The sequence below is a fragment of the Metopolophium dirhodum genome, unplaced genomic scaffold (genome assembly GCF_019925205.1).
Source record: "Metopolophium dirhodum isolate CAU unplaced genomic scaffold, ASM1992520v1 scaffold1, whole genome shotgun sequence".
In the NCBI taxonomy this organism is placed as follows: domain Eukaryota; kingdom Metazoa; phylum Arthropoda; class Insecta; order Hemiptera; family Aphididae; genus Metopolophium; species Metopolophium dirhodum.
The window spans coordinates 1,941,302-2,013,390 of NW_026869896.1; the positions used below are offsets into that span (position 1 = coordinate 1,941,302).

The following is a 72,089-nucleotide window of genomic DNA, read 5'->3' on the forward strand; positions in this document are numbered from 1 at the left end:
TTATGATATGATTTCGATATTGATATAAATTATCGATTTCAACTTTTTTCAATTTTAATATAAATTTTGGAAATCATTAACCAGCATTAATGATTTCGATATTACTTTTGATTTTTTAAAAAATTTTTAACGATTTTTATCGATATTTAAAATCGATTTTGAAATCGATTTCAAGCCCTGATTCCAAGGATTTATAGTGTATATTTGTAAGTGATGTCTGTTATGAAGTCCAAACAAATCATGAAATTAAGCACCGAATTAATGTGACTATATTATGTTTGATTATTGATAAATTATATAGTACACTACATACAAATCATAACACGACTTATTGTCATACTATCACTACAAGATGAATATAATTTATAATGAATATGGTTTGAATTTAATATTGTTAATTTAACTTTATCTAATATTTTATGTATACATAGGTCCCCTAGCTCGAATAGCAATACCTGATCTATTATGATTAAATTATGTCCTGAATAGAATTCCTGGCCTGTCTATTTAACATTCTAATCACTGATAAATCTTTGAACGACACTTATTATCGGAGATGCGAACAATAATATAATTATCCTTCAGTCTTTCAAAAAAAAAATAGGAGAACGCTGCAGGATTTGTCAAAATATAAATAAAGCTTATTAAAATAATTTAAAAAGTACCTAATAGAATTTAATAGATTCATTCAGAACTTTAATTTAAAAAAGTAAAAACTAAGTAAAATGTACTATTAATTCTGAAAAAAACTGTTTTTGTTGCGTTTTCTATTTATAATTGTACTCAGTTTTTTAAGCACAAACTAATAATATAAAATGATAGTCATAAAACTGACAGTGCATATTATTTTAAAGTTAAAAGATAAAAGTCAGATAATTAGGTTTAATATTAAGACTGCAATTTGAGATGGAACATATTAATATGCGCTTACAAACTATTATTACTTGACACTATATCAATCTATTTTACAATATGGGATAACTATATGGGGTGGTACCTCTGAAAACACACTAAAACCACCAATATAATTTAATATACATAAATAAACGTGAATCTATAAGATACAACCTAAATATCAATTATTCAAAAAACAGTATTGGTCAGATATTTCTATACTATTTAGGACCAACTTATTTCAATAATCTAGAAATTAATTTTAAGAGGTATCTAAGGTAACTAATTTGTTATTTCAATTACATAGTTTATAAGTTTCTCATTTTTGTTATAATTGTATCGAGTCTTTTTATAATTATATTAATAATTATCACATGCGAATTATTTATCAATATCAAAAACCTTATTTATGTTAATTACTGTTATTATTAATCTTAATTAATTATTCGCTATTTTTATATATTTAATATAATCTGTGCACTTTTCTGTCCATTTGTTAAAAATTGTTATAATGTTTGATTTAAAACTGTTTGAATAAATAAATAAATTGTAAATTGTATATGCTGTGTAATCTCTCTAGCTAAATAGCTTGTTCAGTATCCTTATATTATTTTATTGATGATACACGTGATGAGTACTATATGTTGATCCCCGCTGTATTTAATGTATAATGATGTAATTTAGTAAAGTATTACTGCACAAGTGAACGGGTTAAGGTCGGTTTTGACCTAACGAATTAGTTATTAAGTAATTATATTTCAAAATAATGTCCAAAATGTAGTGTATACTTAATGTAAATTTAAAATCAGGGCTTTACTGTACAACAAAAACTATGATTCTATTTGATGGTGTTGATATTAATGTGCAATAAATATAGTGAATATAAGTGAACAATTTGAGACAGCTGTGTAAAAAATTGTGTTTTTAGTAAATAATTATTAACTAACCCGCTGGTATGGTTTGCATCCTGTGTTGCGGGTTGATTGGATTCGTATCGTAGATGACCAGATTAATGTCTCTTGGCGGACGACCCCCTTCACCTATGAACACGGCCGCAACTTCGTTTGCGGTAGGCAGGTTGTTTCGCCCGTCGTCCCGGGCCGCATCTCGGACAAAATGCATCGTCACTGGCCTAGGTCGTACACCTGCGGGATCGGCGTCGGCTAGGTCTCTTTCTGCCAGCCACACCTCACGCATGTTCCTGGAACAAATATAGACATGTATATTTTTATACTTAGACAGACTCCATTTAACTGCATTTAACTCTATAATTGTATAATTAACATAATACATAATAATAAATATATATATTATAAATGTGTGTGAAGTGTAGTAAGCTTAGGAGACCACATAGGTTGGGTAATAACAATAAAACCTATACTTCATATAAATCCAAGCATTAAATTAGTAATATATTTTGGTATAATTATGATATAATAATAAAAACGTCCCAGCCCTAAGTTATATTTAATGTTACCTATATCATTCATAAGTACATATAACTCTGTTGGTAGCAGAGTAAAATTATAATAAACACATAAAATACATATAATATTTAATATAATTTAAGTAATAAAGTAAAATTTTTTGCTTTGTATACTATTTTGAATCAACATTAAGTAATAACTGCAGTATATTGGTAGCTGTGAGTGTCTAATATCAACGTAATATCTAGTTCAACAGTTAACATAGTTAGTTTATTGGTTACAGTGTGTAATTTTTTTTGTTTTTTCTGTCTACTTTGAGAAAGGTATCTGTAAAAGAAATTTACTCTAAGGGGCAATTTATATTCCTATTGTTAATAAATACAATAAATTTATATCTTACTTAAAAGCCATTGCGTACGGATTTACGTCTCGCAGAAAACCGTCCAATAGTCCCATCACAACTACGGACAGTTCACGATGATTTCTCTGCAGAGCCATCCCAACGCGGCGGGCGTTGGCCTCTGCGGACTCGAGGAAATACAACTGACAGTAGTTGGCATCTACTCGGTCAACGGCCACGTCATTATTTATCCTCTGATAAGTTTGGCCTTGGATACACATCGTTCGCGGTCCACGCCCTCGCAATCGCCTGTCGTCTGTGCCACAGCTAAACGCAGCGAATGCCAGGGCGTTGTTGTACCGGCGAATGTCGTCTCGGAATCTACGACCATCCTGTGAATCTCCAATCAACAAACTCATTAGTAAAAAAGGGGCGGGCAACAACGCGTGTTGACCTGCAGCGGTCACTTGACCGTTGTTACAGCAAGTGGAGAAGTGCATATTGGCACCCTGGCCCACAACCTCGCCTTCGAAGTGGCGGGCGTTACACTGTGTGCAGATTCTGTTTAACGCGCCCGCGTTGTGCTGCTCTGGAAGCGGGTGTGTCACGCCTGCCGGCCTGTCAATTATTGGCGCACGCCCTCGGGGTTGTTCACCCACGGCAAGTGGTCGGAACTGCAATTTAAATGATAAGTTTTATCTATGGTTTTTTTTATAAGTAAGACATATTTACTGACCTCTTCGTCGACGTCTGGCTGCAACTCGTCGAGCATGTCCACAAACTCCAGTTCCGCTTGCACTTCGTCCATCTGCACTTCTACCACTTCCACGTCCTCCCCTCCGTCCATCTGGACTTCTACCACTTCCACGTCATCCCCTCCGTCCATCTGAACCTCAACAAATTCCACGTCCTCCACCACTTCCATCTGGACCACCTCGTCCTCCACCACTTCCATCTGGACTACCTCGTCCTCCACTTCCTCCACACCTTCCATCAGGACCTCGACAAATTCCATGTCCTCCACCACCTCCACTCCTTCCACATCATCCCCTACATCCACTGGGACACCAACGACTTCCACGTACTCCACACCCTCCACTGGGACGCCGACGATCTCCACGTCCTCTCTCTCTTCCATCTCGACGTCCCCAAGCACCTAAAAGTTAGGTTGAGTTTAGAGTAGGTACAATTGTATTGATAATTCTATATAATTATAATAATAACAACAATAATTGACAGTAAGCGTAGGTACCTATAATATGCAATAAGTGAATTTATATGAAATAAGGTTTATGTCACACAAATAAAAGCATACATGTTATGGTTCAAATTTTTTTTTAAATAGTTACAAAATAATGTTTAGCTGAATGTGATCAAGTCACACCTATATACAAGCCCTGCCTAACCTAACCTTAATACAATCTTTTATGATAACATTGCAGTAGGTATACTGAGATAATAAAAGATGCACTGAATTTTGTTACAGTGAAATAAATAAATTTTAACTTTAAATTAAAACTTTGGTTGAATGAAGTTTAAAAAGTGAGCTGTATATTGAACGCCATAACTATATCAAATATTGGCAATAAGGTTTGTAGAATGTTTTTGCTGTTGTCATTTCGTACTGGTAGTACAGTGTACCTACACACTTTATTTGAAATAAAATTAGTTATAAAATCATGTGATAATTATAAACCATCAGCACAGCAAGTAGGCTATTGGATTTGGTTTGCAGTCTAGTGAAGTATCAAACTGTAGCCACTGTGAAATACCGCCCACATGGGTAAATTGAAATAATAAACACATTTTAATGCACAAAAGTTGATGTAGTAGGTAACATTTAAAATAAAGTGAGATAATTGTAACTCAAACTACAGGAGATTAAACCTAGGTCAGTAATAAGTAGTGAGTAGTAGTAGTAATAATATTAAGAACAGTGTGAGGAAACGTTTAAGTATTTTGTTTATTGGTTGTAAACACCCATAATAAAAGTGAAAATACAGTGAGTTAACTGGAAATTACACTACCCATTGCGTATGAGTAGATAATATACAGTTTAACATGACATTTTGAAGTGAAAAAAGTCCAACTGAACAACATTAACAAAACAATTATTTGTTTTAGTTAATGAATCACAATAAGCTTGACCCAGTGTTTAATATGCAATGAAACAGCAATGTTGTTTAAAGAATAAAAGCAATAACAAAATAAGAGTATAATTTAACACAGAATGTTAACCAACAACAATAACTTAATGCAAGTACCTATTGTAAATGGTTTGCAGTCTGGTAAAGCATTAAACAGTACCTAGCCGCTATGAAATACCTGGCACATGGGTTTATTGAAATAATAAACACATGTGATATTTTAATAACGTTTGAAACAAAGTGAGATAATTGTAACTCACACTACCTACAATCGTGTATGAGTGGACAGATGGCAGTTTTACATGACCTTTTACCACACATTAGTAGTAATATTACACTGTAGTGTATAGGGTAAACAGTGTACATATTTTATTTTAATCAAAGTTATTAGTTGTATAAATAAAGTGAAGAAAGTATTGAAATAATCTTAACATTGCTAACATATGTGACAAATGTTGTTAAATGATAAAATACTTATCCAGTAAAGAGTCTATTTTGTGTAGTAGTAATATTAAGAAAATGTAAATTCATGTAAGAAAACGTCAAATGTTTTGTATGTGTTATGGTGAAATTACATGATAATTTAAGGTTTATAAAAGTATACATGTTGTAGTTAGAGTAAGTCTAAGTCTAAGAGTATCACATGTGAAATGATAAAATACCTATCTAGTACCCAACTTACAAATGAGGGTAAACCTAGGTCAGTAGTAAATAGTGAATAGTAGTAGTAGTAGTGGTGGGGGTAATATTAAGAAGTGTGTGAGAAAAGTATTTTGTTTATTGGTAGTAGAATGTATATTATTACTTTCACTCAACTGTATAAACACAATATTAAGTATACAATATCAGATATGTAAACATGTATTGCATGGTTACTGTAATCATTGTTATGAATGTATACAATACAATATATAGTTTGTGGATAATGTAGCAAAGTAAATAAGCACACACGTATGTTAATATAAATGTTTTTTTTTTTTAGCTGTGTAAGAAAACATTCCAAATGCCTATAATAATATAATAACTAACTGTAACCGTAGAACATGTATAATACTACTAAATGCCATTGAAGGTGTGTGAGCACTGAAAAAAATCTACCTAAATAACATCAGTACAATGCTATTGGTTAAGATAAATGTTGTATTAAAAATTAACAAGTACCAATCATAGAACAAAGAAATCCACAGAAGAATGTTTAAGTGGTTTCATACATATTAATAACTTTGAAGCATTGTAAAACTGTATTGCACTGTATAACAGTAAGTGTTATAGTAAAATCATATGATAATAATTTAAGATTTATGATATACCAACAATAAAAGTATACATGTTATAGTTAATTTTTCAGAGCTGTACAAAATAAGTAAGTAAGTAAGTAAGCTCTATCTAACAATCTATTGTTTGTATTAAGTATTGAAATAGTATAAACATTTCTAAGAGTACCACATGTGAAATGATAAAATACTTATCTAGTACACAACTTACAAATAAAGAAGAGTAGACCTAGGTCTGTAGTAAGTAGTAGTTGTAGTAGTAGTACCTAATATTAAGAACTGTAAGAAAACGTTTGAGTATTTTGTTTAATGGTTGTAAATACCCATAATAAATGTCACAATAAGCTATAAAAGCAATAAAAAAGAGTATAATTTAATACAGAATGTTAACCAACAACAATAACTTAATGCAAGTACCTATAGAATAGTATCAAAATGGGTATATTGAAATAATAAACCCATATGTGATATTTTAATGCACACTGTATTAGTGAGTATAGTAATGTAATGATCAAGCGAGTGAATCTTATACGGTACGTGCAGCCCGACACTATTTGTTTAATACAGTGATCAAAGGTTGTATGATGGTTGTCACTCACTACTGACGGCACTGCTCCAACAGTTAGTCGACGGCGATGTACGGCTCCTCCGTAGTAATCACGACCGGCAACAAAATGCCTTGAACAGAGCTTGGAGTGAGCCAATATCTGTCGAGCATTGACACCATTGTCCTCGGCGAACATCACCCATTGACGCTTCCGATCGACATTTGCTGGAAAACTAATACAATCATCGTATCATGAATAGTTGTGTTATAATATGTCAAAAGTAATCGTAATAAGTACGTATACATTATATAAATACCCATGCACTGAAACGCCATCCACGCCTTCGACGTTGCCACAAATCATACAATGTTTGACCATTGTTATATTTGTCTGAAAAGATATATAATAACATTTTTAAAAGGTAATGGCCAAACATTTAGTATATTTATTATTATTATTATTATTATTATATTATATATTATATTTTAATAATAATGTAATATAAGCAAAACTCCGTGTTCGTATAATGGAATTATCTTATCAGTACCTATGTTATCAGTTAATAATCCGGTGTTGTGTGTTTATTTTTAGAAATGCAGTAAATATTATTTGTTCACGGTAGGTATAAAATATTATTACGTGTACATAGAGTATTGAGTATGAACTAAAAAAAGTGACATACTATTGTAGGGTGACGTCCGCACACACAATATGGTCTTGGAAATCGTAACTGCAAAAAGCGTCGTTTAAAAATTTTTGTGCACGTAGGCGTTTAAGTCTATGTCCGGATATGAACACGGAAGTACAAATGTCGTATTAACATTGAATATGAAACGCGAAAAGGTGGAAATAGCGTGTATATAGTAATACACAATATCGTGAATACGGAAACGCATCGTACACGGATGAAAGAAGATGAATCCACCTCGCGTACGTACAATGTCATGAATAAACCAGTAGGTACGCGGGCTATACAAACGTTCTACTATTAATTATTATTATTATGTATTTCAAAATTGTACTCACCGGTTTTGAAAAGCGCCCAACGCAGAACACAATACGCTAATGAAAGCTAAGAAAGCTAAAAGCCTAATATTATAATATTATATTATAAAAAAAAAATATGTTTTTCTGTGCGCTTGGGTTGTGTGTTGCATGGGCGTTCGTCACAAGATGACGTTAGATAACACGGGCGCGTTGCGCGTCGCTAAAGTTGTCCCCCGCACGCCACCACTCGACCGACAAACCCGTATCAATTAATAATGGCCATACTGTAGCATTGCGTGTAACGTTTATTATATTTTATTTATAATTATTATTAACCGTCCGACACGCATTCGATACGTCGTCCCTAGGTGTTATTTGTCCAAAGCCCTAACCTACCTACCTACGAATTGAATTGTAAATGTTGTTCAAATCTATAACACTTAAACTTTATCTACACTACGACGAAATATCGTTTAATTGGTAAATCGTACGAATCGTGTGTATTCTCACGTATCCGGTGTGTAGGTATTACCGTGTCTCCCGTCAATAATTATATATATATATATATATATATATATATGAATACTACTGTGGTGATCTGAGCATTAATATTGATATTATAATTAATAAAGTGTATCACAGACATGCCAATATCATACTAAATAACAACACATTGGAATTTGTATATAGGTATATGTTAATATGTATAATAGCTTCTTAATAAATATTAGATAATAAAATCCAGTATTAAACATTATGCGTTTAGTATCATCGCAACAACAAAATTAGTTGTGTACATATATTATCAATTAATCTTTGTTATTTATCATTTATCTATTAATTTTATTGAATAAATAATTAAATTATACAAAAAATGTATCTATATTTTGAGTAATATCAAATTATGTCATATCATTATACAACTTAACTGCCAGAATTTAAATACATAAAGTTATATTTTGTTTATTAATATTGTATTATTATTTATAATCTGTAGCAGTGTTTTAAACTGTAATATATCAAGTACCTACTACATAGTATATTAGATATTTAACCACATAATCGAGCCCATGTCAAACGATTTAGGTGTGTTGCTTAATAAATGTAGATAAAAGCAATAGCATCGAAGTAGTATGTCCAATCGATCAATATACACTCTTCGTTGGTTTCAACAAGGCCGAACGGAGTCCGTTAGGGCGGTAAAACTCGAATTTTGAGAAAATCATAACATTGTCCTTATAAATATGATAAAGCGGAAGTAATAGCGAAAGGTAAATAACGAATAAAAATTTCAGAAATTACACGGCCGCCGCAAATGAACTTCAATCCCGGCTGCCGACATCGAAACCACTACCCCGGGTCATCCGCACCAACGCCTTACCTACCTACCTACCTACTGAGTTGAAAACTGATGTCAAATCTATGACTCTTAAGCCGATTTCGACGTCCTTCAATGGGCGTCGTAAAAGGCGACCCCACCGCTTTGGGCAGCGAACGACCGGCTCCGTCACCCTCGGACGTCGAAACGGCGATATTCGCAAAAAAAATCGAACCCTCCGACGCATGTATTTATGCCTGTATATAGTAATACCCACATGACGGCGGCGCTCTCCGCAATCGGCTCTCGGCGTCGTCCCGCGGCCTCGGGACTCGTCCCGGAGGAAGTACGACCGCAGGCGGCTTAGAAATTTAACAAGGAATGCGAATAAGTCTTCGACGGGTAGGGCAGACGTGTCGAAAAGGTCTAAATTTCGAATTTTTGAAAAAAACGGCAAAAAAACGCGCGCGACGGCGGCGGACGTAAAGCACGTCGTATCGGCCACGGAGGGCCCGCCGGGAAAAAAGTACGGTCACGCGCGGCCTCAAAATCTGACGGGGAACGCGAATAAGTCATCAACGGGGAGGTCCGACGTCTCCAATAGGAGTAAAACTCGAATTTTGAAAAAAAAGGTAAAATTTTCGTTCAATACGAATAATAATATGATAAGGCGGAAGTGATAGCGAAAGGAAAATAACGAAAAAAAAAAAACGTGAAAAAAAATTCCGGATTAACACGGCCGCCGCAAATTATCTCCGATCCCGGCGGCCGGCATCGAAACCACGACCCCCGGGTCATCCGCACATACGCCTAAACCTACCTACCTACCTACCGAGTTGAAAACTGGTGTCGAATCTATGACTCTTAAGCCGTTTCGCCGTCCCGGCGAATCGCGAACGCTTTCCCGGCGTCCGCAGAGGGCTTCTGAGCCGGCGATCCCACGGCTTCGAGCAGCGGACGACCGGCTCCGCTACCCCCGGACGTAAAAAACGCGATATTCGCGAAAAAAATCAAACCTTCCGACGCACGTATTTATGCCTGTATATAGTAATACCCACTCGACGGCGCCGCTCTCCGCACTCGGCTCTCGGCGTCATCCCGCGGCCTCGGAACCCGTCCCGGAGGAAGTACGGCCGCAGGCGGCCTATAAATTTGGCTGGGAACGCGAATATCGCGTCGACGGGGAGGTGAGACTTTTGAGAGAGCGGCGAGACGCGACTTTAGTCGAAAAAGTCGGAAAAATCGGTAAGACGCCGCGGCGCTCTAAAATATTCAAGTACGGCCGCGCGCGGCCTATAAATGTAACGGGGAACGCGAATAAGTCGCGAACGGGAGGTGAGACGTTTCCAAAACGGTTAAAACTCGACTATTCGAAAAAATTATCGAAAAACGCGGGCGACGGCGGCACTCCTATCGCACGTCGTCTCGGCCTCGGCGGGACGGGACGGGACAAAGTACGGCCGCGCGCGGCCTCACAATTTAACGGGGAACGCGAATAAGGTCCGAACGGGGCCGTCCGAGGTGCGCGAAGGCGTTAAAACACGAATTTTGAAGAAATTTTGAAAATTCGTCAAAAGTGATAAGGCGAAAGTGATGGCGAAAGGAAAATGACAAAAAAAAAAACGCGAAAAAAAAAATTCCGAAATATCACGGCCGCCGCAAATTAACGACATTCCCGGCGGCCGGCATCGAAACCACGACCCCCGGGTCATCCGCACCGACGCCTTACCTACCTACCTACCTACTGAGTTGAAAACCGGTGTCGAATCTATGACTCTTAAGCGGTTTCGCCGTCCCGGCGAATCGCGAACGCGGTCCCGGCGTCCGCGGAGGGCTTTTGAGCCGGCGATCCCACCGCTTCGGGCGGCGGACGACAGGCTCCGCCACCCCCGGACGTCGAAAACGCGATATTCGCGAAAAAAAATCGGACCCTCCGACGCACGTATTTATGCCCGTATATAGTAATACCCACTCGACGGCGGCGATATCGGCGCTCCGCTCTCGGCGTCGTCCCGCGGCCCCGGGACTCGTCTCGGACGAAGTACGGCCGCGCGCGGCCTATAAATTTAGCTGGGAACGCGAATATCGCGTCGACGGGGAGGTGAGACTTTCGAGAGAGCGGCGAGACGCGACTCTAGTCGAAAAAGTCGGAAAAATCGGTAAGACGGCGACGACGCCGCGCTTTCCGCTATCGTTCTCTACGCCGCGGCGCACTAAAATATTCGAGTACGGCCGCGCGCGACCTATAAACGTAACGGGGAACGCGAATGAGTCGCGAACGGGGAGGGCGGACGCCTCGAAGAGGGCTAAAACTCGAATTCTCGAAAAAAAAAGGCAAAAAACGCCCGCGACGGCGGCGCTCGGTTTTCACGTAACGGCCCACGCGGCGGGCCCGCCGGGAAAAAATTACGGCCGCGCGCGGTACGTGAATTTACCGGGGAACGCGAATAAGGTCCGAGCGGGGCCGCCCGGGGACCCCAGGGGGGGGTAAAACTCGAAATGTGAAGAAATTTTGAAAATATCGAAAGAAATCGCGAAAAGTGATAAGAAGGAGTGATAACGCGGCGACGGCTCCGCCGCCGCCGGGAGACCGCCCGTCGAATTTTTTCATTGGTAGTCTCTTACGCTGGTTCGGAAATTCGCCACAGGCCGCGCCCTCGGGTTTCTGTTTTATACTATAAGACTAGCTCTCCGAGCGTCGCTGGGGGAGACCCCCAGACCCCCCGTGGTTGGTGAGGAGTGTTGTCGATGTCGGATGCCGCAGTGGTCTTGTGGTCTGGTCGTCAACCGATGTCGGTTATGAGTGTTATGATAAGAACGGTGGTTATTGATAAGAAAAGTGGATAAGTGATAAGGATTTTGGATTGCTGATAAGGATGTTGGATTAATGATAAGAATGGTGGATTTGTGAGAAGGATAGTGGATTAGTTAACCGGAGAGCTGTAAGTTTTTTACTGCCTTCAAAAACGCCAAATCAAGTAATAGAATTCAAATATTTCATAATCATATAGCCACCTCGATTTATTTGGGGTCTAGCGGGTCAGTCACCTACCTCGACGTTGGACTTATATGTCTCGGCAACAGGTATGCAACGTTCAAAACGTGAAACGTGAAAAAAATTGTAAAACATTTCGGGGGTCCATGAAAATCATATAGCCGCCGTCTTTTTATGGGTGTCTAGCAGGTCAGTCACCTCGAATGACGTTCGCCGTAGTAATAAGTGTAGGCTATCCGACTTCGTCGGATAGCGGACAATGTGCGACGGTCGGTTCACGTCGTCAGGTATGCAATCCGACTGCGTCGAATCGCGGACAACGTTCATTACTGTCACCGAAAACGGAAAATTAAGTAATAAAATTCAAAACATTTCGGGCTTCTATGCAAATCATATAGCCACCGTCTTTTAAGGGTGTCTAGCAGGTCAGTCACCTCAGTGGTCCGAGTAGGCAATCCGACTTCGTCGGATAGCAGACAATATGCGACGGCCGGGTCACGTCGTCAGGTATGCAATCCGACTGCGTCGGATATCGGACAGCTTTTTTTACTGTGAAAAAAAAAAGTAAAACATTTCGGGCTTTTATGCAAATCATATGGCCACCAAACTTTTTTTTTTCACATGTCTTGTTTTTATTTCTTACCTTAATATAATAATCATGGTTAACACATTAGTTAATACTTAATAGTAGTACTATTAGAGTGTAATAATATGAGTAGCCTATGTGTTAGATGTACAATTTCTAGGGGTCTGATGTGATATGTTTACTTGTGTAATTATGTATTTGAATAGTTTGTGCCATTGGTAGATGTGTATCACAAAAATAGGCAGTGTAATACAAAGAACACCAACCAATACTGATGTATCATTATAATACGGTGACGATACAAATAAAACTTTAGGCTATTAAATATAAGTCATGAGTCGCCTTGCAATATTATTTTTATTCTTACATAGACGTTACAAATTATTTACAAATTACCAGTAATTCTAAGTGATGAGAGGTAAAATAGCTTATAGTATTGAATTGTGTCAAATAGTAGTGTAATAGGTAGGTAATAATAATAATAAGGTAGGTAGTAAAATATTGATGATACAATTAAAACGTTACCTATCACAGTAAAAACAATACAAACATAACAATACAGTCTACTTGAAACTAACTGATATTTCGACTATTATTTAAAATAATTCATACTGATATAAATCACAAAGTTCTTGACATAGGCGTTTAAAGGTATTATATTATACAAACATTGTAATGACAATTGGTGGTCAAATACCAATAAAATATTGAATATAATTAACTATACATTACAATGTAAAAAGTTACTTAATATATTAATATATGTACAACAAATCAATAACAGATATTTAGATTGTTATCAAAAGTTATTAATACAGACATGAATAGCAAAGTTATAGAGAGATAAATACAATAAAGCTAGAGTACTATAATAACAATTAGTGGTTGAATACCAAATTATCTTATATGGTACAAAGTAAAAAACAAATGTAAAAAGTTTCATAATAGCATAGTATAACAAATATAAATACAATCACAGTATAGGATTGTGAATGCAATTTCAACTATAATAATATTATATTAACAGATATTTAGATTAATATAAAAAGTTATTGCAAATTGTGTTTAAAATTTAATATTATATAAGTAAAAGTAAAAACAAATTTAAAAAGTTACTCATACAGACATCAATATCAAATCCATTGTATGATATTAATACTAACAAAACATATAAAAAGGTCAAATAATTTAAACTAACGTTAGAAAGTTACATAATATTATTTAAATGATTTTTTACATTTCATTACATTGACTATGTATTTTCAAGTAGGTATAAATAAATAATTATTGATATAGCGTAAATTAATTATTGACAAATGTATGTGTGACTGTACAATATTATAAAATCCTAACAAACCGTTTGACATTAGTTACGAATACACCTTTGAGTATTCGCATCCAGAGAGACCACATGGAGGTTGTCAAACTTTCTCTCCACATCACCTAGACTTGAACATCTGGTGTGACGCTAGACTTGATCATTGAGCGTCACCTAGACTTGATCATCGAGCGTTACCTAGACTTGAACATCTGGTGTGACGCTAGACTTGATCATTGAGCGTCACCTAGACTTGATCATCGAGCGTCACCTAGACTTGATAATCTAGCGTCACCTAGACTTGATAATCTATCATCACTTAGACTTGAACATCAAGTGTCACCTAGACTTGATAATCTATCATCACCTAGACTTGGATCATTGAGCGTCACCTAGACTTGATCATCGAGCGTCACCTAGACTTGAACATCGAGTGTCACCAAGTGTTCGCTCCGCAAACAAATTAAATGTCTTCGTTTCCGCGCCAACAGCAAATCAGCTGGCTGTCTGGTGTGCGCATGTGTGTGTGTGATTCACGACAACGGATCGGGGAGTGCGCGCTTTGTCCCACTGTCAGATTGTGACATTGTGTTATCTTACTGATAGTGGGCAATGTGCGTATTCCAACGGTTATAGTCTCATATTATTTTTTCGTGTATTTTTTCAATGTTTTTCGTTATTCATAAAGTTGTGTACCGCTTTCAGTGCCACCGAAAGTCTATATTTCGTCGTATTAAATGTTTAAGGTGGTACTGATCGCATTTTTGTGAGTTATGCGTTTTTTCATTGGTCATTCAAATATTCATTCGTTTTCGTAAAAACCTCATATTCAATTAAAATACATTCGTTTTTCTTTTTTCTCTCTTCTCGTCTGTCGAGCTGCGCGGTCGAAACTTAGCCAGGTTTCGTTATTCACTCATTAATACATTCGGTTTCGTTATTCATTCATTAATACATTCGGTTTCGTTATTCATTCATTAATACATTCGTTTTCGTTATTCATTCGTTTTGTGCTCGTTTCCTGTGAATTGCCTTCTGTAAGTATCGTTCATTAATTTGTTTTCATTCAACCACTAATATTATTCCCCTATTCAGGGCGTACCACGAGATACTTGCAGAAGCACGTGAATTTTGTGTCGTTGTCAATTACATGTGTTCAGTGATTTATTCGTTTGAACAGGTGGCTCGTTAGTCGTACGTTCTCGGGTTGCTGCACATTTAATTATTATAATATTGTATTTTTATTGTGAAAATGTGCGCATCCTGAGACGGTAGCGTTTGGTTCGAAGCCGCTAACGGACACCAGTTCTCCAGGTAACCAGCTGACGAGCTGTAGTATTCAATTATTAAATATTTGATATTCAATTATTATTATGTTTAGGTGCTAATCAAGCATTCTATTACATTGTTATTACCTAGTGGATGCCAAATAGGCATCTCACATTTATATATTATATTATTTAAGCTGTATTATTCTTGAACCATATTATTATCATTATTTCATTACCTACCATTACTTATCATTACAATAAAATCAATCATTAAATATATTAATTGCTCGGGTTATCTATTTTAATATCTTCTTTATTATTATAAGGTCGTTAGTAAAATATTTATATTGAACTAACGCCTTGCCGTGAAGGCACCCTTAACTTTAATTATAAGAAATTTATTTTTGTTAAGAGCCGAACGCGACACCTAGACTTTATCATTGAGCGTCACCTAGACTTGATCATTGAGCATCACCCAACCTTGATTATCGAGCGTCCGCTAGACTTACACTTACCATTGTCAACACATAATGCATTACAGAACTTCCCTGTACACAATGTTCTTGGTGACGAATCGGCCGCTGTCATCGGCGTACATGCCGACTCTCACGGACTGTGCGTTTCTCACCCTCGAAAACGCTACGTACAGTTGCCCGTGCGTGAACACAGGCGACGTCAGTAACAAACCTACACGGTCGAACGTCTGACCCTGCGACTTGTTGATGGTCATGGCGAACGACAATCTCACCGGGAATTGAAGGCGCCGCAGTAAGATGGGCAGGTCGTCCTCACCGCTGGACGTGAGCGGTATCTTGGGCACGACGATGTCGTCGTCCTGTGCTTCACCGCCCAAAATCCTAGCCTTGAAATTGTGACGCCGCAGTTCGGTGACCACCAACCTCGTACCGTTGCACAGTCGTCTCCTCGGATCGAGATTTCTGAGCAACATCACGATGCACCCCACCTTCAACGTCAGCCGGTACGGCGGCAGGCCGTCCGGTTCCAAGCTGTTGAGGAACCCCGTGGGAAAATTGGCCACTTCGTCGGGATCGTCCGCCATCATGGTGTCGACGGCGGTGTAGCTCATCTGAGCACCGTCGACGCGCTCCAGCACGTCCTAGTTGACACCTCTACAGTCTTCGTTGGTGGGACACACAACGATTCTCCGAGCGAATTCGTCGACGTTGGCCAACGACATTTGCTGCGGGTACACGAAATCGATCAAATCATCAACGTCGCATACCATTTGCCGCGGGATTTGCACGGTGTTCGGAACGCCGTCAACCGCGGGCAGTCGGCCGTTGCCGAGCTCAAGCAACCAAGTCGCAAAGTCCGCGTCGTGGTCCGCGCGCATGTTCTGGACCAGATTGAAGCGCTCCATGACGCGCCAAAGACCGTTTTCCTTGATCGACGACATGACGATCTCGGCTCTCGTCCCTCTCCGGACCACGGGCAATATCTGCCTGAAGTCGCCGGCGAACAGCATGGTTTTACCGCCGAACGGTAATTCCGATGCCATGACGTCCCTGAGCAGGCGGTCCACCACCGTCAGTTGCAGTCCCGGCGACATTGGGGCTTCGTCCCAGACGATGAGCGCCGCGTTGCGTATCTTCTGCGCTCGCTCGGACTGCATGGTGACGCTGGACGTCGAGTCTTTGGTCAGCGTGCCGAAAGGCAGTCCGAACGTCGAGTGTACGGTCATGCCGCCGTCCATGAGCGACGCGGCGATACCGGTGAACGCCACGCACAACACCTCCCGCTGCGGAGGTCGGTGCCGAAGCGCCCATATCAGGCATCCGTACAGCGTCGTTTTTCCGGTACCCCCGGGTCCGTCGACGAAGAAAGTTTTCGCCACCTCGCGTTGGTCGTCGACGGCCGCCATCACGCGGTCGTACACCGTTCGCTGTTCGGCGTTCAAGGCGTCTACTTGTGGGGCCCACCGTGCCGCCGCGTCTATTGCCCGGAACAGCGCGTCGTCCTGCAGCGGTTCCAGTAGACGGGGGTCGGCGAGGGGCAGACCGTAGTCGCCCGGCGATTTCCGGTGTACACGAAGTAGATCCTCGATGGCCGCCAGACACGCGGCCCTCGCGCGGTCGACGTCTTGGAGACGGCGGTTGAAGTCCTCCATCATGTTTGCTTCGTTCGCCTCGTACAACGCCAGCGGGTTTGAGGGCTCGCAGAACACCAGTATAGTGACGAACAGATACCGCAGCTGCCGCGGTGTGTCCAACGTCGCCGATTCCGTCAAGCAATCCCGCCACGCTCGGTCGTCTTCCAATAATCCGAGTGCAACGGCAGCCGCCGTGAATGTTTCGTGAACGACCCCGTCCACCGTCCTTATGTCTTGAAAGGACTTCGGGCCTCTTCGGTTCAGAAGTAGCAATCTCAGGTGGAAACGGTCCCGGTCCAGTGGGTTTACTATGTACATCCGAGCCAACGTAACGTTTGCCATCCGAATCCGCCGCGGCAACCATTGGGTGACATTTCTTACGAGTACGTTTTCTTGATTACGTGGCATCTGCCAGGTGTAATGCGTCGGTATTTCTTGGTACAAGTATTGTCGAGCATTCACGTCTGTTGTGTTGAGCGCGAAGAACTGCGTGAGTTTCGTACTACGCACAGCTTGGTTCTGTAGCCGTTCTTCTGCTTGGCCCGGCGCAAAGTACACGTTCTGACGACCCTCCGGGTGGACAGGAAGTCTGACGACCGTGTGACTCTTGCCGTGCAATTTGTACGAAAACAACCGCCACCCATATAGCAAATGTGATATATTGATATATATTTGATATTCAGTTTATATCATTTTTTCTACATTCGTTAGGTAATATACTTACAATGTCTTAAAGATAACTGAAAATCAATGTATGTGTTTATATATTCGTTACATAACTTTACTATATCAAGATTCTAATATCAAAAAAGTAATTTGTGTGCAATATACATTAGATATTTTCAGCACGATATTTGGTGTACATATTATAATTGATATTTATATGATATCTAAAAATGTTTATTTTATATCACATATTTATAATTTATCTATTTAATATCAGAAATAATATATCAAAAATCTGATTTCTTTATATTATATATTAGATATCATGTTAACGATACATATAGAACATATTGTTACTAATATTTATATGATATTTAAAAAAGTTTATCTTGAATAACATATCTACAATGTATCTATTTAATATAAGAAATAGTATATCAAAAATCTTATTTGTTAAGAATATTCGTTGGATATCTTGTTAATGATACATACAGAATAAATTGTCTCTGATATTCATAAGATATCTAAAAAAGTTTATAATCTTGAATATAGTTATATATGTTACAGTTAAAACCCGAAATCCGTCGAAACTAGTTTTAACTAGTCAAAACTAGTTTCCACAAATCCCTTTAGTCATTTCTGGTTTTAACTAGTTAAAACTAGAATTTACTAAGACCTATAAAATATATTGGTGAAAACTAGAATTATCTAGTTAAAATCCTTAATTTTTATATTGATAGGTTAAACTAGTTTTAACTAGGGAAAAGTAGAAATATAAGTACACATTAGAATAATTATTATAGGAATTTATTATATTATTTATTTAGTATAGAATAATATTATATTGTATTTAAACTCGTACTACATAAAACTCACGCGACCACAGACGATCTATAAATATTGCTCGATAATTGTTTGACCGGTCGACTATCAAATCAATTAAGATAACTAGTCGTCCAACACTTAGATACGATATAACTTCGACAGATTATACCTACAATAATATTAATAATAATACGATATTGATCTGAAGGTCAGCTTATATCGTCGGCTGTGTTTCGCCAGTGCGATTGTGTTCGTCGTAGTCGTTGTACCTACGTGTTTTTGTCGTGAATTGCCCGTTCTAAGTTGTTTTTTCGCTCTTGTTGACATTCGCCGGTTTTGAAAATTGTCCTAACGTCACTGTATACTTTGGTATCATGTTGGAAACTGAAAGAGAAATGAGTACCCGAGAACGGTTTTTTAAGAAGCTTATGGAATCGGTGGAAGGAAAAAAAGACAATCATTATAATATCATTATTAAAGATGCTTATGATTCGCTTCTAAAAGAGGTTGAGGATGCGATATCAGCCACTAAAAAAACCTCTGCTCAATATAGAAGGATCAAGCGATTCAATGTTTTGGAATTTGGCGATACAAAAAAGCTGGTAACCCGCGGAGAGCCAGTCAAATATTATTTGCCGATGGAAGACATTTTTGATGTCATTGATTTGTCACATATCGCTGTAGGGCATGGAGGGAGAGATCGTCTGAAGGTTGAAACTTCAAGAAAGTACGCCAACATTACCACTGACATGATAAATATTTTTTTGTCTCTCTGTGAAACGTGCCAGAAAAAGAAAAAACTAGGAAAGAAAGGACTCGTTTCGAAACCAATTTTGCACACTGAATTAAATAGTAGATGTCAAATAGATTTGATAGACATGCAGTCACAACCTGATGCACAGTTTAAGTTTATACTTAATTATCAAGATCATCTGACAAAATTCGTTCTGCTCCGCCCCTTGCAGACCAAGCGTGCAGAAGAAGTTGCAAGCCATTTATTAGACATTTTTTTAACATTTGGTGCTCCGGTTCTTCTTCATTCAGACAATGGGAGAGAATTTGTTAACAGTGTGATTACAGAGCTGACAGGGCTATGGCCAGAGTTAAAAATCGTGCACGGGAAACCTAGGCATTCACAAAGCCAAGGCTCCGTAGAGCGAGCCAACCAAGACGTGGAACGAATGCTCGCTTCTTGGATGACAGACAATAAATCCACTAATTGGTCTATCGGATTAAAGTTCGTACAATTTATGAAAAATAGAGCACACCACGCCGGGATAAATATGACGCCCTATAAAGCAATGTTTGGGGTTGATCCAAGAGTGGGGCTCGTAACCTCTAACCTCCCCAATGATTTGATTGCTACTATAAACGTCGAGGATGAACTGGAAAATCTTATATGTACTGAAACTGGAAGTGAAAATAAGATTGAGCAGGAAGCTGCAGGTAAACATTTTTATTATTTTTTTAGACATTAATATTTTAGACATTTATTTATCGACACTATATTGCGGTTAAAATGCATTTTTTATTTACATATTTTATAATTTAAAAACCATAAACATTTTTCGATAACTTTTAAATTATTTTTCAGTTAGAAAAATTGTAAAAAAAATCAACTTTCATAGTTAAGTATAAATAGCTCATACTGTAACCAACAAATCTAATAAATACATAAACACGGTTTATTTCTTTGATATGTTTCAGATACCTCTTTTATAGGTGCAATTAGAAAAGAAGCTCATGAAAATTTGGAAAAACAGGCAGCCCGAATGATGACTCGATCAGAAAAAAAATTTCCCGCCGTTGATGTTGGTGTCAACGTAGTAATCCGCATTCCAGATGTTGACAAAGGCAAAACAGATCATCCTAATCTCATCGGAGTGGTGTTAGAAAAAACAGAGCACGATCTATACAGAATCGGAAGTAAGGATGGAATTCTAGAAAAACTTTATTGTAGGTACGTCCATTATCACATTTTCATACACCAAATAAAATATAATTAGTAAATAGTTACTAATCAGTAAAAATTGTTTCAGATCTGAATTTATAACATGCGAAGAAAAATTCATCACAGAGAATCAAGTTCCAAACAATCATATTTCCCTCCGTGCAGCCGCAACAAAAGCATCGACGGGGTCGGGGCAAGGCTTTGTAAGATGCACATGTAAAACGTCCTGCGGAACAAATCGCTGTTTATGTAGAAAAAATAAAATACTATGCAATTCTAAATGCCACAATAGTTTGTCCTGTCAAAATAAATAATATAATAAATTCCTATAATAATTATTCTAATGTGTACTTATATTTCTACTTTTCCCTAGTTAAAACTAGTTTAACCTATCAATATAAAAATTAAGGATTTTAACTAGATAATTCTAGTTTTCACCAATATATTTTATAGGTCTTAGTAAATTCTAGTTTTAACTAGTTAAAACCAGAAATGACTAAAGGGATTTGTGGAAACTAGTTTTGACTAGTTAAAACTAGTTTCGACGGATTTCGGGTTTTAACTGTAACATATATATCGCGACCCTCGTGCTAATACCTCTTATCTCAAGGTTTTTTCGAAAATGAGATATTGGTACCACTGTATAGCTGTTATCATGGCGCGTAATTTGTATTCATGACTGAAAAATTTTATTGTGTTTTTCCCTCCAAAAACTCATTTGTAGTGATAACAAGTATTTAATTCTGTGTAGAATAACACTTATCTCGTGTTTTTTTAAATTGTGTTTGACGTTGGTTGGTGTACGGAGCTTTTGTTCGTTTCTTCAAATATTATTATTAAGAACTTCGATCAAATAGGTATGTATAACTATTTTGTTGCAAGGTAGTATAGTAATTTATTATTGTTAAGTATTAGGTTAATAATTATAGAACAGGAACATAATGTAATATAATATTAATTGATAAAAATGTACAATATTTTACTTGTTTGATTAATACTGTATTATTCCTATTATAATATTATAGCTGTCGTACACCATGCCTAAAAAAAGGTCTAATTGTCAATCGAACCGATGTAAATATATGTTGAATTTGGTAAATCAACAGTACAATAATAATATACCTTCGTACCTGTGGTGTTATATTTATTTTAAATTATTTTTTAGATCCTATAATTGCAACTTGTGTTGATGATTTATCTAATCAAACTATTGATATTGATAATATAGAATCTGATATTATGATGACTACCTCAGGTATTATTTTTAACTCAACATAATATTTATATTTTTATGATTTGTGGTGTTATATTTATTTTAAATTATTTTTTAGATCCTATAATTACAGTTTGTGTTGATGATTTATCTAATCAAACTATTGATATTCATAATATAGAATCTGATATTATGATGACTATCTCAGGTATTATTTTTAACTATAATATTTATATTTTTATGATGTGTGGTGTTATATTTATTTTAAATTATTTTTTAGATCCTATAATTGCAGCTGGTGTTGATGATTTATCTAATCAAACTGTTGATATTGATAATATAGAATCTGATATTATGATGACTATCTCAGGTATTATTTTTAACTATAATATTTATATTTTTATGATGTGTGGTGTTATATTTATTTTAAATTATTTTTTAGATCCTATAATTGAAGCTTGTGTTGATGATTTATCTAATCAAACTGTTGATATTGATAATATAGAACCTGATATTATGATGACTATCTTAGGTATTATTTTTAACTATAATATTTATATTTTTATGATGTGTGGTGTTATATTTATTTTAAATTATTTTTTAGATCCTATAACTGCAGCTGGTGTTGATGATTTATCTAATCAAACTATTGATATTGATAATATAAAATCTGATATTATGATGACTACCTCAGGTATTATTTTTAACTCAATATATTTATGTTTTTAAATTCAGTTTAGAAAGTATAAAATAATATTATTTTTACATGTTTAGACACCAATGTTAATAGAAATGGAAAAAGAAAAAGAAGACTATTCGCAGACAAAAATGAATGGATAAGAGAACAAGCTAAAACAAAAAGAATGCATGGACAGGGTTATGTTGGATATCACAGGGAAGGAAAAAAAGTATTCCATGATACTAAACGGGAAAAAAGAATATTAAAGCCTGCTTGTACTTCATTATCCTGCATTAAGTCAAAGGTACGACACTGCAATAGTTTCCTAGAAAATGAAAGAAAAACCATGTTCGATGACTTTTGGAAATGTAGTTGGGAGGAAAAAAAAACATTTTGTATTAACATGATATCAAAACAGGTAAAAAAACAAGACACAACAGCTGCTGGAGAAAGCAGTAGAAGAAATTTATCTTACATATATCATTTGAAATCCAGAGATGTTAACTTTGTTGTGTGCAAGACCATGTTCCAGAATACATTAGGTCTTAATGAGTGGATGATAAAAAATTGGTTACATTCCTCCAATCAAGTAAACGGACTTCCACAAAAAAAATTGAAAAACATTGGTTCTAATGAAGTGGCAGTTGATGGAGACCAAGATGAAATGTCTCCTCGAAGGTTTGTTTTGATGAGATATGACCACTTAAATTTATGGTTTGACAGTTTAGCCAAGATGCCCAGTCACTACTGTAGACAGAAAACAAACAGACTTTACCTTGAAGGGCCTTTTAATTCTAAAATGGAAATATACTCTGCCTATGTACAAAAATGTGTTGAAGACTCCATTAAAAATCCATTAAGTAAAAGTATTTTTTCTACATTTATGAAAAAAAGAAATTTATCAATATTTAAACCAAGGAAAGACTTATGTGACGTATGTTCTAGTTATAAAGTGAATCAGGTGAGTAAAAATGACTATCAACAGCATATTAAAGAAAAAGACAGAGCCCGAGAAGAGCTTACTAAAGATACACTTGATGCTCATGCATATAAAAAAAATGTATTTACCATGGACTTACAGGCAGTCAAGTTATGCCCAGCATTAAATGCCAGTGCACTTTACTACAGTATGAAGTGAAAGTACATAATTTCACTGTGTATAATTTAGCACCAGAACACCAGTGCTCAAACTATTGGTGGGACGAATCAGAGGGTGAGTTAGAAGCATCTGTTTTTGCATCCCTTATAACTAAACATTTAACTCTAAATTGCATTAAAGATTCTACAGCTCAAAATGACATAATACTTTATTCAGATGGATGTGGGTACCAGAATCGTAATAGTGTCTTATCAAACGCTTTACTCCAGTTTGCTATTAAAAATAATATTACAATTGAACAAAAGTTTTTGATGAAAGGACATACACAGATACCCTGTGACAGTGTCCATAGCATGATAGAAAAAGTCATAAAAAATAAAGAAATTTATTTACCTCCAGATTATTTGAAGCTTACCAAGACTGCACGCCAAAACCCCAGTCCGTATGAATCAATTTTGATGGTTCATTCAGATTTTAAAGACTACAAAGATGTTTTATTCTATAAATCCATAAGACCAGGAAAATCAAAAGGAGACCCAGAAGTAAAGGATATTAGGGCATTAAAATATGATCAGATTTCTCAAAAAATTTATTTCAAGTTAAAATTTGATGATGAGTATCAGGAAATTCCTCAATATAATCGTTCCAGAAAAATAATTGATTTCAACAAAGAAGCACCAAACCTATACCAAAGTAGAAATGTACTAACACTTTCAAAGTGGAATGATTTGCAGAAACTAAAAGGTGTTTTGCCAAGAGATGTGCATGATTTCTATGATAATTTACCACACGAGCAACAGTTAAAGGCTCGCAAAACTACAAAAGTTTAAAAATTTTCAAACTTTTTTTTTTAATATTTCCTTTAATTAAAATGACAATTAATGTTCCTAACATAAATAAGTTATAAATTTATTTTTTTTAAGTTTTAAATATTGTTTATTTTTATTTTTAACAAGTTGGTTTCTATTATTTCGTTTTTGTTTTTCATAAGTTGATTTCTATTAATTTCTATTTTAATAATATACAAGTTGATATTTTATTTTTTGTTCAATTTATATTTATCTGTTTTTACTATGATAAATAATAATAAAGGTTATGTTTTTTAAAATTGAATATCATGACGTGTAAATTATTTATTTATAAGAAAATATTAATAATTAATTAATCTTTTTTTATTATTAATGGTAAATAATAACACTTATCTAATATAATTTAATGATAACAACACGAATCTCCTAATGACAATAACACGCATCTCCCATAAATTTTCGAAATAACACTTAACTCATACAAATAAAAAAAAATTTAACATTTAATATAGTTAACTTTATAAGAAATGAAAATACCTTTATCTGATTGGCCAACTATAATAGTTGAAAGATCTTCATTATTGTTATCAAAAACAAAATCATATTGAGCAAACATATCAACGGCAGATTCATCTATTATTTCATTTTCAACTTCATGTTCTTCATCAATATTACTTATGTTAACTACTTAAAAGTCAATTTAATAATTATTAAATTATATAATACATATTATAAAAATATTTTGGCAATAAAAAGTGACTGACCAGCATCACTATCGAATTTTGAAGGCAACCCTTCAACCGACAATTGTATTATGTTGTATAATTGTTTTTCTAATTCACTTGAGCAAGTATAATCATTTTCATGAGGGCCACCTCCAGTCTTAAATAAATTACTTTTACTTCCTCTCAATAATCTTTTCAATCCTTCATATTTTAATCTCAAGCTTGTAGCATCTCTGGGCTGTTATTTATAAAAAAATGTATATCTAATTCATATTTATTGAAGATTATTAAATTTTTATTTAGAACTTACACAGCCTGATGTGGTTGAATTGTATGCTTCACTAATTTTTAACCAGCACTGGTTTTTGTCCTTCCAGGACACAGAGTTGGACACTTTATTTTCCAGTACAGATTTATTTTCAATTGCATATTTTAATAACAGTTCTTTTTCCTCAAAGGTAAAGTTAGTTGCCCTATTCCTTTTATTGGACGACATAATGATGATTGATGAATAACAGAATAATACAGAAATTTAGAATAGCAATATAACAGTTTATTGTTTATAATAAAAATATACAGATTTTTCTTTGATAAATGATAATATTATCACTGATGAGATATTTCAACCAATTACAATGGATCAGAACTCTTTAACTTGTTCCACAATGCACAACTCCTAATACATATTATCATTATCATCTACTGATTAGTTTTATTCTCCGAATAACTATTCGGATAATAAATTTAAATTGAAAAACAGTTGTCATAATTTTTTGTTTTATTTGGAAGTTTATTTGCTGAATAGGTTTATTCAACGAATAGTAATTTAACGAATAGTTGGGTGATTGAAAAACCGGGCCTAACTCTTAAGCTTTAAAGTAAACATCGATTATGCTCATAAGTTAACATTTAATCTTTTTTTTTGTTTGAGGGGGTGCAAATTTTTGTTTTGCCAGGAGCTTTTAATCGGCTCGGCTCGGAAAACTACCATTAATAAATTGAAAAATATTTAATAAATTCGATTAATATTAGAGGGCCTACCTTGCAGTCAAACGTCAAAACCACAGACCAGTACAACCCTAGGTAATAATAATAATAGTTATAGAAATTTAAATATTTGCACAGATTGGACAAATATAGAATATAGACTTGTTTTAGATTCTGAGGGATGAATGTATTGCTATTACAATGACTTGTTTTTCATTTTTTTTTTCATTTGTGTCTGTGTACACAATAGGTAGTCGAAATAATGCTTTGAATTTCAACTTCAGTATCTTGTTCGATGGGAAAGTAAATATAGTTGGTGCATTGGGAAGGTCAAAATTTAAAATTCCCAGTAATTTTCGAATGTGCCGGGATAAACAAAAAAAAAAACGGACATTTTTACGCAAACTTGGTTTTTGACAAAATTGATTTTAGTTTTTGGTGTAACTTATATAATATTACTTAGATAAAATTTTCAAAATATTTTGATGTGTTTTAAATTGTATACGGACATTTACAGTTTTCCATATTTTTAGTTTTTATTTCTTTGAATGTCAATAAAATTTTATTTGTTGGGTAAAAAAGCTTGAAAATGAAATACAAGGCTCTTTACATATTGTTACAATGATATTTTAAGCATATTAAAAATCCAGTCACAATTTTTTTTATAAGCATTTAATGTTCAAATGTTGAAAAAACACGTAAAAATCACGAAAATATGCAAATTATTTTAAGTTGGAAATTCATAAAAAAGTTTCTTTTTTAAATCTAAGATTTGAAAATTTAATACAAGATTTTTATAAGGTTATCTAACTTTCAAAAAAAAACTCAAAAAAAAAATGTCTATAAGTAAAATTAAATTTTTATGAGCGTTTGAAGTTGGATATTCACTCGAATTCTCATGTTGCGATTTTGTTATTTTGTTGTAATTCAAAAATCAATAACTGTAGAAAGGTACATGAAAATTTGACTAATTATTTTATCAATTACTATACATGATAAGATTTTCAAAATATTTTGAGTTGTTTTGAGCTATTTGTGGACAATTTAAAATTGAAATTTTTTTAGTTTTTTTTTCCTCTAAATATCAATAAAATTGTATTTGTTAGGCCAAAGAACTTCAAAATGCAATACAAGGTATATTTATATATTTCTTAAATAGCAGTTGAAAAATATGTATTAAAATTAATAAGCACAACTTTTTTTATAGGCATTTTAAGTTCGATTTTTGATTTATCAAATTTAAAATTTGATAATGATTTTGAAGTTAAAAATGTATGAAATGTTCAACTTTTAAAGCTAAGGATTGAAAACTTTTTTGGCTGGAAGTAGATTATTCTGTAACCAAAAAATTTCACAGTTTTTTTTTATAGTTATTTTGTGTTCAAATTTTGAGGAAATTACATATTAAATAATCAACAATTGAATAATATAGACTTAAGTAATTTTGTTGTAATTTTATAATATTTTTTCAACTTACCGGATACCGTATTAATAATAAATACCTAATAACAATATTAATAATATATAAAATTAAAATATCAACACTGATAAACCGTCACCGCTCAGAATCGTTTCTCGTATACAATTATATGATATCATTGAATTCAAATTTAATACCGTCCATTATTCAGTAGCCCACTTGTAACTTACTGAACAGCAGAGCGACATCCACTTACCCACCCTTTTTTTAAATTTAAAAGTGAATACAGTTATCCCTCGTTATCCGCGGATTAAAAATCCGCGGTTGGGTCGGCGATAACATTGTATTTATATATACGATGAAATTTTATCTTTATTGTACCCATACTTATAACAGATAAGCTACATAAAGTACATACCTTAATATGTACGGTTAATTTGTTATATCTTAAAATTGTTCAGTTGTTGGTTGATATTAGTGCGTGACACGTGTACGGTTGTATGTACATATTACTATTTAATTTAGTACCATACTTCATTTTAAGTGGCTTCTCAACCTAAAATTTCAATGAAACGGAGAAGAAACGCTTTGACACTCGTGCAAAAAGTTGACATTTTGGATAAAATAAAAAGTGGTGATACCGTAGCGTCACTTGCTAGGAAGTACGAAATGAACGAGTCTAGTGTTCGAGAAATAAGAAAAAATGAAGTGACAATACGACGCAGTGTTATGGAAAGTACCCCTATTTCCAGTAAAACGTGTTAAGGTGGAGAAGACCGAAAAAACCTTTAATATTTGGATTAAAGACCAGACCCAAAAAAAAGTTCCTCTCAGGTATAAGAAATTATGTTGAACTACGATCAGGAACTTACATTGGATGATCTAGAAGAAATTACCGAAACCCCGAACGAACCAAAACATCCGAGGATGATGAAGAGGAAGAAGAACCTGTGAAGCCGGATTTCTCCTCTAAATCAATCAAAGAGATTTTTTCATTAGCAAACCAACTAACTGAACAAGTTCCTATGACGGATCCACTCACAGAAAGAGCATTAAAGTTCAAAAGAGGAATCCAAGAATTGCTGGTGCCTTACGAAGAAGTTCGCAAAGACATAGAAAACAAAAGGAAACAAACATCAATTACAAATTATTTTCATCCTTCCTAATATATTATGTATGTATAAATAATTAATAAATTATATTAAAAAAATAAATACATAATCAAATAATTGTCAAACATATTAACCTTTTTGTGTAATAAAAATACAAATAAATAAAAATGTCTAATAAAAATAAAAAATTGTATGTAAATAAAACCTAACTTCCCGTTTTACATTGCTTTATGGTCTCGTTATCCGCGCAACTTTCCTGGAACATAATCTCCGCGGATAACGAGGGATTACTGTTCTGTATACTTTCAATTTTTTTAAATATTTATGTGAATTTTTTTATTAAACTTCTTACAATAATTTAAACCATACATACAACATACGTATTATTGCTAAAACAATATTATTAGTATTTAAATTCAAAACATTTTAATAGCAATTGTATTCCAATAGTTAAATATTTTATTTATAAGTTACATGTTTTTGAAAATATATTATGTAGTTGAAATGTGATTCATTTTTAAAATATTGAACTGCGAGACGTTCCACTCTGGTATAATCTTTGTACCAGTACTGATACAGATACTTATCATATTTAATTTAAAATACAAAATATACTTATAGTTTTCCATAATGCTTACCAATATTACTGCTCAAACAACGTGCTTCAAAAAACGAAAAATCAAGCTTATTTGGTCGTACTTGATTGAATATTGCTTTTTTTATGTCTTTAGTTTTGGACGATCTTGGCCAAGCACAATTCCCTTTTGCATACCAGAATCCAGGAACTACTTCCACAGTGTTGTCCAAAACAAAATGTACAACACACCACACCATTTTATGCATTTGTATTTTCGTAAAGAATAAAACCGTTCAAGAAACGCGTGCGAAGGACGGACGCCGTCGCCGAACACGATTATAATATAGACGTGATAGCGAAGGCGCGAGGTGAGTCGTGAGGCGAAGTGAGTCGTGACCGTTGATCGTTGACGAATGACAAGCTTAATATCGTATTATTATATCGTCGCACTCACACATCGTCGCCGTAGTATTAAAATATTGATAAACTTATGGAATTCCCAATGATTACTATATTTCCATCATTAAATTATTTATTTTAGTCTTAGAATTAGAACGACTTTATATTTACATCTCATAAAATACGCTGTAATCGTATGAACTATGAAATGTTGGTACTTCGGGGATATAACTAATAATAATAAATATATTAAACAAGCCAGCTTTATCAAGTAAAATCAAAATAATGCTGACAATATGGTTTTTCGACATACCTAGTGTTGATCACCAGACTTAACATTTTGAATATAGCTCACTTGATTTAAAAGGTTGGCAACCCCTTCCGATGAGAATAATACATAGAGTGGGGTGGGGCACACACGCGACTGTCTGAAATTTAGAAAAATAGCCAAAAATAAAAATAATATATATATAACACTGCAATAAAAAGCAAATACCTACGGCCAATGAGGAGGGGGGCATGTCCCCTGTGCCCCCCCTGGATACGCCACTGGATATAATATATGAAAGGGATATATTATATTCTTGCGATGAAGCATTTTTAAAAACAATTTTTTTATTGTTATTTTAATTGTTGTACTACACAAGTGCGTATATTGTTTTATAACATAGAGACCTGTGCAGTGTGCATCATTCATAATCATTTATTTTTTGGCAACGCGTCGTCGCCCGTCGGCCACGACGTTCTTATCTTATCTCCGTGGTAGCTGACCTTTATAAGATCATAATATCATAGACATATAAATTAAATTATATGTCTATGGATCATATACTAGTAATTAGTATAATATTATCTAAACTCTAAAGGTCTATCCTAACCTGGAAGTTCATACAATAAAGAGTTGTAAATTAGCGACGATTATACAATGTTGTGTTGTTTCAATAAAGTTAATTTTCATAATGTATAATATTCCGACTAGTTAATGCGGAAATTAAATAGCTTATATTGCTTTATGAGAGCATGTTAAAACGTAGTACCGAAAACCATACGAAGCGCGACATGTAATGAGTTCACATCAGGGACAACCAAAAATTTTTTTTGCGCTTTTTTAATTGTTTTTATGATAACTGATACAACAGTTAGTAACTTAGTAATTACCTGTGACCTACTTGAGGTGGTGTTAAGTCGAGGGATATATCCGATTAGCGGAGCGGAGCGACGGCGCCGAGGAGTGCATATCGACGAATGCCGCTTGCACAGCATCACTGACCACTGACGCATATCATGCGCATAAATCAGCCGGGTATCTAATATACACCGATGGTTCCGTGAACGCTTTATCTACACGGGCACACGGGTATCTTGACACAGCGTATAATATATTATATTATTATAAAGGGCTCTGAAGTCTGAGTGATAATTGATTTATCAATGTATCATGCACGAATAAAAATATACGCAAATATAGTAAAAATATAGTAAAAAGCGACGCCCCCATGGCCATATGATATATATATATAAAATATATAGACGGTTTTGATGAGAAAGGGTACAAGTCAAATTATACGATTTTCCAGGAGACAAAAAAAATGTAATAACTTATACTGTGAAGTAATTATATTTACAATAACTATTTTTATAATTTTTATATGCACTTTTTCGCACATAAAATGATAAATATGAGTATAAATTATTAAACAGGTGTTTATAGACGACTTATGTCCAGTTGCACTGGATACAGTGGCGTAACCAGGGGGAGGCTTAGAGGGCTTCAGCCCCCCCCCCCCCCCATTGGCCGTGTTATGGAATACATTTAATATTATAAAAGACAAAGTACAAACCATGATATTTCTAAAAACAGTGTTGAATACAACGTATTATCATTGATTATAAATACTATAAGTAATACTATAGTATTTATAATTAATGGTATTATCTTAAGTAACAACGAGCTATTATATTAAGCAAAAAATAAACGTTACGTATATGGTAACGATATAATATTATTTGATCGGTATGAACGTAGTAACGAACATTATGATACGACAACGAGTACGACAGTTATCTGTGGTGTACAGGACGGCGCATGACGTGATGCGACAAACGGACAAACAACACTAACACAGTCCTTACTCCGTAGTCTTTACTAAATAATATAGCTACTACTTTTTCTATTTTCTGTACAGTTTTTTGAGAATAATGTCTGAGAAAAGACCTAATGTGTTTTCTGTATTCAATTTAAAAAAAAAGAAAGTTGAGTCTGTCGTAAGTAAATATTATAATAATTAATAAGTAATAAATTTGTATGTGGTAGGTAGCAAAAAATAGATTAGTATAATTATATTTTTTTTAGGATGGTTGCAATAATATTGAAATAAAAAAAGACAGCCTTTTGCCCGATGGTATAGAAGTTGACAATCCTAATTTATTAAAAAATGAGACCCTGAAAAGTACAGTAAGTCTTTTTAAATTATTTAATATTTATAGAGTAATAGAGCATTGTAATTTATAATAGTTATATAATGTGTATCGTTGCATTACTAAGTACAATTCATTTGGTGCAAATTTTTATTAGATATTAATTATTGATAAAATTAAAATTAACTATTATTTGCTTTGCTGTCTTTGTAAGTTTTAAATCATAGACATTGTATATTTTATTCTTAGTCTTTATCAATGCCTGCTTTGACTGAAAATGAAATTTACAAGAATGATATTGCTTGCTTCATAATGGACCGAACGCTGAAAAAATCTGAAATTGTTGATTGTTTAAAAAACATTTGGATACCTCCATTAGATTTTAATTTTCCAGAGAATATAGAAGGCAAACAAAAAAGAAAATTTCAGCATAAGTATTTAACACAATATTCTTGGCTTGCTTATAGTGATATACATAAAGGAGCCTATTGTAAATTTTGCGTTTTGTTTGCTTTTTCTGGTGGTGGAATAGGCAGACAGGTAAATTTATGCTTACATACTAAACCTATATACCTAATGATTTTTACCTTACTTTTGAAAATACAACATATTAATTAAAACTTAATACATAATTTTAGAATTTGGGAAAATTAGTAACTGCACCTATGTTAAAGTTTAAAAATGCTAAGAATGACTTCAACAAACATTCAAAAACAGAATATCATCTTCTTTCTGTTCAAAGAGCAAATGACTTCCTAATCAATTTTGAAAGTGGGTTTGAAAAAACAGTTGATGTACTCTTTGATAAACATCTACAACAATCGATTGAAAGCAACAAAAAAAGGCTGATACCAATTGTTAAGACAATATTATTCTGTGCTAGAAATAATTTACCGTTGCGTGGTCATCGAGAAGCTGGTTCTTTATCATTAGAAAGTGTGAGAAGTTCTTGTACAGTTGGTGAACAAGGTATTCTTCGTGCACTTCTGGCTTTTCGTGTCGACAGTGGTGATACAGAACTTCAAAGACACTTTGAAACTTCCCCTAAAAACTGCACAATGATCAGCCCCAAAGTCCAGAATGAAATAATTGATGTAATTGGTGATGTAATTGTAGGGAAAATAGTTGAACGAGTCAAACAATTTCGATTTTTTTCATTACTATGTGATGAAACTACTGACATTAGCACTACTGAACAGATGACAGTATGTATACGATATGTAGATACGTCATCTTGGATACTTAGAGAAGATTTTCTGGGATTTGTAAAAATGACTTCAACTACTGGTTTAGCAATAAAAGATGCAATATTAATAAAACTTAAAGAAGTTGGTCTTAGCATAGATAATCTTAGAGGACAAGGTTATGATGGAGGAGCAAACATGTCTGGTAAACATAATGGTGTCCAAAGTCTAATTTTAAATGAGCAACCACTAGCATTCTATACGCATTGTTTTAGCCACTCTTTGAACCTTTGCTTATACAAGGCCTGTAATGTTCCCTCGGTCAAAAATATGATGGGAATTGTATCAAGTATTGCTGCTTTTTTTTCTGCTTCAGCTAAGAGAGCTGATAAATTGAAATCAGTTATTTTAGGCGATAGCAATAATTCACAAAAAAAAGAAAAATTGAAAACACTGTGCGAGATACGTAGGATTGAGCGTCATGACGCATTGATTACATTTAAACAATTGTATGTTTATGTAGTGCATGCTCTTGAAGATATTTCACATGATCCTAATCCTGAAAGCTCATGCAAAGCAGCATTATATTTAAATTCAGTGACAAAAATTGATTTTCTCGTTGCACTTGAAGTTACAGTAACTTGTTTTGCCTACACTTTGCAACTCAGTATTTCTCTTCAGAGCAAACAACAAGATATTTCTAAAGCATTATCCGACGTAATGGTTATTCGCAGTGCACTAGAAGAGCTTCGAGAAGGTGCAGATGGACACTTTAAACAAATTTTTAAGGATGTTTCTGATATTGCAAATTTAGCGAATGTAGAAATATGCATGCCTCGGATATGTGGTAGGCAAACACAAAGAATAAATATAAATTCAAAAGATCCAGAGACATACTTCAAAGTATCAGTGTTTCTTCCTTTTCTTGATTTCATCCTTCAAGAATTGGATGCACGATTTAATCAACGACTAAGCGATATAATACCTTTACAGGGACTTATTCCATCAAATTTTAGTATGTACGACGATGAAACTATATTGAAGGCTTCTATCTATGCTCAAGATCTTTCAACTGATGATGATTCTATTCTTAAAGCAGAGTTGCGCATTTGGAGACACCAATGGAAAAATATGCAAATTATACCAGATTCGGCCATTGTTACCTTACCCCATTGCACAGCTATCGTACCAAATATTAAAATACTCTTACAATTGTTTGCAACATTGCCAGTCACCTCAGCCACACCCGAACGTACGTTTTCAACACTAAAACGATTAAAAACATATTTACGGTCAACCATGTCGGAAGAACGACTCAATGGATTGGCATTAACAAATATTAACAAAAAAGAACAATTGAGTGAGGATGAAATAATTAAATTATTTTCCAAAAAGGCACCCAGAAGGATGCAACTAGAAGACTGGAGCAAATAATGTAAAAAATAAAATATTTATTTTGAATTTGAAGTTATATAAAATAAAATAATTTATAATTTATAGTATAACATATTTTGTATATCACTAATATATTATGTATGACGTATGTGTTATGTTATATAATAATGAAATATTACAATTAACTGCAATAAGACTTTATTGAAAATTGTTTGTTATGATGATGTCAAATTTTGATTTACTTTGTTTAGCCCCCCCCCCATTCGAAAATCCTGGGTACGCCACTGACTAGATATTTTAAAATATATTGACTTATGTCTTTTATCACATTTGACTTAATACTTTTATCACAAATAAATTTCAATACTATTTGTGAGAAAGGGCATAAGTAACAAAAAAATGAAAATTAATAATATATTGTTATTTTAAAATATTACTAACTCATATTTCAAAATAATTGAATACAAACCAATAGAAATTCTTTTCTCAGGAAAATAAATGTTGAGTTCATTAATAAAATATAGCTAACAAAAAAAATATTAAATGTTAATAATATTAAGATAGAAGTAAAAACATATTATTATTTTAAACATTTCTTAAAACATTACAAAATAAAGCTTATACAACTTAGTGAGATCCTTACTTCAGGAATAACATTAAATAAAAAGTAAAACAACTGATAAAAAGTAAAAACATAATATTTATTATAGTGAAATATGTAACATTATAATCACATAATAGGTATTTATAACTATCTAACATTTTAAGAGTATTAAAAAATAAAACTTTAATGATTTATTGATATCCTTACTTTAGGAACATAATCATAACATAATAATAATAGTTTATAGAAAATTGAAATAAAAACAATTAATAAAAAATGATAAACACATTAGGTACCTAATTAATATCTTACTCGTCGTCTTCATCCGACACAATAGGATCATTTAAATTCTCCTTGGTTTTTAATTGTTTATAAAAATCATGATACAATTCAGGAATGAATTGTAATAATGATAGTAAATCCCTTTTTTTTTCAAGTGTTACAGGTAAATCATTATTATAAGCTTTAGGTATGGTTGGTAATGGGTTGGAAATAGCATTTCTTCGAGATAAACTTAAACATTCAAATACTGCATCTTCTTTCAATGAAGTTTTGTAGTATACCAAATCTTTATTACACTTTTTATATCTAAACCACTTGGCATCTCTGAACAAAAACAACTGCCCAACAACATTTTTTTTTTTAAATTGATATTTTGATTTTAATAAGCTATTGAAATCTAGAAAATGAGTTTGATTTGTTTCAATGACACTAAATTCATCTTTCCCAGCATAACGAATCAATTGTGCCCAATCATGAGGATGGTTGATAGGAGCAGAGAAACGTTTCTTAGCTTTTTCTATACGTGCATGGTCAGAGTCGCACTCCATTCGCGTGTGCCCTGGTACCATGAATTTGTGGTCTATAATTTGTATTTTGTCTTGCTATTCCAAAAAAGCCAAGCACATAGCCATAAATATAGTATTTTTATTTTGGCCTGGACAGCAGTCACTATACATTATAACATGAGATATATTTGGTGGTAGATTTGATAAGTACTGGAAAACACAAGACCCAATATCGTTGGCACCTCTTTTAGCAATAGTTTCATTCCAAATATAACAATATGCATGTGATGTTAAAACATTATGTACTGTAACATTAAATGTCCATAACTGTCTTTTGTAGAAGGCCACAGATGATTCCAAGTTGGGAGTTGGAAGGCATTGTTGAAGATCAAATGCTATCACACATATATCATCAGTTACTAAACTAGAGTCTTTCCTTTTTGATTCATATGCATCTTCTGCTTCTTCGTGGTGCTTACTTCTTTTAATAATCAATTCAGCCTTTTGTTCATTTGTGCACCTGTTGTTGACAATTTGTATATTTAAGCTGTCACATTGGGAACAAGTGTCCTTTTTTGGATTTTTTATTTTCAAACCAGATTTTTTAAAATGTTTTTCATACAACCAACGACTGACTGACTCATTTGTAGTTTTTTTATAATCATAATTTTCTTATTTTTTGGTGTACTTTTTCCTCTCTTATCTGGAGACATTTTTTGAGCAGGAGATAAAAGTTTTTGTGTACACATTTTTTGAATGAATTTTGGAGTTTCACCAAATATGTTTTAGAAACATAACTTGCAAATAATAACCATTTCATTGTCCTTTGGAACATGATATTGATATGTCATTTGTATATTTTTTTGCTTTTCTGGAGTGTCTCTTCTCTTTCTAGTAACTGCTTTTTTAGTTGGTCTTATGAGATTAGATATATATGTTATCCGCCTATCATAAGATTTCATCGACCAGTAAATATTGAAAAATGTTTGTTGTAAATCCCAATTAATTTTAGACTTACATCTTAGTCTACAGTCAGTTAAAGGTCTACACGACCTATTACTAGCTTTCCTTTATTAGTAACATATTGCTCCCCACAATTTCTTTTTTCTTTCCTGTTTTGTCTATAAAGTCTGGTATCTCCCTTTTTGCTGATTTTATTTTTTCTGCTATGACTAACATTTTCAACATTCCCATCACTCTCAATATTTTCAATTATTCCAAGACTTTCAACATTTTCAACATTCCCATCACTTTCAATATTTTCAATTATTCCAAGACTTTCAACATTTTCAACATTACCATAATTTTCAATATTGTCAATTATTCCAAGACTTTCAACATTTTCAACACTTTCTATATTCATAGCAAAATCTAAGACATAAAATCAGAATAAAATATTTGATATACCTATGTAAATCACTATATTTATCAGGGTCAAGAGTAAATTGAATTAGTAATAATTAAGTAAATTATATTATTTATTAATAGGTGTGTGTATTAATATATTATAGTGTATAATGATTATTATTAGGTATTAATTATATTATTAAGTAAATTATACCTACATATAGTTACACAAAACTAGAATTATTATAAAATTCATTAATAAAAATAAATTGTCTTAAAGCTTATAATTTTTGTTTTTTTATTTTTGCATGGAGGGGGCAGGGTATTGTAAGGGAGATGGAGAAAAATAAATTAACTGTTTTGGACAAAAAATAAATTTTAACTTAACATTATGGTAACATACAAATCAAAAGTAATTTAACAGTATAGATAAATCTTCAAACACATTGTAAGATAAATAAAACTAATAATAAAGTAGATTGGTAATGGTACTTAAAACTTAAGTAGTTTTATATTATTAATAGAGAAGAAAAATTTGGATTTTCAAAGAAGACACATTTCTATAAATTTAAATTCATTAAGTTTCATAATTTTTTGTACATAAATTACAACTACTAAGTATAAATAATTAATACCTGGTTCAAAAACATGCTCTGGTGTTCCTAATACTACACTAACATCATTGTCATAGTCAGGTGTCTCTTGTACTATTATTTCAAAATCTTCACCATTTAATGTTATCGGTATCCGGATATTTCACCGCGCGACTATTCACCGCCAACATTTCACCGCATTTACAACTCACCGCGTGTACAATTCACCGCGCATACAATTCATCGCAGTTTTTTTTTTTGATAATGTAAAAATGTAATAAGCCAATTTATCAGTCGATGTCTATATATTAAATTACGAAATGGCATTTTTGATATGATGAGCCATTAAGTTTATCTTACTGATATAAATTGATTGAACAAATTGAAACCTTATCCAAAATTCTAAATTTAAAAATAACCAGATACGTTTAACTGTACGATTACACACGTTACTGATTATTGAATTATTGTGTCGGCATCGTCCACTACGTATATCGACGTTTACAAGAGTGTTTCATTTTATAATCATGAATAATATATCGTATATTAAAAGTGAACGGGGTAAAGATAAATTAATATTAAAAGGGTACATTTATATACTTGAAAAACAAGGTTTAAATAAATTAATATGGAAGTGTGAAAATTATCAGAAGATAAAATGTAAAGGACGTTTGCATGTTTGTAATGACGAAATTATAAAAGAATTTAAACATAATCATGTGCCGGACTGTGCAAAAGTTGAAGTATGCAAAGCAATCAACGAATTAAAAGAAAAAGCTATCGAACGACCCGATTTAAGAACACGTGCAGTACTAGGTTCAATTTCGACATCTGTAAGTACACTTATTTAAAATACTTCTTTTATTAATTGTAAAACTATTCTATTTCATAATATTATACATCTTGTAGTTAACTACTTCAGCAACAGCGCATTTACCTAAATTAAGTTCTCTTAAACGAACGATTCGGCGGATAAGAAATGAGGAAGATACTTCACCACCAAACCCAAAATCACTAAGTGATTTAATGATTCCCCAAAAATACCAATTGACGAACGATGAACAACCATTTTTACTGTACGATAGTGGTCCAGGAGAAGACCGAATACTATTATTTTCGACCGAAAGAAATTTACGTCTTATGGAAAACTGTAAACATTGGTATGCAGACGGAACATTTTCGACATCGCCTTCATTGTTTACTCAAATATATACGGTAACTGTTTTAAATTATTTTTTAATATATTAGTATATTTTAAATAAAAGGCTATGGTGAACTAATAAGGGTATAAATAATAATAGGTATATAACCGATCAAACGTTAAATTTAATTACTTTACTTGTTATTTAGAGATAAATGTATTAAAGTTACTTTACTCGTTACTCAAAAAATATTGTAATGAAATTACTTTAATTTTCGAATAGAAAAATTAAGTTATATCATAATTATTGTAACTAAATGTGTAAATTACTATATGATTTTACAGATACATGGTGTACAGTACAGTAATGTTTTCCCATCAGTGTTTGCATTATTACCAAATAAAATGGAATCTACATATTGTCGCCTATTCGAAGCATTGAAATCAATAAAACCTGAATTGAATCCGGACACGATTATGATTGATTTCGAGAAAGCGGCCATGAATGCCATTTCAAAAACATTTCCAGTTACAAAAATTCGAGGTTGTTTTTTTCATTTTACACAGTCTGTTTGGAGACACGTTCAACAAGCTGGACTTCAACAAAAATATACTGAAGATTCAGAATTCGCTCTACAAATCAGAATGATGACTGCCCTTAGTTTTGTACCTGTAGCTAATGTTGAACAGGCTTTCAATGATTTGATGGATACTAGTTACTACACAACAAATGAAGAACTTTTAACTCCAATGGTTAATTATTTCGAAGACACGTGGATTGGTCGTATGGACCGTAGGAACAGAAGAAAGCCAGCCTTATTCCCGATCAATTTGTGGAACTGTTATGCTTATTTAGCAGAAAACATTCCAAGAACAAACAATTCTGTCGAAGGTTGGCATAATAGTTTTTCATCCACATTAAATGTAATTCATCCTAGTATTTGGAAGTGTATTGAGGCGTTTAAAAAAGAAGAATCATTAAATAAAATCCATGTTGAACAGTTTATAGCCGGGCATTCAATGGGTGTTAAAAGAACATACAAAGACTTTGCTGAAAGGTTAAAAAATGTGTGTGATGACTATCATAATAGAATAACAGAAGATTATTTAAGAGGCATAGCCCATAATTTTCAGTTAAATGTTTTTGCATAAACTAATTTATAAGTTTTAATTAAATGAACAATAATTATACTAAATGTATTTGCATAAACTAATTTATAAGTTTTAATTAAATGAACAATAATTATACTATTATATTATTATTTACTCATTAATAAATTTTACTATATCCACGACGAATTGTAACCGCGGTGAATTATACATGCGGTGATGAGACAGAGTTCGGGTCTCGTATTTGGTATGCTGGTTGACTCGTATCCTGCGTATGGGCGTTGGCTTTCCAGGAAAGATACGTATGTGACGGCACCTTCTATAGTTTAATTGTTTTCTCTACACTTTAGCAACGACCTCCGCATGTTATACTAATTTCCGTATTAGTTATAGTGTCAAATATTATTAGAAACGTGCGGCGCGCTGTACATAGTTAATATATGACTACTTAATACGTAGGTACGTAACATAGACAATAAAAGCAATAGCTGTGTATATCAATTTGTTATTTACCTTTAAATTAACTGTTTATTAATTTGATTTTATGCTCTTTACTATGTAGTAGGTACATAATATATTGCAGTATTTAGGTGAGTCAGATTTGGTAATCATAAATTTAAAGTTAAATTGTATAATGATATGGCTATACTATTTGATATTACTTAATATGTAGGTAGGTATTGTATATTTAATCATGAGCTTAAAATCAAATTAATAAATAGATAATTAAAAGGTAAATAACAAATAATTGATATGCACAGCTATTGCTTTTATTGTCTACATTTATTGGGTTAGATATTAAATAAATAATACCTTTACTACGTAGTAGGTACTTAATATATTACAGTTTTTAGGTGAGTCAAATTTGGTAAACAAAAATTTAGTGTAGCATACAAAATATACCTACCCGTAGTATAGTCATACACTCTGCGTTGAAGTATTCAAACGTTTGTCACATCCATCGTGGAGTTAGGATATTATTATATAATTTAACTAACCCAACCACCGTCTCAACTCTTAACGTTTAGACATTTATTTAATAAGTATGCAATTACCTAAAATATAACACCTTTCTAGGCAGTAGATAAAAGAGTAGATCAAAGAGTAGATCAAAGTGTATACGTAATCGTACATAGTACGCGCCGCGTACCATTAATAATAATAATAGCGTATGCGCTGCGTGTGTAGTAGTACAACGAATATCAAGCGCGTGACCATGGACGGCGTGCGTCAATATATATATTATGCCTACGTATATAAATAACTCGTATAATATGTCCGTATAGATCTTGTGTGGTTATATGGAATAAAACACCACAAATGCACAACAACAACACATATATGTCTGACATCCGGCCGTGTGTAGAGCGTGTGACAATCCCACGGTAGGCCTAACCGCAAGAAGACCATATATGGTTATCCAGAGTAAAGTAGTGACAGGGACTGAACCATCGAGGAGAGCTGATGGACAAGCGTTCATCAGACGAACAACCGACGAGCTTAGGAACAGTCATCAGGAACTATATAGTCACATCTCGCTAGATTTTAGTCGTATAATTGGACTTAGAATAATTTTTATATATCAATAACAGTTAAATAAATTAAATAAACGTAACTATATTATACTTTAAACTCAAGTTCTACATTTCTACCTTCATCCTTCTATTCATTGACTGGGGCACGTTACAAATTGGCTAAGTGATAGTGAATTAAATAAGGGAACTAACAAAGATAAAGATACAACAAATAGCGGTAATAAGGATTTATTAATCGATTTAAGTACAGACGAAGGGTATCAATATTCTGTAGATTTCGATAGGGAAAAATATTTAACAGCTGTCAGATAAAGAATTTGTTGAACACAAGTATAAGACCGATATTAGTCAACGAAACGAAATTACGAAAGATAGGTACCCGGACTCAAAAGGGAATAGTACATACTCAGTTCGAAGAGGTTAAACAAATTAAAAAAATCAAAATGATTAGCAAACTCCCATTAGATAAAGCCACCTTAATGATCCCCACCTGTACTGGTGAAAGAGATGTTTACCAGTTCATCAAGGCATGTGACTTAGCATGTTCCGCCGTAGAAAAAGAAGATCTGCCCATATTAACGAAATATATTAACACCAAATTATTTGACCAGGCATTAACTGAATGTCGATATAGGGACACTAGTGATTGGGAAGGTATCAAATTAATTTTATTAGATGCATTCGAACCGCAACAATCGACATCATCTTTGCAAGTAGCGTTTATGCATAGCTAGTACCAAGAATAAGAGTACAGAGCAGGCAACTACCATTCGCGATCAATTAAAAGAACAAACATTAGTAGTTTTTATCAAAGGATTAACACATAGTTTAAAGAATATAGTAAAACCTCAAAAGCCACCCACCTTAGAATTAGCTATACAGGTTGCTAAGGATGAAGAGATTGAACTCAAATCTGAATCGGAAGCATACCAGTACTACGGACGTGATAACCCTCGTAGACAAGCAAATAATTCTAATCACAATAATTTCAATAGGCGGAATAATTATTTTAATAATGATAATCGTACCCACACTAATAATTATAACACACCAAATAATAATAATAGTCCGAGTACTAATACATATAATAGGCCACAATATAATCAGAATCCGAATTTTAATAGACCACAATACAATCAAAATTCGAATTTTAATAGACCACAGTATAATCGTAATCCGAATTTTAATAGACCCGATATAAATCACGGTAATAGAAATAATCAATACCAGCCTCGAAATAATAACAATCAAGGTAATAATTATCGGAATAATGCCATACAGTGTTACCAGTGTGGAGGTAACCATATTGCACGAAATTGTAATCAAATTCATAATAACAATAATAATATAAGATCGCGTCCGTCCAACAATAATTTTACGCAACAGCCTACTAATTATAACGCACCAGTAAACCTTATGTGTACATATTGTAAAGTACCTGGACGCGACATCACTAAATGTTTTAGAAAACAGAATAATGACAGACGTAATAATAATTCAGGAAATTTGCCAAGATCGGACGACAGGAGTGGCGCTTGACCGATAAATTTAATAGCCACAGTAGAGGAGGGTTGCCAAAACGATGTCAAATCAAGTCAGTCATAAACAAAAATCATATTACTTGTCAGTCTGCCAATATAAAAAAAGAATTCATGGAACTATTAATTGACACTGGAAGCGACGTTAATTTAATAAAATTTAGTACTTTGACCGGAGACACACTAGTGCAAGAAGATAAAAATATATATTTAAAGGGAATTAACGATAGGATCGTGCCAACAGTAGGACTAATAAAGATAACCTTAAGATTTAATGATGTTAATATAGAAACAGAATTTCAAGTAGTACGTGATTCGTTCTCTATGATGGTATTTTAGGACAACAATTTTTAATGGATAATAAAGCAGTAATAGATGTAGCAAACAACTCATTAATAATAAATAATAAGATAGTTAATAAGATAATTAAGGATAAGTTATGTTTTAAGTTGGAACCAAGAACGGAAACAGTAGTGACCGAGTCAATTGCCGATCCGGCTATGGAAAATAAAGATGTTATAGTTCTTAAACAAGAATTAATTAAAGACGTATACTGTGCCAATGTGGTAGGAACAGTAAGGTCAGGAAAGGTTATAGTCAGTATATTAAATGTTTCTGAAGTAACTAAAGAAATTAACGAAAGTATTATGAATCGAATATTGTATGATACCGCTACGACCAATAGTATACATGCAGTACATACTGAGATTAATGATGACAATCGAGTCAATAGAATTTTAAATTTAATACGAAGTGACCATATGAGTATTGATGAGAGACAGTCCATATTTGAAATATGTGAACAATATGCGGAAATATTTCATTTAGAAGGCGATCGATTAACTTTTACAAATGCAGCCGAGCATGTTATAAATTTGAACGTTAACCAACAACCCATTTATCAAAGACCCTATAGGTTGCCACATTCGCAACAAGCCGAGATTAAACAACAGTTGGATAAGATGCAACAGGATGGAATTATAGAACCATTTAGTTCACCTTGGAATGTCCCTCTATTACTTGTTAAGAAAAAGATAGATGCCAGTGGAAAAGAAAAGTTTCGTATCGTGATAGACTTAAGAGCTTTAAATCAAGTAACTTTAAATGAATTTCATCCCTTACCTAATATCACGGAAATACTCGATAATTTAGGACAATGCAAATTGTTTAGCGTAATTGACCTCGCTTCAGGTTTTTACCAAATTCCGTTATCAGAATCTTCACGAGAGCTTACAGCTTTTTCAGCTAACAATGCACACTACCACTTTAAACGAATGGCGATGGGGATGGAGACTAGCCCCTTCACATTCCAGAGACTTATGGATAATGTAATGTCAGGAATTATTGGGATAAAATGTCTAGTATATCTTGACGACATAATAATCTATGGGAAAAATTTGGATGATCACAACAATAAGCAATTTCGACCTTATCTTTATGGAAGGAAATTTACTATCTTGAGCGACCATTAGCGTGGATATTTAATTTAAAGGACCCCTTATCAAAGTTAGCTAGATGGCGAATACAATTAGAACAATACGAATACGTCATTAAATACAAACCTGGAATTCAGAATGCTAATGTAGATGCTTTGACACAAATGTATACTATACAGGATATAAAAGAGGAAAGCTATAACAATTTCCTTGTAAAATTCGAAGGCACATTGATAACCAATGGTAACGTTAAGGAGGTACATGGAGAATTGTTGGAGTCACCTCCTGAGTATCATATAGTTACTGAAATAGAAAAGTATTATAACTTCAGGTCAGGAACCAACTACGAAATAAAACAGAAATTTGGGGATACCGTTATCTTGAAATCCAACAAACAAGTAGGAGAAGTAACAAAGGTTAAACATAAAGATAGGTATATAATATTCTTAAAAACCAAAAGTAAGTCTAAGCAGAACACTACGTATGAAAATCTATATACAGCTTTATTGAATTTAAAACATTTTAGTGAAAAGCATTCTTTAAAGAAACTCATAATGAATCAGTTAGGTCGAAAGGATGGATTAGAATGGGACAAGGTTAGAGCTATGATTAGATAAATATTTCGAAACACAGGAATAGAAATTTTAGTTTGTTCAAAAATGGAATATACAGAGCAAGAGAAATTGATTATATTTAAACAGTTTCACGACTCAGTACTTGGAGGACATGCAGGAATAAACAAAACCATTAGGAATATTAAACGTCAGTTTAATTGGCCAGGGCTAAAGTTAGATGTAAGAAACTATATTACGAATTGTGAGTCCTGCCAAAAGAATAAAGTTACGAATAGGAAAATTAAGCAACCCATGGTAATAACCACCACAAGTTCAAAACCATTTGAAAAGATATTTTTGGATATAGTAGGACCCTTAGTCACTACCGCATCTGGAAATACTTAAATTTTAACAATGCAAGATGATTTAACTAAATATTCATTGGGAGTACCATTACCAAACCACACCGCCAATACTGTAGCTGAAGCCTTTGTAGTACATTTCGTTTGTATTCATGGAATACCAGAGACCATATTAACTGACCAAGGGACAGATTTTCTAAGTAAAACATTCGCAGAAGTATGCAAACTTTTAAAGATTAACAAGATAAACACCAGGCCTTATCCCCACAAACTAATGGGGGGTTGGAAAGATCACATAGAACATTAGCTGAGTATCTTAGGCATTTTGTAGACAAGGATTTAAATACTTGGGATCAACTATTACCTTATGCCTTATTCGTTTATAATTCGACTGAACATTCAGCCACAAATTATCAACCATATACATTATTGTATGGGAAGGAACTAAATATTCCAGTAAATTTGAAAAGTAACCCCGAGCCTATACGATGATTATCTATATGACCTGAAACAAAAAATGCAGGAGTCTCATAAAATAGCAAGAGAAAGGTTTATAAAGAAAAAGATTAAATCAAAAGCGAATTATGATAAAAACGCTCATAGTGAAGAGTTGCATGTTAAAGATTCAATACTGTTTTGAGATAATACACAAAAGAATAAGTTAACACCATTATGGAAGGGACCATACGAAATATTAGAGGTGTTAGATACTGAGTATATTGTTATTCAAAGGGGAAGAAGGAAGGTCACGGTACATAGAAATGATGTGAAAAAATATCATAAAAATCCCAGCTAAGGAGTTAATTAAGATACCTAAGCTAGATATAGTATTAAATTATTGAGTAAATAGCGTAGGTGATAAGAAAAAAATATTTTAATTTTAGGGAAAAGCAGAAGAATTTCCTGTTGGAATGAGGACGGGCTATCGGAAGTGAAACCCACCATTATAGCATATTACGCCCAGATGAATTACCCAAATGTTTAATAAAACATATAAGCACAGCAAATCATAATTTAACTGAACCATTCTCGAGATCCAAATAAAAGAATATACTAAGAATATAGCACAACTTTTATATGAGATAACAGAAAATAGGGGATGGTTAGATGAGTGTTGTTGTGACACATTGATAGATCTCATAGAATTTACAAATTGTATTTATAATCATAAATATTCATAATCCTACAAATTGTAGCCCTACAAAAACCTTTGAAAGGGCGGTGAGGTGTAGCGAGCTGTGACTATTTACCCGATTACCTAATATATAACACCTATCTAGGCAGTAGATCAAATAGAAGATCAAAGTGTAGATCAAAGTGTATACGTAATCGTATATAGTACGCGCCGCGTAACATTAATAGTAATAATAGCGTATGCGCTGCGTGTGTAGTAGTACAACGAATATCGAGCGTGACCATGAACGGCGTGCGTCAATATATATGTGATTACTTATATAAATAACTCGCATAAAATGTCCATATAGATTGTGTGTGGTATAGGATAAAACACCACACGTGTACAACAACATATATATAATATGGTCAACTTCCGGCCGTGGGCGAAGCGCGTGACAATCCCGCGAGATGACCATATACGGTTATCCAGAGTAAAGTAGTGACAGGGACTGAACCATCGAGGAGAGCTGATGGACAAGCGTTCATCAGACGAACAACCGACGAGCTTAGGAACAGTCATCAGGAACTATATAGTCACATCTCGCTAGATTTTAGTCGTATAATTGGACTTAGAATAATTTTTATATATCAATAACAGTTAAATAAATTAAATAAACGTAACTATATTATACTTTAAACTCAAGTTCTACATTTCTACCTTCATCCTTCTATTCATTGACTGGGGCACGTTACAATGTTAATATGTGAACAGACAGAGTCACACGGTCTAAAGGAATTCGCTGTGTGGACAGTTTTGAGCCCGAGCGAGCCCCTACTGTGTCTCGCTGTCTGTATAAGAGTCAGTGTAGTACTGTCAGACCATCGAGCAGAACCTCTGTTAATCTTTTAAGTCTAATAAGTATTCTGTACAACTAAATTTCTTTTAAAATTGATTATATTAATAAAGTATTAGTGATAACTCATACACCACGTATTTCTTTATTAACGAACAAACTCGGTTTTGGAGACGTCCATAACAATGGTATCTGCAGCATTATAATTTTTAATTTCCTCAACCAATCAAGTCACCTAAGAACTGTAATGAATTAAGTGGGTACTATATAGTTATATTGTACTATTGTCTATTCAAGTAAAGAACCATATAATCCAGCCCTTGTTAAATAATATAGGTGGGTTGCTCAATAAATGTGTAGTTAATAAAATAGTATTAATTAAATATTAATTATTAAATAGTTTAATAGCATAGTCATATCATAATACAATTATTTAACTGACTCACCTAAAAACTGTAATATTTTATTATATATTTTATATTTAACCACATAATTTTTTGACATGGGCTCAAACCCTACCAATATAGTATAGTCATATATCATTACCTCAACCAATAAACTCACTTGAACAGTAGTATATTAATTACAACATAGTATACATGTACGTTAGTTATGTTACTATTGTCTATTCGAGGAATTAATTTATTACGTACCGTAAAACGGGGTGAATTGCAACTGCAAGGTGAATTGCAACAAGTCTTCAGTAATTTGTTTATTATTGATGACGAATATTCAATTTATGTGTTATCACTATGAAAAAATAAGAATTAAATTCTTTGTGACAAATGTTATCTATTGGAAAAAAAATTATTGTTATCGGATTATTTCTACCTCCACAGCAAAATATTTCCTTCGTGCTTATCAATTTACTCATTTTATAACCGCCAAAATCCTAGTTCAGTTGATATTGTTAAAATGTCACTATCACAGTAATTTTTTTTTTCTGAATAGAAAATTTTGTAAATTTATAAGAAATTTACAATACAACAACGTAAGTACATTTTTCAATTAATTATAAATTTTTGAATCAAACATTTTTAGTAGTTAACCAAAAATGGGGTGATTTGCAACAAAAACATAAATAGTACCAAAAATGTGTTGTTTTACACTTTCATGAACCTACTTTTAAAATACATTTTTTTTTCAGATGCCCAGAGTATATATTTCTGATCCCAGAGGGAAACAGTATAGAAAAAGAAATGAAGGTGATTTAAATGCTGCTGCTACTGAAGTTAAAAATGGAATTTCTCTAAGGAAAGCTGCTGAAAACCATAGTGTACATTACTCAACACTCCAAAGATGGGTTAAAGCTAACGGAAAAAGGAGAACAATTGGAGGTCAAACAGTTTTAGATGCAGACATGGAAAATATGATTGTTGAAAGATTAGTGAAATGTGCTGAATGGGGCTATCCCATGGACACTATGGACCTACGAATGATAGTAAAACATAATTGTGATAAAAAAGGTATAGTTATAAAACGGTTTAAAGACAATATGCCTGTTCATGAGTTTGCACTGTCATTTTTAAAAAGACATGCAAAGAGCATTACTCCCAGGATTTGTCAAAACATAAAAAGGGCAAGGGCTGCTGTTTCGCCAGAACAAATTGATAATTATTTTAATAATTTAGAAGTATCAATTGAAGGTGTACCATCATCAAATATTATTAATTATGATGAAACTATAAGATATTAATAAAAAAATAAAATTTTGTTATATTACTTACTATATGGTAATTAGGAGATACACTTTTATATAAATGTATGAAATAATAAAGTGATTTCAAAGACTGAAATTTGTTAAATTTGTTGTATTATGTTAACATATAAGTTTGCTTTATTACTTACTTGCTCATTTGTTTTTTTTATTTTATAAGATATTAATAAAAAATGTAATTTTGTTATATTACTTACTATATGGTAATTAGGAGATACACTTTTATATAAATTTATGAAATAATAAAGTGATTTCAAAGACTGAAATTTGTCAAAGTTTGTTATATTTTTATGTTACTGAAACTTGAGATATTTATTATTTTGCCTATAATAATCAGAAAAAATTGAAAATCATATCAATAAATTCAAAAAATTGCCTATTTTAAAAAAAAAAATGTATGTAGTGTTTAAATTCACCCATAAATTGTTTTAAATGAATAAAACATGATTTTTAATGCAATGTTTCAATTCACCCCATTCAAAGGTGAATTGCAACAAAGTCAAATAAAAATATATTATAAAAAAACTTTATAAGTTATATTTTTGAATTATACTTATAATGATGAAAAAGGTAACAGCAATTCTAAAAAAGTGTTTTCCTTAACAGTAGTATAAATGCCTGATTTTTAAATGAAGATCAAAGTTGGGTAGAACTCAAAAATTGTTGCAATTCACCCCATTTTACGGTATTAAATAGTTGATTTCATATAATACTCATAATTAAACTTACCGATATTTATATAAGTTATTTCAAATAGTGTAAAGGAGTAGCTTTACGTACTCAATTCATGTATTAGTATATATGTATTATTCTACTCGGAGAGGCAGTTCTCCTTGAGTTGTTATGATCTCCTAGACGTCAACAACAAGTTACGAAGCGGCGGTTGCGAGAATAACAACTTATTGAATCAGCTACATACACCGCCCCGTCCATGCGCAGGATCCATCAAAGGAACCGACATTATATATAGGAGGGCTGGGAACACAGTAAAGACAGATGTACCTGGACCAGCAACGCAGAAGCGACTTCACGCCACTAGCCATATACAGGACGACTACTACTACTACTATTACCACGACGATACTATACATTTCATTTTGTTCTAATAAAACATTGTATTATAAATCTAATTTGACTACTATTATTTTCAAATCATCTACACAGTGAATCCCTGAAGAGGCAGCACGTAACACTGGCGCAGTCGACAGGGTATTCATTCAAAGAAGGCAACCGTCGAAGGCTACAGTCAACAAGGAGGAATTGGTCACTCTTCCAAGGCGACAACTCTGAAGAAGAACCTACACAAATCAAATAAGTCACGTTGCAGCACCATCAAATTCATCAGTATGTCATCGGCATCAAGGAACACCGCTTTATTGTGAGTGAATAACTATTTTAAATTTGTTACATAGACGTATGCAACATAATTAAAACAAAAGTATTGTTAAGTAGTCGAGCATAGGTATATTGGTGTATATTTTTTGAATTTATTGAGGGCGGATTATTGAAGTTTATTATTATTTTTTATATTGTTAATTATTTATCAAATAGATTAATTCATTACTTAATACTCATAACTAAACCTACCTACATAAGTAATATCAAATAGTATAGCCATATCATTACACAATTTAACTGCCAGAATTTAATTAAATACATGAAGATCTATTAGTTTATAATTATTGTATTATATAGTACCTGCGTAGTTTTATATCATAAATTACATTACCTCAAACAATCAACTGCCCTAAAAACTGTAATATATTTAGTACTACCTACATCCCAGACAGCAATCCAATATTAGTAAAACTTTCTAGGAATGTGAGAAAGTTTTATTGTCATTTCCACATAATTTTTCAAAGTTCCTATAATCTTCTAACAAAATTATTTGGCCACAAAAGTAACTATCTTCTAATATTTTGTCGAAAGATTCTTAAAACATTAATTCAAAAGATTCTGTTAACATTATTTTAAATTTTTAAAAGATTCTTAAAACATTAATTGAAAAGATTCTGTTAACATTTTTTTAAAAGATTCTTAAAACATTAATTCAAGATTCTGTAAACATTATTTTAAAAGATTCTTAAATCAATATTTCTACATATTCTTAAATTAGGTATTATAATTTTTTCAGTCATATTTACTTTTGGAATATTATGTTAATATTCTAAATAACTTTTCATTTTTAAACTAGTTAAATATTATTATAAATTAATATTATGACAACTTCCATACTCTTAAATTGAGAGAGCTTGAAAGTTACCTCCACCTATATTTAAGTTTGGAATAAAAAGGATAATATGTAAAACAAACTATTTATTTAAGATCTCTTTATTATTATAATAACTTTTTATAATAATTGTATTAATACAATTATTTAATTTATCAATTTAATATCTTTGTTCTTTTTTTCATTTTTCTCTTTAATTCTGAATTTTGCATGATCCAACCAGACCCGAAGTGGAACATCAATTTTTTTATCAGGTACTTTAGCATATTGCAAATTTAATCTCACAGCATCTAAAACAAATTAAATGATTTATTAAAAATGTAAAGAAATAAAGTAAAATTGCATCAATAGCTGTTTATGATCAGCAGGTGAAATATTATTGACAAACACATTGAAGGTTATAAATAGGTAGTAATAAGTAAAGATATTTTTTGTCTGGTAGCTATTGTATATATTACACTATATAGGTGTAATTAAATAATTATAAACTATGAGAGTTGCTAGCTAATATTTATTTAGAAAGAATAGTTTATAATAGGTAATTTAAGCGCATACATTAAGAATATTTAAAAGCTATAATAAATGATACAAAATATAATAAAATAAATGTATATATGTAAGATAAACAATGATTTAAAACAAACTATACAACTACGTGGGCAAGAATGTTAAACTAAAATAGAGGAACCATGAAAATTACCTTTAAATAAATATATCGATGGTTAAGTGCACACATGTGTTAAGTACAAATTTTGTGTAAAATGTGTTATGTAATGAAATAAATATTTCAAATTGTGTATTTTTATGTGCACAAATGAGGTATATGAAATACTCTTGTGACGTCATATAATTGTATAGTCAGATGTTGTATTTGCTCTAGTATCTATCCCATATGTGATAAGAGCACTTATCACATTTGTTCTAGTAATATCATATAATTCATATGTGATAAAAGCACTTACCACATTTGCCACAATGACGGTTATGTAATTTAACACATTTTTCCCAGTAGATAATACAATATTCTATTATAAGAATTTTGTATAAATAATTATGTTTTGCCTGGTATTATTGTATTTGGACAGCACAATCATTCTACATTATCAATATAATGATAATAATATAAATTGTTATTATTTTAATGCGGTATTTTTACCAATAGGTAACTTAATAAAAACGGTTGAAGTAAAATGTTAAATTAATTATAGTACATAATTAAATAGTTATATTTAAAGTTAAACTATATTAAATACAATGACTTCAAGAACTAGAAAATTACTGCAGATGTGTAAAGAAAATAACAAAAATCAAACACTTCACCAAATACAAGTATGAATAATAGTGCTCTTAATAAAAATTGTTACTAAATTATCTTAAATTAAAACAGATATTCAAAATAAGTCTCCACCACACTGTTTTGATTTTGGTTCTGACGATGGTAGTGTTAATTATGATGACTCGGGCTCAAGTGACTATTATGTACCAACATCAATGGCAATTACAGATTCTTCTTGTGATGAAGATGTGAATATGCCAAATAATTTATTCGAAAAAGGTAATTTAAAATTGTATTATAATATGAATAACCTCTTTTAGTCATTAACAATGAATCAATATTAGATATTTAAATCAATCAATATTATTTATAAAATATATCAAACTAATAGTTAGTATACAATTAAATTGATTAATAAAATATTATATTAATAAAGTTTCTTGTTAGTTTAAATACATATTAGATTTATTATTATATAAATTAATATTTACAGATAATTTTTCAAATGATAGTTCAGTAACATCCTTAAATTATGTAGAACTTTCAAACAATCAAACATTAAACTCAAATAATAATGAAGGTATTTTATAAATTATAAGTTTTAATACTAAAACATCATGTCAAATTGTAATATAATTAAATATTATGATAAAATTAAAATTTTGTTTAATAATTAGTATATTAATATAGGTATTGTAGAACATGTTGATGAAGTTGAAAGTCTACTAGAGTCTGGAATTAATGAAATAGAATCAACTGTGCAAAAAAGATCAAAAAAACTTAATAAAAGTAATTGGAAAAGAACAGTATCAAAAAATCTTAGATTGAAAGGTTTAAAATATACCAATAGAAGTGGTAAAGAAATCTCAGAAAAACTTCCAAGACTTGTTGATTGCTCAAAATGCAGGTAAATAAATTGATTTACATTATTAGTATTTTAAATCTAAAGTATTACATTATTAATAAAAATATTTGATTTTTAGGTTTAAATGCAATAATAAATTATCAGAGGAACAACGTTTTATTCTTTGTAAAGAATACTGGAACATGGGAGATGACAAACATCAGAAATTGCTGCTCAGCTCATTGATTATAAATAAACCAGTTAACAGAAGACAAATGAGTAGTATATATATGTATGTTCTGGCTCACTTCATATTATATCAATAAAAGATCACAAAGAAAACAATGTGCAAAAAGATCAGAAAATCTAAATGCAATAATAATTAAAATATTTTTCGCAAAACTTATGAAATTAATTAATTAAATTCCAAATGAAATATTTCTTAAAATATTTTTTAAGAAAATCTAAATACAATAATAATTAAAATATTTTTTAATATAATTGTTCTATTAAAAATAAAAATGTATTAAAAAGAAATTGATATTTAACGCGCACCCAAATAGGGGACGCGTTATTATTATCTATTTTTCTAATCTTTTTGATTTTGATTTCTAATTAGTGTATTGAGATGGTTTACAAAATCATTTCTATCTATATTTGTTTTATAATGTCCCCAAGCTAATGTATCAATACCATTTTCCAAAATAAATCTTTTATCATCATAAACACTTAAAGCTTTTTTGTTTTGTTCTACAGTAAAAATATCATGTTTCTTAGTTCTAAATAAATTTTGTTTAACATATTTTGATTCTTTTGTTAGTAAGCAATTTTCAAAATCATTAAAACATATTTTATTTTCTACAACATTTTTTTTAACACCTTTAGCTTTTTTAACTTCTTTTTCACTATCTAATATTCGATGTGAATATAATTTTGATCTTAAACCTATAAATTCAGTCATAATTGTTCCATTCAATTCATCTTTAAACTTGCCTAAAACTTTTTTGTTAACTAAAGGTAAACCATAAATATTGTCTTTTGGATAATCTGAAGTGTCAAAATGATCTAACATAATTTTCATATCTTGATAAAAATCATTAGTTTTTATTTCTAATATAAGTGAATCTGTATCTGTATATAACAATCTAACTTTATTTCCATATTTTTTCTTTATAATATTATAATAAAAATCATACATTAACATTTTAGATAAATCTAAAATACACATTCCTACATATATTGGTTGATTGAAAGTTATTTTACATCTTTTCATATGTACTGCAACTAAATTTTCTGTAAAAATTGTTCTTCGATCAAAATTTGGTTTTGCAATTAATTTTTCTAGTTGGACTGCATTAGAACATAATCTTATATCAACATGATTTCGAACATTCATCATAGTACGTCCATAAACACTGTTGTTCATTAATTTGAAATATTCTTTTTCAAACTCATTCTTAGCTTCTGATCTGAGATTAGTATTAAAATTAATATACACTTTTAACCAAGGAGATTGACTAAATTCTAACACTCTGTGAATTTTCTCTATTTTTAAACCTAAATTAATATATAATTTTAGTGTTTCATAATGTATTATATATTTTTTCTTGTCATACAAAGTTGTTAATAATTTTGGGAGTTTTTTGTCATCAAAACGTCTTTCCGGTGCTAAAGGGAAATCTGAATGTAGATCATGAAGATCTTTAGGGTAAATTAAATCGACTTCTAAAATATAACCTTTACATGATTCATCAGAAATATTCATTACATTAAAATCATTCAGATTATCAACCCATTTGAAATCTCCAGTAGGTAAATATTTACTCATTGCCCACCCATAAAGATTATTTGCATCCAAGTATTCTAAAAATATTGATTCCTCTTTTTTTTTAAATATATCTCCCATGTATTTATTGTTTGCTTTTGAATACCTTTGACTACATTGAGATAAACCACCTCTTATTCCATTTTCAAACATCAACAATTGATCGACATCTGTTAATAAATCTAATTTTACTTTTGTCATTCTTAACATACTATTCCACGCAAATCCTGGTGTTGTAAAATACCACATAGGATCTAATTTATAATTTTTTAAAGAAATATCTCTAAAATTTTCTATTATATCTGTTAACAATAAAACATCAATCATATTATATAAACTTGTGAATTCACGCATATTTTGTATATTAAACACTTTCCAAATTTTTTGTGAGTTTTCATATTCCTTTTTAGTTATATTTTTATCGGTGAGAGAACTATAAAATTTTTCAATAGGAGTTAAACATGTTTCATTACATTTTTCTTTACTATCCATATACTCATAGGGATAAGCTAACTTTCTAGTAACTAAATCTAAATGTTCTTCAGGAAAATATTTACTAAGTTCTTTAAATTTATTTTTTAAATTTAATTTCGAATCATTTCTTAAATTATTTGTTAATTTGTCTAAAGAACTAGGTAAAAATTTGAATGAATCTATAAATCTTAATTCTGTAGATAATTTTATGTCTTTACCATTCCTAGTTACTACACGTGATATCACTTTTGAAAAAGAAATATATTTTTCCTCATTATTTGCGAGCAATTTTATTTTTTCAGTATCGTTCCCAAATTCTTTTATAAATAGATGGGCATCATAACCTGAAAGATTATGAAAAACAATTGGAATAAAACGAGGATTTTGGTAATTAAGATTACATATAGAATGTGCTGCTCCTATATATTCTCCAGTTAAGTGGTCATGATCCCGAACTTTTCTCATATTTTTATTTTTATTTTCTATTTCGCTTTTAAGTTTATCTTCATACAATTTAAATTTTTTAACATCATCAGTATTTTTATAAGATTCAATATCGTCTTTAATTATTTTAAGTTTATCTTCATACAATTTAAATTTTTTAACATCATCAGTATTTTTATAATATTCAATAGTGTCTTTAATTATTTTAAGTTTATCTTCATACAATTTAAAATTTTTAACATCATCAGTATTTTTATAATATTCAATAGTGTCTTTGATTATTTTAAATTTTTTCTCTAACATTGGAGGTAAATCTGATAAATATCTTTCACAAATATGACATTTATTAGATTTATTATAATAATTATTTAATTGTTCTGCATTCAATGATTTCATAGGAACTATTTTATCATATATTTCAGAAATACTTATTTCTTCATTTTTCATACATTCATAAAATTCTTTAGCTACGTTTGGACCAGAATATTTTACAGGTGGTTTATAATCACCATTACTATATTTAATATAATAACAAAAATTATTAGGTATATGTTTCTGATAACATTTTGTAAAAGACTCTGTATCATTTGGTTGACAAGTATATATTGGTTGAAGTGTACATTCAAAGTCAGCATAAATCACAAAAGGGACTCTTAATGAATGATTATAATTTTCAAATTCTAAAGTTTTATTATAGGGTTCTGGTAGAATTATTTTAGCTGCTTTATTATTAGTACAATAATGTTTATGTTCATTTAACATATTTTCTGTACCAAAACTATTCAAACACATTTTACAGTAAAATCTTTTTTTAGTATTTTTAGTGTTTTGTCTTCCTACTAGTTTCCCTAAATCTTTAATCCAACAATAATGTCCTTTATTATCCTTATCATCCACTGTCAAATATAATAAATCTATATGATTAGTTTTTTCGATTTCATTCGTTTCTAAAGGTACAATTACTTTGTTATCTAAACAAAACATATTAATAGAAATATCTTTTGTTCTTTTAACAAATTTCGGAACGTCTGTGATTTTTACTGGAAATTCAATATCTTTAAATTCTTTATCAAATTCATGTTCCCATTTTTTATATTTAGTTACTCTATCTCCATTTTTTTCAACAGGATGTAAAGCAGAGAGTATTGCCCAAAGAAAACATTTATCATCTTTATTTTGAACATTTATAATAGCTTTTTTATTTCCAATATGTTTAGGTAATGGAATATATGAAGAACCCTTAAAAGGAACATATTTATTTATATTTATTCCCAAACTTAAAATTTCATGAAGTCTCCATTGAGATTTTTTCATTATAAAATCTTCTTCTTCTTTTACAATTTTAATTTTTGTATTTGTATAAAAATCATTTAAGTTAGAATTTTTTGTTAAAATTTTATTTGGTGTTTTAAAACTTTTTTCCTCATATTCCATATTTTCTTTATTAGTACCTCTCTTATATATAGCATACAACCAAATATTTACTTTTAAATTTGTTTGTTTTATTTTTTTTATTTTTAATTCTTGTTTAAGTCGTCCTATTACTGGATTATCTAAACGATTTAAAAATGTTTGTATATCTTTAATACCCATATTATTTTTAATAATATAAGTTTTTAATCTACTTTGAAATGCTGTTTCTTCATTTTTTAAAATAGGCCGAATCGTGTTGTTTATTTCAAATATTTCTTCATTAAAATTAAAAACTCTATGTGATTTAGGTATTATCTCTCTTGATATTCTTGGTCTTATACCATTATTTTGATGACGAATAGACTGTAAATGTTTAGACCAACTGTTGTATTTAACTGTTAGCTTACAAATATCACAAGTTTTATCTGTTTTTGGTATTCTCTCTTGTTTTGTTCTTACATTTTTTGTTGTTGTACCTCTGTATGTTCCTCTAAATCGAGGTATAATTGTTTGATCTGGATCATTGTTTTGATGACGAATAGATTTCAAATGTCTAGACCAATTTTTGTAACTAACTGTTAAGTTACATTTTTCACAAGTTTTGTTATCCATTTTATTATTGTTAACATTTCCTTTAACACTTGTTTCAATTTTTTTATTATCCATTATTTATTATAGATAATATTATTATTTTTTTACATTCAATTTTTTAATAAAAATAATTTTTATTAAAAATAATATTTAAATAATATTAAGATCCCATACTAAATTCACACATTTTAATATTTCCTAAATCTTGAACAATCTTAATATCGTCTAGATAATAGTGATTATAATCATCTGTTGCAATAATTTGATCATTGGCTATATGACAAAGTTCTAACCAAGTTGGTGAATGTAATAGTTTAGAAACATAAGGCTTTCCATTTCCAAAACCATCATCTCCTTGATTAATAATGAAAATATTTCCATCAATTGGAATTTTATTTAGATTATATTTAATACTCTCAGAATATTCATAGTATTCAAAAGCACAAAATTTCACATAACATTTATTATTTTTTTTTTGTATACTTTTTTTTATTTCATTTCGCATTACTTTCAAAAAATTAAAATTTTTTAGTCTATATTGATTAATTGGTACACCATTATATTTTGTATTAACTCTACAAGGTAAAATTGTTTGATCTATATCATTTTTTTGATGTCGAATAGATTTCAAATGAGCAGACCAACTTTTGGAACCAATTGTTAAATTACATTTATCACAAGTTTTAGCAGGATATATTTTTTTATTTAATACATCCATTTTATTATTGATATCAATTTCTTTAACTAAAGATTCAATTTTATTTAATCCTTCCATTCTTTATTATAGAAAATATTATTTTTTTTTTTACATTCAATTTTTTAATAGAATAATTTCTATTAAAAAATATCATTTAAAATTTTGTTTTTTGTAACTCTTGGTTATAAAAACTCCCTATAATCTCTTCATTGTTTAAATCTATAATTTTATAAGTAATAGGATTTGTGTATAAAATTTCATTAACTATAAATATTTCTTTTGTCCAATTATTACTATATTTATTACCAAATGTTTTTTTAGAAGCTGTTATTCTTACTCTATCACCTACACTAAATTTAATTTTTGGTTTAGGTTTGTTTTTTGTAGAAAATAATTTATGAAAAACATCATCTTCGTTAGATTTATTTACTTCACAAGGTCTCATACCAATAGATCGATGTATGTCTTTGAAATTATATTCATATATTAAACTTTTTAAAATTTTAATCCATTTTTTAGAATTTGTAACTTCAAAATGTAATCTCATTTTACTGTTTAATGTTCTGTTAAATCTTTCAATAATTGACGATTTTTCTTCATTTTGGGTGTGATACATTTTAATTCCATATTCTTGCAAAACTTTTTTAAAATGTTTATTTTCAAATTCCAAACCTTTATCTGCGTGGAGTAATTTTGGTGCTTGATGATTTTGTGATATAGCTTGTTTTATTATTTTTTGAAATGTTTCTGAAACATTAATTCCATCTTTCTTTTTGAGTTCTAAAGCCCAAGAAAATTTTGAAAATGTATCTATAACAGTTAATATATAAGAATAACCCTCATTTTCATCAGAATAATTTCTCATTATAACTAAATCAGCAGCCCATAAATCATCAATACCTTTAGTAATTATTCTTCGTTTAGGAAATTTTTTTCTAACTGGTTTATGAAGTTCTTTAGCTAATATCATTTTATCTGTATCATTTAATTTTTTATTGGAAATATTATGTCCAATTGTAGGATTTTTTATAAATTTACTTTTATTTGTGTTACAGTTGAAACATTTTGATGAAATTCTCCATCTACCATTAACTGTTTGAATTTTAGTTGCATTAATATTTTTTGTTTGAATTTTACATTTAAGACAATATATAGTTTCGTTCATTTTTTATATTTATATTGAAAAAAATTTTTTAAATAGAAAATTTTTAAAAAAATTATTGAAAATAAGAAAATTTATATTTTCTAATATAAATAAGAAATGGAAATGGAAAACTTTAAAGATGCTTTAAATAAAATGAACAATGGATATACATTTATAAAATTTAATGATTTGGAACAAGGAAAACCATACACAGTAAATAAGTTCATAAAGATTGATACAAAGTTTGGAAAAAGAGTAAGTGTTGTATTAAACGATGAATATATGTTAAATTTACCAGAAAGATATAAGAATGAATTTACAGAAAACAAAATAACATGGTATAATACATGTTCGGAAACAAAATTGAATCTTATTTATAATTGTGAAAAAATTTTAAAGAATGGGAAAACAAGACATGATTTTAATTTTAAATAAAAAATAAATTTACTTTTATAAATGGTATTTATAAAAGTTAAAAAGGGTTGTATTAATTTAAACAAAACTATTCACAATGATGATGGTGATCATTTTTTAGGTCTCTATTCAATAGTTTTGAAAGGCAACAATTTTATTAATATTGAATCAGACTGTTGTATAAAAATTAAACAGAATATAATACATATAAAAACAGGTAGATATAGTATTGAACAATTGAATAAAGAAATAGAACCACTTATTATATCATTTTCTGATGAAACTAATAGAATTACAATTAAATCTCCTTGTTATTATAAATTAGATGAAAAATTAAAAAAATATTTAGGTTTCGAAAACAGTGAAATTGATTTTTCAATGACAAGTGAGAAAAAAATGTATCATCCTATTGATGGTGAATATTATATAAATATTGAAAAAGAATGTGAATTTAGATTAGGTCGAAATGGTCAAATCCCACTAGGTACAATATCTATAGGTATTTATTCAATAGGCGAAATTGAAAATTTATTTAATTCATTCGGAACTAAATTTGTGGCTAATTTTCCTAAAATAAATCTTGAAATAAATAACAATTTATTAAAAATAACTGCTTCAATCGGTCTGTGCTTTGATGAATATTTGTCAAATTGTTTAGGTTTTGATTTTATAAGACGTTTGTTCCCTATTAATAAAACATGGCCTAAATGGAAAGAAATAGAATCAGGTGTTGAGTATATACACTCAGATATTACTTATACGGTAATAGGAAAAAAAAATCCAAAATTTTACACTCAAGATTTCTTAAAAGAAATAAAAGGTATTATTTCTAATGAAAATAGTAAAATAGAATTAAAAGGAAATTATTCAATTAATCATTTAAATAGTTTATTCAATTCGATTATGAAGTTTGAAAATAATAGTGATTGTATTAAAATAACAACAAAAGATTATTTTTCATTTGATAAAGATTTAAATTTAAGTTTAGGATTGAATGATACAATACATACACATTATGGAGAAAATTCATCATTAAATAATAACAACAAAATATTAGAAGTACATTGTAATATAATTGAAGAATCTATTACACATCATATTGATGAGCTATCTCATTATGATGAAGTTTTATTTTTATTTCAATATAATTCTAATAGTGCTTTGATTAAACCTCATAAAATGATATATAGACCAGTGAGTAAAAATCGATTTCAAAAGATAAAAATTTATATTTTAGATTTGAAAGGTAATATTGTTAATTTTGATGAAGAATTTATTGGTGTTCTTGATCTAATCAAAAAATAAATATGAAAAGTTTTTTTTTCAAGATAAAATATCTTGAAAAATTAAAGTATGGAACGATTTTTTTTAAAAACTTTCATCAACTATTCCTCTTTCAATATCAAACGTATACACTGCACTAGAAATTAAACAAACATAACAAATTGTGTTCTCAGGTAAATTTTTACTGAAATCTACGTTTAAAATTAGTGTACAGTTGGTGACCGCAATTTGACTTTGATGTCTACTCATGTTAACAACAAAAAATGGTCTCTTTTTAAACATTTGTTTATCTAAATACATTAATGGATTTTCTTCATGTGATTTATAATAGGTTTTTTTATAACTCATATGATCTTCATATGCTTGACAAAATTTCATATCATTAAAATCAAGATTTTGCAATTCATTAGGATATTTTTTTCCATTAACTTTAAAAGAATAATTTACAACATTACAATCATCAAAAAAAGCAGCATTACTATCTTGATTGTCTAGTTTATTTTTTTGAAAATAAACAACACCAAAAAATGGATGTTCATTATTTCGATAATTAGGTGATAAATCGCATCTTATATTTTTTCCAGTAAGATTTCTGATTTCAATACATTGCCATTTTTTAAAATCTAAAATAAACGGTTTCTTAATTAATTCATCAACTATTTGAATTTTTGTTATTTCATCATATTCTATTGTTTGCATTTGAACTTTTAATTCTAAAATATTAACTTTACCACGTTTTGCTTTAACATTTTTCGACTCTGCTGTAGCTTCAGTGTTTGTTTCTAGAATCAATGCATCATCATCAGTGTTTCTTGTAAAAATTATTTCAAATCTAGCATTGTAAATTTGTTTTATATCTTTCATTGACCCTAAACCTAAGTGTGATAAAGGAATGATGAGTTCGACACTTCCTCCCCCTTCAGATGTAGATTGAAATCCTGAATTTTGTGTAGGACCATTTCCATCAACAGCATAACTCATATAACCTTTTACTGTACTTAGTCTTCCAGTATTCTCACTTTCATCTATAATTTTATTATTTAATTTAATTGTAATTTTTTGAAACGAAAATGCTCCACCATTATCAGATAACATAACATTAGATTTTGCTGGATATTTAGTACCATCTTCTTGTACATATTCAAGTAATAAATAAAGTTTTGAATTTTTAACATTCAGAAATTTATCTTTACCATCTACTATAACTATTGTATTTCGGTTTGGTTTATTTAATTCTGTTGTGATTTGAGGTATATAACTTTCATATTGGCTATTTATTATATAATTATCATATTTATTTAAAATATTTTCCATTTTCTTATTTATATTACCAAATATATATTTTTTTTTAAATAAATGGATAAAGTAAAAGTAAAATTTTTTATTGAAGATGAAAATAAAAAAAAATCTTTATTTGAATTACCTTCACGTGTTTTAATTATAGGACCATCTGGTTGTGGTAAAACAAACTTGTTGTATAATCTGATTATAAATTATTGGATTCCTTATTTAAATCTATATATTTTTACAAAAAATATTGATCAACCAGTCTATAAATATATTAAAAAAATATTTGATGATATACCTTCTATAAACACACATTTTTCTAATGATGAAATAATATCTGTAGATGATTGTGAAGAAAATAGTTTAGTGATTTTTGATGATTTTCTAAAAGAAAAACAAGACATGATAATTGAATATTTTATAAGATCAAGATCAAAGAATATTAGTGTTATTTATTTAACACAAAGTTATACTTCAGTAGATATAAAAACAATAAGAAATAATTTGAATGTTTTAATTGTTTTTAATCAATCAAATTATTATATTGAAAAAATATGGTCCGATTTGATTAGTGAAGATGTACCTTTAAAAAAATTTAAAGAAATTAATAAAACTTATTGTAAAAAATATGATAAAAAAAGTAAAATAAAATCATATGGTTTCATAACAATAGACTTGATAAAAAATTTAATCTATGACAGTAAAGGTAATACAATTTTATATATCGATGAATGATTATGTTTTATTTTTATTTTGTATAATAAATGGATATTAAACAAATTCAAAAAGAATTAAAAAAAAAAATTAAAAAAAATGTTACATTTGAAGATCAAAAACAAAACAATTCTAAGGTAGGAAATAATTTAAAAAACACATCAGATGTAAAGATTCAGACAATAATTAATACTAAAAAAAAATTACAAAATAGATTTAAAGATAAATTTTTTAAACCTAATGAAAAAGAGACTGTTATTATAAAAAAAGATGATGAAGATGAAGATAATATTAAAAAAGAAAAAAAACAACATAAATCTACAGATGTAAATAAAATAATTAATATTCAAAAAAATTTACAGGATAGATTTAGAAATACAGTTGTAAAACAAAAACATGTAATTGAAGAACAACAAAAAAAGTTTGGACCAATAATAAACGCATTAACAAATGTTAATACAACAATGAATGCAGTTAAAGATGTTGCTATTAAAACTGAAGGAGACATTCAAAAATTAAATAAACCCTATTATTATCAACCTAGAAATCCAGAATTAAAAAGATTAACAAGTTCAGAAGAGACTTTTGGAACTCCAAAATATTCTAGTCAAAAATCAACAAGTAATTCTCCATTACCTAAAAATGTTATAAACTTAGGTGCTATTTCGACAAGATATTTACCAACTGTAAAAGATACTAATTCTTTTGGAATATATTATAATAAAGAAGATGATATTCTTATGATTGGAAAAGATAAAATAAATTTTGAAAATGATAATATAATTTTAAATGGAAAAACATATACAGGAACTCTAGGTTTGTGGAGATTATTAACTCATGTAGATACTACCAATCCGAAATTTTATACAGATGATGATTTTAATATTTATAAAAATATATTAATTGAAACTAATTCTATATATCAAAACAATGATCCTTCAACGAAAAGAGCTAAATCAAGTCGTGGTGAAAAATATAATGATATGATTAAAAACATTTGGAGAGAAATGAATGGAATTAAAACGAATGAAAATGATGAAGAAACTACGGATAATAAAAAGAAAGAAACTACTGATAATAAAAAAAATAATAAAAAAATTAATAAAAAGAAAGAAAATAATGATGATAATGAAATTATGGAAAAGAAAGAAAATAATGAAATATTAGCTGAAGATAATCAAATAGGGGAGGGTTTAAAGAAATACACAGAAAATCGTATTGAATATCGTTATATTAGTAATGTAAACCAAGTTATAGATAATTTACAGTTTATTTCTGCAGAGGAAAGAGCTGGAAATAATAATTTTAAAAACGAAAAACTTGGTATTCTTCATTTGTTTAAAATAATTATGGAAAACCATATTGATACTCCTGAAGGTATTGAATATTTACTAAAATATGTAACTTGTTTACCAAATGATGTGAAAAATATATCAAAAGAAAAAATAATTAAACGTATACATTTTATATCAATTGAAGAAAGTACAGGAAATAATATTTACCATGATGAAAAACTTGATATTCTTAATATTTGTATTAGAGAAATGGAAAAATTAATTGATATACCTATTATTGGTGCAGATTATTTATCATCATATGTTTCATGTTTACCAAAGAAAATTATTACAGGTTCAGGAATTGTTAATTTTCTTTTGAATTGTTCAAGTTTACCTCAAATACATTGGCCTGGTTATAATTATTTAGGACCGGGAACAAAGTTAGAAAAAAATAAAAAACCTATAAACAAATTAGATGAAGCTGCGAGAGAACATGATTATTTTTATAAAGATAATAAAGATACTAAAACAAGACATATTGCTGATAAAATTTTAGAACAAAAAGCAATGGAAAGATTTTATGATCCTCATAGTTCTATAGGTGAAAAAACTGCAGCCATTTTTACAGCAAATGTAATGAATGTTAAAAGACGATTTGGAATGAATTTAATTTAATTTATTTTTTTGTATTATAAAATGAATCTAAATTTAAATAAAAAACAATTTAATAAAATATTGGAAGCTCATAAAAATAATAAAGATGTATCAATTCTAATTGAAAATAATCAAATTGATAGTGGAAAACATAAATTTATTCTTGAGTCAGAACAAATAAGAAAATTAAAAAACGCTAAAAAAAATAATACCAGATCAAGATTAGAACTTAAACATGTTCAAATTAAAAAAGGTGGATTTTTACCAATAGCTATTGCTGTGATTGAAGGTTTAAGTGCTGCGGCTGCAGGTGCAAGTGCAGTTTATACAGCAATAACTGATGCTAAACATAAAAAAAAATTGGAAGAAGAAACAATTCGACATAATAAAGAGATGGAAAAAATTAGATCACAAGGTTCTGGTTTGAAAAAAAAAAAAAAAAATATTGAAAAAAAAATTAAAAAAATGAATAAATTTGAAATAAAAACATTTAGAAATAATATTGAAAAATTTGAAGGTATTTATACACGGTTTTGGATTAAAGAAAATAATATAAAAATTGACCCATTGAGTAATATAGATATAAATTACTTTGGAAATAAAATAAAAAATTATAGAGGGTGTTTTATGTTAAATGAATTACCTACAACACCATGGGAAAATGAATGTGGAGTATTTAATTTAAATGATTCTACTCAAAATGGTTCTCATTGGGTTGCATGGAAAAAAATAAACAATACATTTAAAATATATTTTGACCCATTTGGTCATATAGTTGGTGAGCCACCAAAAGAACTTTTAAAATATTTGGGTAAAGATAATCTTTTTTGTACTGTTTCCCAATTTCAATACTATAATGATCCACCTATATGTGGTCATTTATGTTTAGAATTTATTGAAAATTATAAAAAATTTATTTAAATATCATAATTTTTTTTAATAGAAATATTTCTATTAAAAAATAACGAGTTAACGAGTCGTTTTTTTACGTTAACAAGTCGGTTTTTTATGTTAACGAGTCGTTTTTTTACGTTAACGAGTCGTTTTTTTACGTTTACGAGTCGTTTTTTTTTACGTTTACGAGTCGTTTTTTTACGTTAACGAGTCGTTTTTTTACGTTAACGAGTCGTTGATGTACTCATATGTATGTTTTAATAATTCGATGTTAAAAAAAATATATTTATATTATAATGAAATTAAACTTTCACTAAACAAACTACGTAAATTAATACAAGAGGAATTACATGATTCGAATAATAATAATTAAAGTGTAATGACCTAGTTTTAATAATAATATGTAACTCGACTGATTATTTTTTAACATCCTGTTGTGGAATGTTATCAGCTGACTACTATACAATGTGAAGTATACAGTGTGATGTATACAGTGTGAAGTATACAGCGTGGTATAATTATACTAGTTTAATTTTATTTAAATAGTGTTACATAGTATACATTACATGCCTAAGCATTGTGGCGCGGTGGGTTAAGGCGTGTGTTTTGAGACTGAACATATTAGGTTCGAATCTGACTGCAGCAGATTTGTTCCTACTGTGTTTGTTCTCGTAGTAGGATTTGAAATTAGGTGGGGGGCATTATAAAGCCGGCAATTGTAGCGCTTCGGGCGATTGGTGATTTACATGCGAATGTAGGTTGTCACGTGGTGCGGCCTACGTTGTCACCTTGATTTGTATCTACCTCAGTCTTGTTCCAAGGCTGACGTATATAATGTCCACCTCTGACTTTAAATTCTACAAATAAATACCTGTCTAACCCACCACGTCACAGTGCTTCGGTAAAAAAAAATATCTCTGTTGTACAGACAACCAGTTAAAAAAATAAAAAAAGTGAGAGGTGGCCACCATTCTGGATGTCTGTACAACACAGATATTTTGGAAATTTTATGCATTTTTTTTATTAATAATGAGTTCGTATAATTATACAGAGTTAAATATTACAAGTCCTATATTTCATTTAATATTTTATAAAATCAAGGCGGATCAACTTAGATATGTTTTATATGCTTATCTACACTACATATTAAAAGTTTACCCCCCGCTTCATATTTTTCATTTAAGTATAACTCCGTTGCTATTTATGTTGGAATGTTTATTTTTACATTAAACATTTTTGATTTTAATTCTTTATAAGTCCCCCTCATAGTATCATAGTGTAAAATCATTTTCAAAGATTTTTGGATTTTAAATATCAAATATTTTTTTAATAGAACAATTCTATTAAAAAATTTAATTAATTATATTATTATATTCTAAGCATTTTGTGATCGGAATCTGTACCTCCCATGCTAAGACAACATATTTTAATATTTCCGAAATTTTGAACAACACAAATATCATGGAGATATTTGAAAAAATAAGTACCGGTTGTATTTATTAAATCATTAGCTATTTTACAAATTTCAAGCCATGTTGGCGATTCTAGTATTTTAGAAGCATAAGGTTTTCCATTTCCAGAAATATTGTGTCCATGATCGACAATTAAAATATTTCCTTTAATTGGAATTTTATTTAGATTATATTTCATAATTTTAATATTTTTATTATTATTAGTATTATAGTATTCGTATTTACAAAACTTAACAAAGATTTCATTATTTAATATTGAGTTCTCTATTTCGTTTTGCATTTCTTTTTCTTGTAATTTATTAAAATCTTTGATAGTTGTTTCCATTATTTTATTATTTATTATATTTTTAATTTTTAAATTAATTTTTTAAATTTCTTTTTAATACATTTTTGCATTTAGATTTTTATTTTAAATAGAACAATTATATTAAAAAATATTTTAATTATTATTGCATTTAGATTTTCTTAAAAAATATTTTAAGAAATATTTCATTTGGAATTTAATTAATTAATTTCATAAGTTTTGCGAAAAAATATTTTAATTATTATTGCATTTAGATTTTCTGATATTTTTGCACATTGTTTTCTTTGTGATCTTTTATTGATATAATATGAAGTGAGCCAGAACATACATATATATACTACTGGAGCCATATTATCACAGTGAGAAATAGGAAAAGATTTGCCCCTTGCATATGCTTCAAGGACCTTAAGTCCAAGCGAATTCAACTATTCCACAACAGAGTTAGAATGTTTAGCTATAGTCTATGGAATTAAGCAACTTCGACCTTATCTTTATGGAAGGAAATTTACTATCTTGAGCGACCACAGACCATTAGCGTGGATATTTAATTTAAAGGACCCCTTATCAAAGTTAGTTAGATGGCGAATACAATTAGAACAATACGAATACGTCATTAAATACAAACCTGGAATTCAGAATGCTAATGTAGATGCTTTGACACGAATGTATACTATACAGGATATAAAAGAGGAAAGCTATAACAATTTCCTTGTAAAATTCGAAGGCACATTGATAACCAATGGTAACGTTAAGGAGGTACATGGAGAATTGTTGGAGTCACCTCCTGAGTATCATATAGTTACTGAAATAGAAAAGTATTATAACTTCAGGTCAGGAACCAACTACGAAATAAAACAGAAATTTGGGGATACTGTTATCTTGAAATCCAACAAACAAGTAGGAGAAGTAACAAAGGTTAAACATAAAGATAGGTATATAATATTCTTAATAACCAAAAGTAAGTCTAAGCAGAACACTACGTATGAAAATCTATATACAGCTTTATTGAATTTAAAACATTTTAGTGAAAAGCATTCTTTAAAGAAACTCATAATGAATCAGTTAGGTCGAAAGGATGGATTAGAATGGGACAAGGTTAGAGCTATGATTAGATATATATTCAGAAACACTGGAATAGAAATCCTAATTTGTTCAAAAATGGAATATACAGAGGTAAAAAAGTTAACCATATTCAAACAATTTCATGACTCAGTACTTGGAGGACATGCAGGAATAAACAAAACCATTAGGAAGATTAAACGTCAGTTTAATTGGCCAGGACTCAAATCTGATGTTAAGGATTACATTAAGAAATGTGAGTCCTGCCAAAAGAACAAGGTCACCAATAGGAAAGTTAAGCAACCCATGGTCATAACCACTACAAGTTCAAAGCCATTAGAAAAATATTCTTAGATATAGTAGGACCATTAGTAACTACTGCTTCTGGAAATACTTATATTCTAACAATGCAGGATGATTTAACTAAATTCTCTTTGGGAGTACCATTACCAAATCACACAGCCAATACTGTCGCTGAAGCTTTTGTCGTACATTTCGTTTGTATTCATGGAATACCAGAGATCATACTTACTGATCAAGGGACAGATTTTCTAAGTAAAACATTTACCGAAGTATGCAAACTACTAAAAATTAACAAGATAAACACTAGTCCATACCACTCGTAAACCAATGGGGGATTGGAAAGATCGCACAGAACCTTAGCTGAATATCTTAGACATTACGTAGACAAAGATTTAAACACCTGGGATCAATTATTACCTTATACGTTATTCGTTTACAATTCGACAGAACATTCGTCTACAAACTATCAACCATATACATTGTTGTATGGAAAAGAACTAAATATTCCAGTAAATTTGAAAGGTAATCCAGAACCTAGGTACAATTATGATGATTATTTATACGATTTGAAGCAAAGAATGCAGGAATCTCATAAAATCGCTAGGGAAAGGTTAATTAAAAAGAAAATCAAATTGAAAGCTAATTATGATAGTAATGCGCATAGTGTAGAATTACATATTGTAAAGGATACTATATTGTTACGAGATAATACTCAACGGAACAAACTAACACCTTTATGGAAGGGACCTTTTGAAATTTTAGAAATATTAGATACTGAAAACATTATTATTCAAAGAGGAAGAAGAAAGGTTACAGTACACAAAAATGATGTAAAAAAGTATCACGAAAATCCAAGTTAAGGAATTATTAGGATTATAGAAAAGAAATTAGAATTAAGAAATAATTAACTTAATAGTCACCATGAATAGCTAAAAAAAAAAAAAAAAATATGTATATTATTAAGAACGTTGTTGTTTCAACAGACAAGCGGCAGAAAGGGGAGTACTAATAGGTACGGCGACCATTATTTATAGGGAACTTGGGCCACACCGACCATTACAGGCCACGAAAGTGTAGAAGAATTAAAGACCGGGTGGGCACTATCGAAACGAGTGGCCAAAAACTTTTACGAAAACAATCCAAAGATCGACCGTCTAGCATGGACCGACTACGGAGTGTGGTGTATGAAGAAAGTAAAGGGTAAACCCATGTGAATGGCCGAGGAAAGGCGTAGGGGAAATTGAATTGCTGATAAACTATTAAATATATATATATATTATTACTATAGACACATATTGTTTCATTTATTGAATTCTAATGACCCAATTACCTTAGGTAAAACAGAGGAATATGTTATTGCACGATTCTAACATGATATGACCGACAATAGGGAATGGTTAGGCGAATGTTTTTGTGAAATATTGTTAGTTTCCATGGAGTTTATACCAGAACCAGAAGACCTACTGGAATACAAAGAATATCCAGTTAATTATATTATAGATTATTCGGTATACTGGCGATTCATGGACAAGCAGGGGTTACAGATGATGCGACAAAGGATAATAGAATATTACTTAATGAAAAGACACTACTAGGAGACCTTGTGGTACTAAATTCCAAATTTAATTCCAAATTAATCATATCACTATACCTAACACTATTAATTTATATTGGCGACAATTATCAATACGTCGTTGGTATGGAAAGCGCAGTCCATCTGTTAATAGGTCTATGATTTTATTGTAGTAATCCTGCACCAAGTGCGACCGCGGCTTAAGTACACTATATTTTACGATTGTAACTACGGCGCGATGCTGGTGTGGTCGGTATGAATACTGTCTGCGGGCAGAGTCGACCAGGGTTCGAATCTCATCTACTGAAAGAATTTTTCCAAAAAGATTACTTGAGAATTGTAGTAATTTTTCATAAGCGTTTCTTTCTTCCTCCGATTGCGAATAAAAGGTTATTTAGCACACCAGCGTACCAAAAGTACTGCTGCTAGACCAATACCGCTTGTAGCCGAACACTTTTTTTGAATAAAAAATCGACCTTCCCCCGATCATCCCCAGCTTTTGCAACCCTGTGAAGGACCCTGTAGACTCTGTGTTACCGAGGTTTAA

The 72,089-nt window shown here is 30.9% G+C and overlaps 6 protein-coding genes across 6 annotated transcripts; 3 read left to right on the forward strand and 3 right to left on the reverse strand.

Moving 5' to 3' along the window:
• Positions 1-1,836: 1,836 nt before the first annotated feature.
• On the reverse strand, positions 1,837-7,008 carry LOC132953170 (uncharacterized). Its single transcript, XM_061025699.1, has 5 exons — positions 6,947-7,008; positions 6,682-6,862; positions 3,386-3,817; positions 2,722-3,335; positions 1,837-2,095 (listed from the first exon to the last, which is right to left on the reverse strand). Exons 1-5 carry the CDS (start codon positions 7,006-7,008, stop codon positions 1,837-1,839), a joined length of 1,548 nt encoding a protein of 515 aa, XP_060881682.1.
• Positions 7,009-15,640: 8,632 nt separating this feature from the next.
• Positions 15,641-16,192, reverse strand: LOC132953171 (ATP-dependent DNA helicase pif1-like). The gene has a single exon (XM_061025700.1). The coding sequence runs from the start codon at positions 16,190-16,192 to the stop codon at positions 15,641-15,643; it is 552 nt and encodes a 183-aa protein (XP_060881683.1).
• Positions 16,193-16,222: 30 nt separating this feature from the next.
• Positions 16,223-17,557, reverse strand: LOC132953172 (ATP-dependent DNA helicase PIF1-like). The gene has a single exon (XM_061025701.1). It carries the CDS (start codon positions 17,555-17,557, stop codon positions 16,223-16,225), a length of 1,335 nt encoding a protein of 444 aa, XP_060881684.1.
• Positions 17,558-18,463: 906 nt separating this feature from the next.
• On the forward strand, positions 18,464-21,206 carry LOC132953205 (KRAB-A domain-containing protein 2-like). Its single transcript, XM_061025727.1, has 3 exons — positions 18,464-20,152; positions 20,414-20,666; positions 20,746-21,206. Exons 1-3 carry the CDS (start codon positions 19,081-19,083, stop codon positions 20,969-20,971), a joined length of 1,551 nt encoding a protein of 516 aa, XP_060881710.1. The 5' UTR covers positions 18,464-19,080; the 3' UTR covers positions 20,972-21,206.
• Positions 21,207-31,468: 10,262 nt separating this feature from the next.
• On the forward strand, positions 31,469-34,713 carry LOC132953173 (52 kDa repressor of the inhibitor of the protein kinase-like). The gene is made up of 3 exons (XM_061025702.1): positions 31,469-31,942; positions 32,031-32,132; positions 32,734-34,713. Exons 1-3 carry the CDS (start codon positions 31,877-31,879, stop codon positions 34,711-34,713), a joined length of 2,148 nt encoding a protein of 715 aa, XP_060881685.1. The 5' UTR covers positions 31,469-31,876.
• Positions 34,714-37,804: 3,091 nt separating this feature from the next.
• LOC132953174 (uncharacterized) lies at positions 37,805-40,299 on the forward strand. The gene is made up of 4 exons (XM_061025703.1): positions 37,805-37,825; positions 38,660-38,839; positions 38,916-39,221; positions 39,493-40,299. Exons 1-4 carry the CDS (start codon positions 37,805-37,807, stop codon positions 40,297-40,299), a joined length of 1,314 nt encoding a protein of 437 aa, XP_060881686.1.
• The last annotated feature ends 31,790 nt before the right edge of the window (positions 40,300-72,089 follow it).

What these genes read in the sequence shown, in the direction of transcription:
- LOC132953170 (XM_061025699.1), bottom strand. Translation starts at nt 7,008, where the DNA reads ATGGTCAAACATTGTATGATTTGTGGCAACGTCGAAGGCGTGGATGGC. An exon ending in ACGAAGAGGTCAGTAAATAT is followed by an intron (nt 3,336 to 3,385) that starts GTCTTACTTATA and finishes TTTAAATTGCAG; the next exon opens with TTCCGACCACTTGCCGTGGG. An exon ending in CCGTACGCAATGGCTTTTAA is followed by an intron (nt 2,096 to 2,721) that starts GTAAGATATAAA and finishes TATTTGTTCCAG; the next exon opens with GAACATGCGTGAGGTGTGGC.
- LOC132953171 (XM_061025700.1), bottom strand. Translation starts at nt 16,192, where the DNA reads ATGAGCTACACCGCCGTCGACACCATGATGGCGGACGATCCCGACGAA.
- LOC132953172 (XM_061025701.1), bottom strand. Translation starts at nt 17,557, where the DNA reads ATGGCAAACGTTACGTTGGCTCGGATGTACATAGTAAACCCACTGGAC.
- LOC132953205 (XM_061025727.1), top strand. Translation starts at nt 19,081, where the DNA reads ATGTTGGAAACTGAAAGAGAAATGAGTACCCGAGAACGGTTTTTTAAG. An exon ending in GATTGAGCAGGAAGCTGCAG is followed by an intron (nt 20,153 to 20,413) that starts GTAAACATTTTT and finishes GATATGTTTCAG; the next exon opens with ATACCTCTTTTATAGGTGCA. An exon ending in CTAGAAAAACTTTATTGTAG is followed by an intron (nt 20,667 to 20,745) that starts GTACGTCCATTA and finishes AAATTGTTTCAG; the next exon opens with ATCTGAATTTATAACATGCG.
- LOC132953173 (XM_061025702.1), top strand. Translation starts at nt 31,877, where the DNA reads ATGTCTGAGAAAAGACCTAATGTGTTTTCTGTATTCAATTTAAAAAAA. An exon ending in AAAAGAAAGTTGAGTCTGTC is followed by an intron (nt 31,943 to 32,030) that starts GTAAGTAAATAT and finishes TATTTTTTTTAG; the next exon opens with GATGGTTGCAATAATATTGA. An exon ending in ATGAGACCCTGAAAAGTACA is followed by an intron (nt 32,133 to 32,733) that starts GTAAGTCTTTTT and finishes ACATAATTTTAG; the next exon opens with AATTTGGGAAAATTAGTAAC.
- LOC132953174 (XM_061025703.1), top strand. Translation starts at nt 37,805, where the DNA reads ATGGTAACATACAAATCAAAA. An exon ending in TAGGTTCAATTTCGACATCT is followed by an intron (nt 38,840 to 38,915) that starts GTAAGTACACTT and finishes TACATCTTGTAG; the next exon opens with TTAACTACTTCAGCAACAGC. An exon ending in TGTTTACTCAAATATATACG is followed by an intron (nt 39,222 to 39,492) that starts GTAACTGTTTTA and finishes ATGATTTTACAG; the next exon opens with ATACATGGTGTACAGTACAG.